Raw genomic sequence first — 72,089 nt, 5'->3', positions numbered from 1 at the left:
ATGCGGTACCATCTCACACCTGTCAGAATGGCAATCATCAACAAATCAACAAACGAGAAGTGCTAGCGAGGATGCGGAGAAAAAGGAACCCTCATTCACTACTGTTGGAAATGCAGACTGGTGCAGCCACTGTGGAGAATAGTATAGAGTTTCCTCAAAAAACTAAAAATGGAACTCCCATTTGACCCAGTAATCCCACTTCTAGGACTATATCCCAAGAAACTAGAAACACCAATCAGAAAGAATATATGCACCCTTATGTTCATAGCAGCACAATTCATCATAGCTAAGATTTGGAAACATCCTAAATGCCCATCAGCAGATGAGTGGATTGGAAAACTATGGTCCATCTACACAATGGAATACTATGCTGCTATAATAAAGAAGGAATTCTTACCATTTGCAGCAGCATGGATGAACTGGAGAGCATTATGTTAAGTGAAATAAGCCAGGCAATGAAAGAAAAATACCACATGATCTCACTCATATATGGAAAATAGGGAACATTATAAACTGATGAACAAAAAGATAGATACAGAGGCAGTAAAGCATCGAAACAACTGTCAAATTACAGCAGGAAGGCATGGGAGTGTTGGGGAGGGGGGAAAGAGATCAACCGAAGGACTTGTATGCATGTATATAAGCACACCAATGGACACAAGACACTGGTGCGGGGGGGATCAGGGCATAAAACAGGGGTTAGGGGAGAATGGGGAAAGGTCAATGGGGGAAAAAAAGGAGATCTATGTACTATTTGTAATACTTTAAACAATAAAATAAGCCCTGGCCCGTTTGGCTCAGTGGTTAGAGCATCGACCTGCGGAAAGAAAGGTCCCAGGTTTGATTCCGGTCAAGGGCACATGCCTGGGTTGCGGGCTCGACCCCCAGTGGGGGGCGTGCAGGAGGCAGGCGATCAATGATTCTCTTTCATTGATGTTTCTATCTCTCCCTCTCCCTTCCTCTCTGAAATCAATAAAAATGTATTTAAAAAATATGTATTTAAAAAAATAATAAAATAAAACTTAAAATATATATATATAAAGTGTGTTCCTAAATGTAAATGCTGATTGTTTACTTTTTGGCTAAACCTGCTTATTTGTGAGTGGGTGGAAGGATTGTGTTGACCAGTGAGTCAGGACCTGATCACCCCTGATGTCCCAAAGGAACCCCTTCTCTCCTGGTAAGCTAAAACAGCCCCGCCCAGACTCTCTCCTGTTGCTTACATCCTTAAGTTGAAGCCTACACTTCCTTTATTTCCAGCGCTCATTCACAGTTCTTGACACTATCACTGAAAGCCTCACAGGTCTTCCTGCTTGTTATTTAGGGACATCTCTCCCCTTTTCTAGCCTTCTTAAACGTCATACACTGCAAAGGACACCACATGGGAAATATCCCGTAATACAGGGACATAACAGAGCAACAGGAGGCCAAGACAGTGGCTCAGAGGAAGCCTCTGTCTCCCCAACTCTTAGCTACACCCCATATAACCCCGAATACACTCCAGAGGAACTTCAGTCCCTAGTAGCTCTTGGGGCCATGCAGGAAGATCCATGGTTAAAATCTCAGGGAAAATATATCCTTCCCTAGGGACAGGCCTGTGATATCTTACAGGCTATTCACAATTCTCTATGTATAAGATACATTTACAACTCCTAAAACCCCTCATCACATGTCCTAGCTTAGCCTTCCTTCTGCAAGATACCTCCCAAACCTGTTCTACTTGTTACTCAGGATCTCCCCAAGGAGAAGTTAGACCTCCTTCTTTCCCCAATCATCAGGCTAGGGGCCAAATCCCTGGACAAGCCTGGCAAACTGACTTCACTCACATTCCTCCTATCTTAACCCTCGCAGATAGCATCTCAGGCTGAGCAGAAGCATTCCCCACTGCATCTGAAAAGTCCTCCGAGGTCACACAGCTCCCATTCAGCATATCATTCCCAGATCCGGCCTCCCCACCTCATTACAAGCAGATAATAGACCTGCTTTCATATCTCAAATGACTCAACAGGTCTCCACTCTGAATATCCTGTGGAATTCACACCCCCCACCAGCCCCAACCTTCAGGCAAAGTAGAAAAGTGAAATTCCTTCATTAAGTCCCACCTAATTAAATTAACTCTCAACACTAAAGAACCTTAAACTACTCTCCTATCTCTAGCCTTTATGCACATCAGGGCAATCCCCCCATGCACACTCCTGTCTTAGTCCCTGTGAACTCATGTATGGAAGACCCTCCTTATTAGGAAATTTCCCTTCCACAGAGACCCCTCTCGGAGACTATGTCCCCATTTTAAATCTATTCCAACAATTACCGAGAGAACAATTACCGAGAGAATTTATTTATTTTTAAATTCTTTATTTAACGCACTACATATATTATTACATATATCCCCTTTTTCCTCCATTGGCTTCTCCCTGGTCACCCCCACTCCCCAGTACATGACCTCAACTCCCTAGTGTCTGTGTACATTGGTGGTGCTTATATGAGTGCATACAAGTCCTTTGGTTTATCTCTTACCCTCTGCCCCCCGCCACCAACCCCCTGCCTCCCTCTGAAGTTTGTTGGTCTGTTCTATGCTTCTAATTCTCTGAATCTATTTTTGTTCATCAATTTATGCTGATCATTATATTCCACAAATGATGAGGTCATGTGATACTGGTTCTTTTCCTGGTCAGGGCATATACATGGGTTGCAGGCTCGATTCCCAGTGTGGTGATGGGGAGGTTCAGGAGGCAGTTAATCAGTGATTTTCTCTCATCATTGATGTTTTCATCTCTCCCTTTCCCTTCCACTCTCTAAAATCAATAAAAATATTTTTTAAAAAGTATATACATATATGCATAGGCCATGGACATATACAATAATGTGGTAAGGGCCTAGAAGCAGTGGGGGCAGGGTAGAGGGAAAAAAAGTGGGAGGAGTATGGCAGAAATTGGGAACATCTGAAATAGAGTGAACAATGAAAAAGAATAGTGGGCACAGTTGGCGTGGCTCAGTGGTTGGGTGTAGACCCATGAACCAAGATATCGTTGGTTCGATACCAGGTCAACACACATGCCCAGGTTGGGGGTTCCATCCCACTAGGGGAATGCTGGAGGCAGCTGGTCAATGACTCTCTCTCATCATTGATGATACTTCATCTCCCTTTCTCTCTAAAAAGTCAATAAAGACATTTAAAAAATGAATAGTGTTAACATTGATTTGACTCAATTTTAAACGCAAAGTGAGTGTGTGTCATCACATTTTCTCTGAAGTCTTATAAGCAAAATCATGTCTTGTTCTGTCTTTATAGCAGATGTCCCAGGCATAACTTTTAGGAAACAGGAACCAGCCTCGAGCTGGTCTGCCTCAGATTGGCCTGTAGTGTTTGAGTTCTTGACTTCATCCAGAAAATATTTCACAACAAGAATTTAGAGATTTTGAGGGAACATTTATTAGAGCTGGGGATAATGAAGAAAAACTAGGGCTTAGGATAGAACAAGGAACAGCAGAGAGACTAGGCGGGGCTCCTCTGGCTCCTAGAAACATTGTGGGAAATAAATGAGCCTAAGAGGCCTGCTGTGAGCTCACTGGACAATCAGAGAAAAGGAGGCCTTGAGCTCAGGTTCAGGAGGTTAGCACAGGATGAGCTGTCTCTGCTCATTGCTGCCTCAATTGCAGGTCGAGCAGGATCCCTTAAAAACTTAGGAGAGCCTGACTGTTGTGGTTCAAAGGTTGAGCATTGACCTATGAACCTGGAGGTCATGGTTGCATTCCCAGTCAGGATACATACCCAGGTGGTGGGCTGGATCCCCGTTGTGAGGCATGCAGGAGGCAGTCTATCAGTGATTCTCTCCCATCATTGATGTTTCTATCCCTCACTCCTCCCTTCCTCTCTGAAATCAATAAATATATTTTGAATGTATGTTTCAAATCAATTATACTTACATCAAAGTTTTAAAAAAGGTTAAAACTTGCCACTTCCAATTATTTTACTGTTTTATTATGAATGTTCTTAAGCATATTTGTACCTACTATATCAATAAGTTGGAAATAATATATAATGGCTAGAGGCCCGGTACATGAATTCATGCACCAGTGGGGTCCCTTGGCCTGGCATGTGGGATTGGGCCAAAACTGGCTCTCCAACATCACCCAAGGGGTCCTGGAATGCGAGAGGGCACAGGCCAGGCTGAGGGAATCCACCGGTGCATGATAAGGGCCAAGGAGGGTTGCAGGTGTTTGGACAGCCAGAGAGGGACCATGGGAGGGTTCCAGGGGGTGTCTGGCCCGAAGAACTCAGTCCTGATTCGCTGGACCCCAGCAGCAAGCTAACCTACTGGTTGGAGTGTCTGCCCCCTGGTGGTCGGTGCATGTCATAGTGAGTGGTTGAGCGGCCTTAGCATATCATTAACATATTATGCTTTGATTGGTTGAACAGCCGACTGGCCTAGCGGACACTTAGCATATTAGGCTTTTATTATATAGGATTTGCTATGGAAATATCTTAGCAGACCCATGTTCAATGCTATCACTTTGGAAGTTTTAAAATGATGATAATGATAATATTTACATACCAGAAAAAATTGATAAATACTACAAATTTGGACATCACTTAATATACTATTGAATGCTTTAACTTAAAACGAATGGTGGAGAATGTTAGCAATGTAGTATATCTTATAAGTGTGTCATGCAAGTGGGATTTAAATTGTACATAGGATACAATTTGATAAAAACAATTTTCCTTCCAGTATTCAAAACATATAGTTCCAAATGGCAAAGAAAGAAGTTGAGTCTTTGATGAATGAGTGAAGTGAAAACAGATGTCCTAGACGCTGAGCTGTCTTCCTATTGTTTAAATAATAAATCATTTTAAAAACTGGCAAAAGTTTCTGACCAGACTTTTCAACAAAAGAGATAAAGACAGTGTATATAAATGCATAAAGAAACACTCACCATAAAAATTTCTTAGGGAATGGATGTAAAACAAAACAAGTTAACATTATATCATTTCCAGGCCTACAATTTAAAAATATTAAATATCGTATGTGCTCACAGGGATAAAGAAAAACTGAATTTTCATTATTGTTGGTGGCTGGGAAGGCAAAGGGAATGACCATTTTAGATCACAGTTCTGCATATCTTAAAAAGTAAAACACTCACCTGTACTTCTACAGTTAGATAAGGAAAACATACATTTTTACAAAGAATTGAACACAGTATTTTTAGCAAATTTATTTATAAAACCCCAAACCTGGAAATACCTAAAACCATAGACAGATCAATAGATAAAGGAGTTATTCACAGAACACAATACTACTGAGCAATCCAATCTAATAAAGAGGGAATATACTGATTGATCCTCATGCCATTGCAAAGATGGTGGCACCCACAGCCAATAAGGAGGGAATATACTAATTGGCTGCCACGCCCTCAAAGATGGCGGCGCCCACAGCCACAAAATGGTGGCCACCAGTCCCCTCAGCCCTGACCAGGCAGCAGGTGTGCGGCCACATGCCTGCCTCCGGAGTCCCCCAGTCTCCTCAGCGCCCCAGCCGCCCAGGGTTGGCCTGAGGCATAGTTAAGCAGGGCTGGCCGAGGATTGGGCTGCCTGCATTGGCAGCAGCAGAGGTGTGACGGGGCATCACCTCCGCCTGATTGCTGGGTCACCTCCTGCCCCTGAGGGCTCCCAGACTGTGAGAGGAGGCAGGCCGGGCTGAGGGAGCCTCCTCCAGTGCATGAATTTTCATGTACCAGGTCTCTAGAAATAACTAACTATTCATGTAAGCATTAGTATTGAATCTCAAAATAACTGTGACATTGAAGTTACCAGTATTTTTTAAAGAATACACACCTTATAGTGCTTACAAAATTATGAAAAATATAAACCTATCTTATAAAAGAAGGAAAATCAATGCCTGCATGGAGGGCTGAGGAAGGCAGAACGAGAAATTATAAAAGGGCAGGAGGTAAATATACGATGTTGTAAGTAGGTTTAGAGTTGTTGGTATAGAAATTAATATAATAATTAATAAATGACAATTCAAGAATAAACTCTTCCTTTACATTGTACTTTAGTTAATTTTGCACCATATCTTGCCCTGAAAGGTCACTGGTTTCATTCCAGGTCAGGGCACACGCCTACCTGGATGCCCTGTAGGTGATGTGCAGGAGGCAGCAGTTCAATGTTTCTTTCACATGTCGCCATTTTTCTCTCTCTCCCTTCCTCTCCTTCTAAAATGTCAATTAAAATAGTTTAAATTTATAAAAGACTTATTTTAAGAAAGAGAATAAAACCTGTGTTTTGCATACTCACATCCATAAGCCTAGTTTTGCTCTAAGCTGTATATGGGTGAGAGATACATGTATTTCACACTAGAGGTCCGGTGCACGACATTTGTGCACTCAGGAGTGGGGAGTCTCTCAGCCAGGCCTGCGCCCTTTTGCAGTCCGGGAGCCCTTGAGGGATGTCCAACTGATGGCTTAATTGGTCAGTTGGACATCCTCAGCACTGCAGTGGAGGCAGAGAAACCCTGTCACCTCCACTGCGCTTGCCAGCCATCAGTCTGAGTGGAGCTCCCTCTGTTGGAGCATACTGACCACCACGGGGAAGTTCCTGAGTTGAGCATCTGCCCTTTGGTGATCAGTATGCGTCACAGTGACCAGTTGTTCAGCCAATCAGTCTATTTGCATATTACCCTTTTATTATATAGGACTAGAGGCCTGGCACCCGAAATTCATATGTGGGTATGGTCCCTAGGCCTGTCCTGCAATCAGGGCCACCTTCCCCAGCTGCCACCCACCCCCAGCTCCCCATTCATCATTGGGTGATTGGTGCCTGACAGCCAGGGGAAGGGCAAGAGGTCGACTGTTCCCACCCGCTCACCGGCCCCACCCCCACCACAGGTGGCCATCAGGTGATCGGAGCCTGCCGGCCATGAAAGGTACCAAGAGGTGGTCAGTGCACCTCATACTGACTGGTCCAGCGGTCGTTCTGTTCGTTCTGCCATTAGGGTCAATTTTTATATTATCCTTTTATTATATTGGATAGAGGCCTGGTGCATGGGTGGGGACTGGCTGGCCTCCCCTGAAGGGGGCCCCAGATCGGGGTGAGGGGTCCCCACTGGGGGGCAGGGCTGGCTGGGGCGAGCAGCTGTGGGGTTTGCAGACCAGCTCTGTCCCCGATTGGGGTGGGGATCCCTGCTGGGGAGGGGACAGCCTGGGCAAGGGGCTGCGGGCAGTTTGCAGGCTGACCATGCCCCCAGTCGGGGTGGGGGTCCCTGCTGGGGGGCGGGCTGGCCTGGGCTTGGGGCTACCAAGAGTTTGCAGACTGGCTCTGCCCACAATCGGGGTGGGGGTCCCCGCTGGGAGGCGGGCCGGCCTGGGCAAGGGGCCACAGGCCATTTGCAGGCCAGCTACACCCCTGGCTTTGTCAGGAAGGATGTCTGGAAGACATCTGATCTATCCAGTCTAATTAGCATATTACCTTTTTATTAGTATAGATTGGGTTGGGAGTCCCCACTGGGGGGTGGGGCCAGCCTGGGCAAGGGGCTGCAGCAGTTTGCAGGCAAGACACACCTCCTACTTGGTCAAGAAAGATGTCCGGAAGACTTCTGATCTATCCTGTTTAATTAGCATATTACCCTTTTATTAGTATAGATGTGACAGTGTCACTGCTGTATCCATATGTCCAAGCTCACCAAATAGTACACATTAGAAGAGAGCATAGAAAGGGAGTGGACTGACAATTCTCAGGGGGAAGGGGTGTGGCGGGTGCGGGAAGAGACTGGACAAAAATCGTACACCTATGGATGAGGACAGTGGGGGGGGGGGGCAAGGGGAGAGGGGGCGGGAACCGGGTAGAGGGGAGCTATGGGGGAAAAAAGAGAAACAATTGTAATAATCTGAACAATAAAGATTAAATTTAAAAAAAGAAAAGAACATTTTGTTTCAGGTCAGTTATATATATCCTATCTAAAAAAGAGGGAATATACTAATTGACTGCCCCACCCTCAAAGATGGTGGTGCCCACAGCCAATAAGGAGGGAATATGCTAAGCTACTGCCCCGCCCTCAAAGATGGCAGCTCCCACAGCTAAAAAGGAGGGAATATGCTAATTGACAGCCCTGCCCTCAAAGATGGCAGTGCCCACAGCCAATAAGGAGGGAATATGCTAATTGAATGTCACACCCTCAAAGATGGCGGTGCCCACAGCTGCAAGATGGTGGTTCCTAGTCCCCTCAGCCCCGCCAGGGCGGCAGGTGCATGCCTGCCTCTGGAGTCCCCCAGTCCCCTCAGTCCTCCAGTCGCCAAGGGCCTGCCCAAGGTGCAGGCAAGCCTCAGATGGTGGCTGTCCAGCCACTCAAGTCTGCCCGAGGCTCAGGTAACCAGGGCCGGCTGAGGCTTCCACTGCAGGCACTGGCAGCAGCAGAGGTGTGATGGAGCATAGACTTTCCCTGATCACCGGGTCGACTCCCGCCCCTGAGGGCTCCTGGACTGTGAGAGGGGGCAGGCCGGGATGAGGGATCCCCCCCACTCCAGTGCATGAATTTTCATGCACCAGGCCTCTGGTACTTAATAAAGCCTTAAGAAGCACTTCCAATAAAGACCTGGATATCCCTATCTTGTTTAGAAATTAAAACTGCAACCCTATTTGGGCTATACCATTTCTCTCCTAATTTCCTGGGAGGACAAGCCTTGCCTCAGGGGCAGCAAATATTGGCAAGCAGTGAAGAGTATTGCCATTGGAATCAACAGGAATGCTGACTGGTTACAAAAGACACATCCTGGGGCTGATTACAGGATTATCCATCCTCTAGCTTTGAGTTCTTCCCTGTTGAGCAACAACCTTGAGGTGACCTCCCTAGAGGGGCCAAGGGAATCCACAAACCCATGAGATTATTTTGTCTGCCAGTGACTCCAGCTACAGGAAATAGTGATGGAGGTCCTCAGAATGTCCTCAAAGACCAAACAGGCCACAGGCCCTGGAATAATTTGGACTTACATCTAGAAGAGGCACTTCCCATCTAGTTTAACTGCAGTGTCTCCCATGACTATGAAATCAGTGTTTCTGTCCCAATGCTAATTTCACTTCAGGGTCTTAAAACAAATGACACCAGCCTATGAAATCCCATACATCATGATACATGGCCTCTTTGGAGCACGTGGAGAGAAGTTCCCCTAAACATTGCTGACACTTATGTAATACATACTGTGAACACAGAATATAATTCATATTGTTCACAGAAGCACAATAAAGGCCGCCTGTTCAGGGCAACTATTGACCTCTACAAAAAGAGGTACCAGACAGCATTTTATAACCACAAATTCATGCACACTTTCTCTCAAAGCCTTGGTCAGCAATACAAAATCAGCCAATATTGAACAAAGAGTGATTTTCTGCCATCAAGCTGTGCCTTCCAAAGCACAGAAAGTTTGGGACCCCAGCATATCAGTTCACCTCTCCATGCTGACAGATCACTACTTTCTTTTCAATGATCCCAGGGAATCAATAGAACCAACAAAATTAAAGTACAAAAGATAAAACACCTTTCCATAAAGATCATAAACTACAGCAAAGGATAGCAAGAGGTTTGCAAGTTGATGAATTGGAACCTGAAACAATTGATCAGAGCATAATATGAGGAGCACAATGTCCCTGAAAGAGGTACCACTTCTTAGCTGAGGAGGGGGGCTCTGGACAAAACCTGGGTCAGGTCAATTCTCTAGTCAGAGAGAAAGGAATGAACATCCATTCAGGAGCTCGGAAAATTCATAATTTTCTCAAGCACAACCCCAGAGTGTGCAGGGGTGGTGACTGATGCACACTCTTCAGGTGAGCCAGGTGGTGCAGGTGAAATAGCTTCCACACAAACATTTGCAGTGGCATGCATCAGGTACTAGGCCTGAGTAGGTTAGCAAGTGTGATGCAGGTTCTGAAAGCCTGACTTATGCCAGAAATGTATGAGGAATCTAGTAGAGTGTATCCTATCTAATAAAAGAGTAATATGCAAATTGACTGTCACGCCAACACACAAGATGGCCGCCCCCATGCTGTCAAAGATGGCTGCCCCCATGTGGACACAAGATGGCCACCACAGATGGCTGGCAGGGGAGGGCAGTTGTGGGTGATCAGGCCAGCAGGGGAGAGCAGTTGGGAGGGACCAGGCCTGCAAGGGAGGGCAGTTGGAGGTGATCAGGCCTGCAGGGAAGAGCAGTTGGGGGGACCAGTCCTGCAGGGGAGGGCAGTTGGGGGGGACCAGGCCAGCAGAGAAGGGCAGTTAGGGGCAATCAGGTTGGCAGGGGAGTAGTTATGGGGTGATCAGGCTGGCAGGCAGAAGCGATTAGGGGCAATCAGGCAGGCAGGCAGGCAGGTGAGTGGTTGGGAGCCAGCAGTCCTGGATTGTGAGAGGGATGTCCAACTGCCTCAGTTGAACATCCCTCGAGGGGTCCCGGATTGGAGAGGGTGCAGGCTGGGCTGAGGGACACATCCCTCCGTGCACGAATTTCATGCACCAGGCCTCTAGTGTTCTGATAAAAGGGGTTTGTATTCAGGTAAGTGGGGGTAAAGGCTTCTCCTTTGGTGTTGTTATTCTCAGTGAGAATGTAAAACATTTCCTGAAAATTTAAAGCTTTTCTTCAGTGTGAACTCTCATGTGTTGAAAGAGGACAGATTTGTAGGAAAAAGATTTCCCACATTCCGTACACTCATGAGGCCCTTTTCCAGTGTGAACTCTGTTAGGTTGGATGAGAGTAGAGCTTCCGTGGAAGGACTTCCCACAATCACTACACTCATATGGCTTTTCTCCAGTGTGAACTCTCTGGTACTCTCTTGAGAGTGCAGGTGTGACTGAATGACTTTCCACAATCACTACACTCATATGGTTTTTCACCCATGTGAATTCTCTGATGCTTTGTGAGAGCAGATTTTTGCCTAAATGATTTCCCACATTCACTGCACTTATAAGGTTTTTCACCAGTGTGAAGTCTCTGGTGTACAGTGAGGGTAAAACTATGACTGAAGGACTTCCCACAGTCACTACATTGATGTGGCCTTTCTCCAGTGTGAACTATGTGGTGTTGAATGAGGTGAGACTTTTGACTGAAGGACTTCCCACAATCACTACACTCATATGGCTTTTCTCCAGTGTGAACTTTCTGGTGTTCTCTGAGAGTGGAGCTGTGCCTGAATGACTTTCCACAATCACTACACTCATGGCTTTTCTCCAGTGGGAATTCTCTGATGCTTTGTGAAAGCAGAGTTTTGCCTAAATGATTTCCCACATTCCACTACACTCATAAGGCTTTTCTTCAGTGTGAACTCTCTGGTGCTCTGTGAGAGTGGAAATTTGCCTAAATGACTTCCCACAATCACTACACTCATATGGTTTTCACCAGTGTGAACTTTGAGGCGTTCAATGAGGTGAGAGCTTTGACTGAAGCACTTCCCACAACCACTACATTGGTATGGCTTTTCCCCAGTGTGAACTCTCTTGTGGCATAAGAGGTGATAACTGCGACTAAATGATTTTACACATTCACTGCATTTGTAAGGTTTTTCTCCAGTGTGAACTCTGTGGTGTTTAGTGAGGGAAGACCTGTGATTGAACAGCTTCCCACAATCAGTACACTCAGGACTTTTATCCAGTGTGAACTCTCCTATGTCTATTGAGATTTAAGATACATCTGAAAACTTTCCCACATGTACTACACTCATAATTTACTTCTCCAGAGCAGACACCCTGATGTTGAACGAGGTTCTGGTTGTGGCAGGCAGCTTTTTCACATTCATCCCATTGGTGATGCCTTTTTCTATTGAGAAATTCTTCTGAAATCTCACGATTGTGTGGCTCCTCAGTGTTGACAGTGGCCTGAGCCTGGAGAAGCTCTGAGATGTCTGGGAAGTCTTCCCCAACCTCCATACCGGTTGAAGACACCCCTGATAAATAGAAGCCGCACCTGGTCACAAATGAGGCCCTGTCCATAGCTTCCTTCCAAGGCTTCTCTCCACTGGCATCCCTCTGTTGCTGGTGAGAGTTTGCACTGAAACAGAATTCTCTCACACATGCGTCACTGAAGAATGCTTTCTGCTCAAAGTCTTCTGCTTGTGACTCAGTCAGGTGCAGAATATCTTTTAACACAGAGAAACACCTCCCACAGAGAGGGGTCCTCTGAGTTGCTGAAGCTGTCTTAGAAACACTATCCTGTGACTCCCCTTGTACAGATTCACTCTGCTCAAAACAGGCCTCTGCATCATGCGTTTTATGCCCACAACCTGAAAACAGAAAAATGGTGATGAAATAAATGTCGACTGTGGTGACAGGGAGAAGTTTCTTTATAAAAGTATATCGCACATAACACATTGGTTACATGCAATTGTCTGACAGTAACATATCTGAAGGAAATATTGATAAGATGCTGCTGTGATGCTCTGGGCCACTGAAAATCACCATACTCAGAATATCCCAAGCAAAATATGAAACAAACATGGCAAGCACCACATGAAACAGAAGCTGGATCATCTGCTCATTCTTCTGCTAACAGTGTTCAACAGGACTTGTCTGCTGGTGACATGGGCCAGCTGTGAAGAATGTTGCTTACATCTTATTCCAAGTAAAATTCAAGAAATGAGAAGCTTGTGTCAAGGTCTAGTGAAGCACATATGTGCATCTCATAACAAATATGCAGGTCATTATTTGAAAATACTGCAGATAGAGCAGTTCAGAAGAACAGGTGATGGGAAAAGGGGAAGATAGCCAGAAACCAGGAAGTCACAGATTAAAAGATAAATCAGAGAAATGTCACGCATGGCAAGGAAAAGGGATAAATCAGCTGTTGCCAATGGCACATCAACCTAAACTCTGTTGGACATGAGCAGGTTTCTGGTATGATCTAAACACCACCCTTATGTCATACTTCCCACGAGTTGCAACTCAAGAGGGCCAGGCAACCCTTTAGATCATCCTGCATGTTCACCCTGTGAAAACACCAGGGTTATCCTTGTACCTTCTATTGTACAAGCTCATAAAACACAAATATTCTGAGTTTTATTGAAAGACAATAGAAGTGAATAGGCAGCACCTGCCCAGAGCAACACAGCATGCAATAGTATTCAGGGAATAGAATATTACAAACAATGGAAGGAGGTCTTTCAAGAACCGCCTATGGTTCATGCAAGTAAAGACCGTGACCTGGCATAGTCAGTCACAGAGAGCCTTTAGCTGAAGGAATGGTTCAGAAGTGGAAGCCATGGATGTGGACATAGACACCTCCCAGAAAGAGAAAGTGCAAGCCTGGGCCCATTAAGCTGTTTGGTACAATCCTGACTCTCAGACACTTCCTGCACTATTTGACGCTATGGGTGTGAGGGATATTCATGGAGTCCTTTGCTCAGGTCTTTCCAAATAACTCAGCATTCTTGGCCACAGCACATTTGACAGGATAATGGGATAAAATAGAAGAGCCCATGGTCTAGGTATGGGAGAGAGAAAGCTTACATTTAGAGAATAAAGGAATAGAGGACATCACCTGAGGACACTAGGAGAATTGTGAAGGTCTTACCTACAGATGATACAAGTGCAAAAACTTCCAGCATCATCTTTCAGTACAGAATTCTCCGAGCCTCATCAAGGAGCACCCACTCCTCCTGAGAGAAGGTGATGGCCACGTCCTCAAAGTTCATATCCTGTCACAATGGGCACAGCTCAGTCCATGATCAGTTTCTCTGCTATGATTTTATGTTCATTATCCTCCCCAACATCCATATCCATCTGCTCCCTCCACTCCCCACATCAGAAAAGGACCCAGGACTTGGTCCCATCAAAGTCCCTCTCTCCTTATATTCCTACTGATACTGTGTCTTCCCACAACAATAAGGGTAGATGATCATATACATGATACCTGTGCTCTGGGACTCACATGTAGGCCACACTGCCCATTTTCAATACAGTGGGTGTCATTAACATAGGGTAGGGAGAGATGGTGTCCATAATGACAGTGTGTGGATTTGACATGATGCTTCTCAGGCAATGCCCTATTGTCCCCTGAATTACCATTTTAAGACCCCGATAATTATGGTATCTCACTTCAATCCTTTGAACCCAATCTCAGGGTGCTGAAGCCATTATTTTGCACTGTTTCTTGGTCATAATTCAATGAACCACACTTCTCTCACACAGCTTCATTCCCAGAGGCACAAAGTCAAATGTAACACAAATATGCCGTGATGAGCACAGTTTATTTCCTAATCATCTGCTTTTCCAAAATTTGAATCCACCACCTCTGTAATATATTTCTCTTACCATTCTGCCTTCCAAAGCCAGTGGAGATTTTCAAGCCCAGAGGACACTGATGTATGCTATCTCATTTCTATTGATCACTGTAAAAACACCAATCCAGAACCCAAAGCTTATTTCACCTCCACAGCCACCCTAAGTGGCCAGTTACTATGACACTAACCAAGACGATCATAGCAGCATCCATCCTAGTCTTTCTACCGCCTCCATCCCATCTATATTATTCATCATGCTGCAGCCACAGGGAGTCCAATGACACCTGGGTCAGATACCCTGCCTCCATTGCTCCAAATCTCCCATTGCTCCTATCACCTACAGAACAGACTTCCACGTTGTCACAAAGCTACTTAAGACCTGACTCCTGTCCCATTGTTTCCAGTTCCTAATTAAAAGAAAAAAAAGGGGGGGAGGAGACACCTTAGGGTTCCTGAATGAGCTCAGTCTTCAAGCCTTTACCCATATAGGAACCCATGACTGGAAAAACTTCTCACATCCCATTCCACTGGTTGGAAAAAACAGGGACCATTCATATGATCCTAGTCCTGGACTTGGAATTTTGGGCTTGGTGTCCCATCAAGGTCCCCAGGTCAAAGGCCTAGAAGAGTGTCTGGACATTCCCAGGACACAACTATCTCAGAGGCCACAAGACTGGGAGGCCCTGATATAAGCTCTACAACCCAGTCCCCCTAAGCAGTTCTGCATCTGCAGGAATCTGGTGAAAGTAAAGGTCTGTTGAGAGTCTGGCAACCACCACCAGGATCCATGGGCTCAGGCTGCTCAGGGCCCTTGCCCAGCCCCAGACCCGGTGATGCCTGCATTACATCAGGGCTTTCACAGGACTTCTCCTTCCTGTCCCTAACTGCTATCTTCTCTCTTCTAGTATGTTCTTCCTCTGAGAAGTTTTGAGAAAAGGTTAGAAACCTAACTCACACCCATGCCCTCTTTGGATCACAGCCATTGATGACAGCAGCTTCCTGCAAATGAAAGTAAAACTCCTCACACAAAACTTTGCTTCATCTTCTTTGTTGCCTTTAGGTGTAAGACAGACCGGGGTTTCCCCAATCCTCCCTCCTCAGTCACACCACCATGGCCTTACACGGTGGCTTTTCAGCCTGTCACCTTCTCCCACCCAGTCACACCATGTGGCACCCTCAAGCAACTCACTGTTCTGGCACTGAGACCTGGACTGCAGGACGGGACAGGCACCCACACCCGAGGCTGAAGGGTAAATGAGGTGAGGCTGGGTTGAACTCTGGAAGCAGAAAGTAGTTTGGGAGGCACGGACTCAATCACAGCCTGTTGTGACTCAACAAGCCTCAGACATACAACTGCACTGCGGGGACACTGCCTCTGACGCCTTGTGACCCAGCACTGGAGCCTCTGATTCTGTGAACATACTGCAAAGGTCAAATTCACCACCAAGAGAAAGACTCTGGAAGTCAAACTCAAACCAATGAGCACAGGGATAATGCGCCTCTCCTGGGCTTCATTGACTAAACCCAGCCATCCTTAGCACATGGCCCTTTGGGTAATGTAGCAATTTAGCCTTGCATGTGGCACTAGGATCCCAATCACTCACTGACCATTGTGAATATTGTTCTGGGGCATCCAAGTGACATTGGGAACTGACAACTTTAGGTTTTAGGGGATCGCCATAGGTTTCTAGGGAGTGTTGTCTACAAAACTGAACTCTTGTTTGGAAACATTATTTCTGATTTCGTGACTCTTAGAATATTCCCTCAGGTGAAATGTATTATTTCAATTATTCCTTAACACTACAAATCTAAATGGATAAATATATGTAAAGGTATTTTAATTGGCTTTTACAGAGAGAAGGATAGAAACATAGAATGGCTTCCTCCTACATGACCCCCTAATGAGCTACAGCCCATAACTACAGCAGGTGCCCTCAAATAATAACTGAACCAGTAATCTTTATGTGCATGGGACTATGCTCAACAAACTGAGCCATTTCAGCCTGGCTCTTTTTTTTTTTTTTTTTTTTAAACATCAAAACATTACATTATTAAGAGTAAAAGCAGGCTATGAGAACATATGTAATCCTATCCTATTCGTTTAAAAAGAAAATTTGAAAGGATATATAGGCCAACACATTGACATTTCCTACATTGTCTGCATATCTGTAGTCAGTACACATTGTGATGTTAAGGAGCTAAGAGTTACTGTTTACTACAGGTGCCAAGCCCTGAATTCACTGCTTTACATGCATTATTATTTCATTTAATCCTCTTTGCAACCTGAGATGGTTTCACAATCTATTTTTGTGGGGAGAGAATCTAGGCTCAGAGTCTCAATATAAATTGCTTGTTTGTAGAGTTAATAAAGGCAGGCCAGGAAGTCAAACCCACGTCTCTAACCACCATGCTCTGGCTTCCATATTAGGATCTGCTGCCTCCTAGAGGGTAGAATAGGGGATGTGTTCTCATTAGGACAGGCTAGATGTTATTGTGGGTAACAATCAGCCCCGAAGCTTTAGTGGCTTAAAGAAGGTGTCTTTCTTGTTCATAGCACATGAACACCCTGGTTCTGCTGGATTCAGGATAAAGGAGCAGTCAACATGTAGGTTCCTGCTGGGTGTTATCAGAGATGGACAGAGAGGGTGGCCCGTCTCACTGGTTCCAGACTCTTCTGTTAGAGGTGACAGGCTTGACTCCCACATTTCATTGGTCAAAGCCTATCACTGACTGCAGCCAACATCACGGTCAGTAGTAGAGCCTGACCTACTTGCTGAGCCGCAGGAAGGGACCACATGGTGCCAGCCTCTTTTGGGGCTGCTCAGGGGCAAAGGAGAGGAGTGGGGACTGGTAGGAAATGACAGTGGACGTTAGTCAGGATGGTTTGTTGGCTTTCTCCTCATCCACCTAGACTTTGTCTCTGAGCTTCCCCAAACCCAAGATTTATAGGAGTGAACTTCAAAAAAAGGAGTTTGGTCAGATGTCATTGGCAGAAAACTCAGAACCCACTTCTGAATGTGACCCTGGGTAACTCTCTGCTGCCTGGGTTCCCCCACTGTGGTGGGTGTGAAGACCACATATTAAGAGAGTTGACTGAGAAGGTTACTGGACCACAAGCATTCCAGCGTCCATGTTCTTTTATATTCACAGCAGTCACTACCCTGCCTCCAAGCCTCCTTGTCATTTGCATTGCCCAGGTGAGTGCTCCATCAGGTGGGGCTGATTGGAGAAACACTGACATTAACATCAATGGTGATCCTGTGGTTTCTGTTCCTTCTGTGCAGGAACCTGTGCTAAATGTGGCCCCTTCATATTTTCCCCATCCCTACTGCAGAGAGCACTGAGCCCATTCTGCCTCCTGGACCCGGTGTTACCGGGAGACCATGCACACTCAGTAGATGAGCAGAGATGGGAGGTCCAGGAGTGATGCTCTGAGCAGACCAGGCACCTTCCTCTATTACCTGTTAGCCGAGGTAAGGGAGTGAACCTGCTTTCCAGGAATTAGGAGTCCCAAAGGACCACCACCCCTCTCCAGGGGTATCCAGTTACTCATTTACAAAGGGGACTTAGGGGCCTATGAATCTTCCCCCTCAGGACTCCCCTGGAATATAAAATTTCCAGGAAACCAGGATCCTCCCACTCCTCGAAGGTCTAGTCTTCACAAAACAGCATCTCCACACTCTGTAAGTCCTGACATCAGTCTTCCCCAAGTCCCCACCTTTCCCCAGCCTAGGGTTCCATGAACTGACCCTTCACTTCATCCATTTTACGGGCCTGCGATGAGACCGCCAGGGGGATACCAGAGCCTGGAAGAGCAGGACAGAAGGGGCTCAGCCTGGAGGTCAGGGAAGAACATACTGTCCTCTCCATCACCCCTCGGGAGATTGACTATGCATCTGCCTGTTGCCGGGATGCACAGCCACACAAACTCACAGGAAAACATACAGAAAACAGAAGCAGGGAAACACTCAGGCACAGAGCAGTCACAGCCTATGGTGGGCACTCAGGTGCAGAGCTTATGGCCGGCTCACAGGGACCCACACTGTAGACACCAGTAACACCTTAATGGGAACATACACACAGCAACACACAGATAAGAAAACACAGGGTCACTCAGCATGTACCACAGGGCATATCCACACACAATGGACACACACCTGGGAAGACTCATATGGACACAGAACACAGACACAAAGAGGACACAAACAGACACAAATACATTTAGGAACACTCAAAGGGGAAGCAAATTCACACATACAACCAAAACGCAACATGCAAAACGAACACTCCCCCAAATGCTGAGTCATACTAATTCACTGTTGTTGTTTTTTTAATATATTTTATTGATTTTTTTACAGAGAGGAAGGGAGAGGGATAGAGAGTTAGAAACATCAATGAGAGAGAAACATTGATCAGCTGCATCCTGCACACTCCCCACTGGGGATGTGCCCGCAATCAAGGTACATGCCCTTGACCGGAATCTAACCTGGGACCCTTGATCTGCAGGCCAATGCTCTATCCACTGAGCCAAACCGGGTTAGGGTTAATTCACTCTCTTGAAGGAATTAGTAAGAATCAAGGTGCTACCCTGGCCATGTGGCTCAGTTGCTCGAGCTTCATTTCATATGCCCATTCAAATCAACATGCAGGTTTGATTCCTGGTGAGGGCACATTCCTAGGTTGGGGATTCCATCCCTTGTCGGGTCATTTATAGGAGGCAACCGATCGATATTTCCTCTGACATCCATGTTCCTTTTGTTCTCTCTATTGCTCCCTTCCTCACTCAAATCAATGAACCTATCCTCTGGTGAGAACATACTGTTAACTCTAGAGCCATCACTGTAGAACAGTTATCTGAATACTCTGAATTCAGAAGGCTGTCTTCTTTCCCAAAACAGACTGAGAATCAAAAGCACGGATCTCAGAAAACCCCACACCCGGGATCATAGTCATGATCCCCACCTTGCATTTATTTAAGCACTAAAATCCAATGATTTCTGAATACACTCATCTGTTTCTTTTTTGAACATAGGTTAGTCTTTGAGTGACAAACAACTTTCCCATGGGAGCAGCTGTTTCTGAGGGATTCCAACATAGCTTGGGACACTGGTGTGGGTACAGCTCATGGTGAACTAGGAACTGTGCTTTCCCTAGAGAAACCACATTTCTAATGTCCAAAAACACAGCCAGGGAAGTGGGAAACATGAGTCAGAAAACTTGGAGTCTTTCCTAAAGCAGAGACTCCCTTCGAGCCCACTTGGAGACTGATGTAGGATTTGTAAAGATGGTTTTTGGAGACAGATGTATTGCAAACATCTAAGGCTCCACATTATCTCAAATATTTCATGTATTGCCTATTCTGTCCCATTATTGTGACCTTTGGCAAGATTTTTAAAAAATATATTTTTATTGATTTCAAAGAGGAAGGGAAGAGGGAGGGATAGAAACATCAATGATGAGAATCATTGATTGGCTGCCTCCTGCATGCCACCAACTGGGGATCAAACTCTAACCTGGACATGTGCCCTTGACTGGAATCAAACCTAGGACCCTTCAATCTGCAGGCTGACGCTCTAGCCACTGAGCCAAACCAGATAGTGCTGGCAGGATTTTTGAAGTTCTGTGGAAATTTACCATCATTACTGTCTCCTTGTGAATTTCTGTATTTGTCATTTTCCTTGTGGTGAGTATACTAAAGTACCTTACAGATACACTTTTAATGATAAATAAGAAAAAATATTGAAACCACTGGGCTCTTTATTTGCAGTCAGTACTGTCAATTTCCCTCTGGGCAATGATTTTGCTGAAGGTTCCCCACATCCGCTCTTGCAAAGGCAGCCTGGGGCTCAAGGCAAACTGTGAGGCCTCTTTAGGAGAAGGTCATGGGTGTCTTCATCACATCTTAGGTCACTGGGTCAGCATGTCCTTTAGTGCTGTAGGTCTCCCAGCTGGGCCCTGTGTTGGAGTCAGTTCTGTGCAGCTGTGTTTTGGGAAGTGAGCAGTGCATGGGGGCCCTTCATCCTGGGGCAATGAGGGTAGATGCAAGGGGATGGGGCCTGACCAGAGGGTGCCCCGGGGCACATCCTCACCCGTCCCCTCTTCCTGCACTAGGACCCTGGACACCTCCCAGAAGTGCCTCGAGGAGCTGCTGGGGGAGAACATGGCCCTTGAGGCTACAAAGGTCCAGAGGATGAACCAGCCCAACCACCTGAGTTGTGAGCTGGAGCAGCTGTCAGATGGTAGGTAGTAGCCCTGGTGCCTGGGAGTCAACCTGGCTGTGGCTTCTCCCTCACCCAGGGAGCTGAGCCCTGGGCTCTGAATCTGATGGGTCAGCCCATCCACACCCAAGTCAATAGGGTTTTATTCAAGGGCCATTTAGAACTGTTCAATTGCCATTCTCCCCAAGGAGAACATAAAGGGTCTGGAAGCCGAAGTCAGGACATGAACTACAAAGTTAGTGTTGCCAGTTTTCTCAGCTCCCGTGTGGATAATCCCAGGAGCTTCCAGATGACAGCACGCTGACCCCGAGAGGCTCTTATATCTGTCCGTGGGGGATTGAAAGCTCTGGATGGCAGGAGCCTTACCCAGTGGTCACTGACCTCCATTATAACAGTAGCCTGGCCATGATTTCCTCTGATCATTTCATAATCAGGCAGATGGGTGCGGTCTACTCTGTCTCCCTGGGCAGGGGTTGCTAACTGTCTGCTTCTCAGGACTCTCCCTCTCCCTCTTATGTTTGGGCCCCTCCTAGCACCCAGACAAGGTGTGCGGTTGGCAATGGGAAGGTAGGTGGGGTGGCAGGCAGTGCAGCAGAGAGCCTGGGCACTCAGCAAACAGGAAGCCAGGTCGTGTGCACCTGAGAGTGCAGGGAAGGTGTGCTTAGAGCTCTGCAGAGCTCAGGAGGGCCTTGGGCTGGTTTGGGAAGGGGCTGCTTTTCCAATTCTGATCAACATTCCTAAGCATCATGGAGAGGCTGTTGAAAGCAGTTGGATATTCCTTCTCTTCAAGGGGTCCCATCAGCTCCAAACCTAAAGTCAGTTCATTGAACAGTGAATCTGGGTGAGTAGTTAGTTCTTTCTGTGGTTTGATGTCTTGGCACTCCTGGGGTCAGGGATGGGCAAAACAGGAATCCCTGCTCTGGGCGTTCAGGGTCATGCGGAGGACACTGCCCCTTGGTGGAGCACACAAGTGATGCAGGTGGCAGGGCCCCTCTCAGACCAAAGGTTTGTCAAGAGACCAGGGTGGCTGGTGGGGTTGGAAAGCCCCCCCTGATGCGGACACAGCGTGTAGTTTGTGATCCCTTGAAGGCCAGTGCCTGGGACTTCTTGCTGTTCCCACGCCTAACTGCTTAGCTGGCAGCCCAGGAACAAAGTGTGGATGAACTTTTGCGTGGATGGTGTGGTGGGTTCTTGAGTTAGAAAGGCTCGGCTTCGAGTCCTGGTTCCGCCACCTGCTGGCCAGGTGACCTCTTTTAACCTGTTTTCTTCTGCAAAATGGGGGCAATGAAGCTGCCTCACAGGATTGCTATGTGTCTCTCGTGAGAGGAGATAGTGAAGCTCTACGCCAGCCTGGCCCACAGGGCGCCAACATAGGATGGCTGTCCTCGTGCCCTGGTCTTATTAAAGATATTCATTGCTCTGGCTCTTGGGGTGTTTGTGAGCATAGCACTCAGGAGAGAACCATTGTTGTTTCCCCATAAACGGTTGTGCCATCATGAGAGCCTCTGGGGCGCTGGCCTTTAGGGTAAAGAGGCTTGTCATTAGCTCTGCTGCTGCCCTTGGAGGTCCCTCACCATTACTTCCCAGGAGTGCAGCACCTTGGCGTGAGATACTGAATCAGGAGGTGGGCAGTGGTGAGTGCAGGTCAGTGGGAATGTATCAGATGCCACAGAACTGTACGCTGGAAAATGATTAAAATGGTAAACACTGTGTTGTATATATTTCACCCCAATTTTCTCCATATATATTTATTGATTCAGAGAGGAAGAGGGAGGGACACAGAGAGAAGCATCAGTGATTGATGCTTCTCTTGAGAATCATTGATCAGCTGCCTCCTGCACGCCCCCAACTAGGGATGGAGCCTGCAACCCGGCATGTGCCACTGAGCCTTGCTGATCAGGGTCACCCCAATTTTAAAAAGTGTTATCTTTAAAGTGAAGGCTGCAAAGGTACCGTTTGAGCACAGGTTGTGACTTAGTGGAGTTTTACTTGGTTAGTGTCCTTTGTAGCCTTGTCAGGACGCAGCCTTTGGCGTGTTTTCATGTGTTGAGAGCATGCATGTTTGTGTGTGATGAGCGCTGAGCTGGAGTCGAGCCACAAGGGTTCGTTTGCTCCCCTGCTGAGCTACCTGTTGACTGAGGTCTTCAGTACCGGCTTCTGGGTCTGTGCCGATGTCCTTGGTGGGCGATGAGAAGGTCCAGTGTAACCTGCCGCGGTGAAAGCCGGCGTCCCCTCCAGGTCCTTCCAGCCCCGAGGGGGTGAATAAGAAGCAGGTGGGGTGCAGCCCAAGGAGCAGTGCAGTGTGAAAAGGTTCCCCGGGCTGAGGATGTGGCCCTGCAGGGGCAGGTGAAGGAACACCTGACCCCTCGGACATTCATTTACCTACAGTCACGCCCCTGCTGGGGGCAAGAAGGGGCCGGGAACTCCCATTCTTCTCGGGTCTGTGCTCCCCTGCATTCAAGCTGCTTAAAACCAAGGGAAGAAATTGGCCCTTTTCTGTGTTTACCTCATGTTTTTATCGCGTTTAGACTTTTTCAAGCACTTTAGATCTCCTGTCTCATTCTTTCTTCAATGAAATCATGAAACTGCAAAATGAACTCTCCACCGAAAGGACCTTTCCCGGGGATGGCAGTACTGGGCACACGCCCCCAGAGCCTCTCCCACCAGCAGACATACTGGTCAATGATCATGCCTGCCACACCCCCAGCTGATCCCACCACTCTGAGGGCTGGTACAGACCACTCCATCACTTTGCCGACTCTGCGAGTCTCTGAATTCCTTGAATAGACAGGTCAGAATTAGTAAAAATTGGTTCCACCATCTTGAAGTTTTGAATTGGCACCTCCACGGAAACCTGCTTTCTTAAGCTCTGGGTGGCTCCCCTAAGGGACCCAGCTGAGCCAGCAGGGGGGCCACAATGGCCTGAGGAACCCGCAGGTGCTGACAGCATCAGCACCCTGGGAAAAAGAGAGGGCACCCAGCTGCCCATCCCCGGCCCCTCAGACCTAGGGCTCGGGGGAATGGCCGTCTCAGGATGGGGGCAGAGAGGGGAAGCAGAGGCTCTGGATTCTGGGCTCTGACTCCACTTTGTTCTTTAGCCTCCAGCCTTATCCTGGTGTTGGAGGAAGAAAACCAGACCCTCCAGGGCACAGTCCAGGAGCTGCGGGGTGCCTCCCTGGCCATGTAGGAGAGCAGCGTCAGTATACGGATCTGCAGGAGGAAAACCAGCAGCTCTGGAAGCAGGTAATGGTGGGGGATGTCCAGAACACACAGGCAAGCCAGTGGCCAGGTGGCCCATGGAGTGATATGTGTGGGGTTTGCTTTAAAGCCAAGTCCACTTTATGACCTGACTGTGTGGGCTGGGTCATTGGCTCTGCAGGCAGAAGAGTTGGGGATCCGACTACAGAAGGAAAAGGCTGGTGGCCAGCACTTGGAGACCTTCAATGAAGAGCTGGAGGGAGACCTCGAGCAGGTGCTCAAAATCATACACACCCTGAGGGCACACAGGGCCACAGAGGCAGGCCCTCCAGAGCGCGTGCCCCCCCTGGCACCCTACCTGCCAGAGGGAGCATCCAGGGTCACAGTCGTGTCCTGGTCATTGATCAGTGATTCCTGGGTGACCAGTTCCCTCACTCAGCTGCAGCTCAGACCAGCAGTTCTCAGCTGCTGCAGGGCCTCGGGGGCAGGTATTGCCTCCCAGGGACACTGGTCACCTTGTTGTTGACAGGACTGGGGGGAGGAGAAGGGAGGTGCTGCAAGCTGTGCTGGGTGCATGCTTGTTCCATAAGCTGATAAAAATTACTAACAGAGGTCAGGCAGGTGCTAACTAGAAGAGCAGGGCCTGGTACCCAGGAGGATGATCTGATGATGGTTTCACATTAAACAGTATCTGCAGGAGGCCAGGGAGTTGGCAGGCTTCCCGAGTCTGCTTCGAGTGGAGTCTTCTCCAGAACAGGGACGGTTGTGGGACTGCCCTCCGTGAGTTTGTGCGCCTAGGGGTGGGGGATCGGTCAGAACCAGACAGGAAAGCACTGTAGCACAAGGCCAAGCAGCAGGGCTGTGGGAAGAGAACACCACAGACTAGACGACCAGATGCCGAGCCAAGGGCACTGGGAGCAGAGCAAGTCAGTGGTCAGGGGCACAGCGGTTTGTGAGCCATCACTGTTCACGGGCTGCTCACTTCATGGTGAGCTCTCAGAAAAGCCCTCGTATTAGGTGGGACCTCATCAGCTTCATGGCTGAAGGAGCCTGAACAGCTGCCTCAATCCAGCAGACTCATTTTCAAGCAAGAAAACCAGGGTCTGACCTGTCAAGGCCCACACATTTCTGAGCTGAGGTTCAGAAGGTTCAAGGTTTGCTCTCCTGAGATGATGTACAGCCTGATCCTCGATGCTTCAGCAGCTCTTGTCGACATTTAGCGTTCCCAGACCTACATCACGTGCTTCCATCCCCATATTCCCAACTCCGTGATCATGACGGTCATGAGCACCGTGATGTCTGAGTCCCAGAAAAATGCCGGCCTTTCTCAGCCAGGTCCCAGCCTGGGCCGGTGAGTCAATTTACGTGTTTTATTTTAAAAACAAGACTGTATTTTTCTTTCGCCTCTGTTTAGAGAGACAAGTTCAATGCCTTACATACAATAAAGGAAGAAGAGGAGCACACAATTATGGATCAATACAAGATCCAGGAACCTATTCCCAAGAAGTGAGTTGATTCAAGCAGCAGTAACTTAAACACAGAACAGGAAGCTTGCATTTTCACAAGTGGGGAAAGCTGTAGCCATCTAGAGCAGCGACCAGTTGGTTGGGCCTGCATCTTCTACTCGATTGCAGGTCCCTCCCAGCACTGAAAGAATTTAGAGTTTCTTTCTGTCCTGCCCTCAGAGTTATCCTGTGAGGGATGGTGAATGCCAGCGGGCCATGAGCCTATTTAAGGGGACAGAGAGTCTGTGGTTTAGAGCCACTAAAGCAGGAGTATCAGGTTTTGTCTCAAGGTTTCAGGGCCTAGAAAACCATGTATTTGTTTGGGAAGGAAGCTTGAGCCAGACACCTGGACCAGCACTCATAGTCTTCAATCACAGGAACCTTGGTCTTCCCTACATTCTTTTGGAGTCACTGGACCCCAGGCTGGTTCACAAACACGTTCCCTTCTCCAGAGATCAGCAGCCCCAGTAGTGGGCCAGCTCGGTCCCCAAGACTTCCGGCCTCTGTCCTGCAGGGCTTCCCCTAGGCTGGGGCCTGAGCCCCCAGTGCTAGACCTTCACATTGTCCTGTCCCAGCCCAGCCTTGAGGTCAAATCACCATGAATCCTGCAAGGCCTCTCTGTTGAAATCACAGAACCACAGAATTTCCGACCCTCCACCCGTCCCTTCTGTTGACAGGGAAATTGAGGCATTGATGAGGAAAGGAAGCAAGTTGAGTAAGCACAGTGCTGCTCCGTGGCAGAGCCAGGATCAGAACCCAGATGAGGTCCTTCTAGTGACATTAGAATGCCTCCATTTCTGGTTAGCTGCAATGTATTACCCTTTAAATTCACTGTTTTCATTTACTTATTTTTACTTCTTTTTAAATTCACACAAGGATATTTTTTGGGAAATATAGAATTCTCCTCACGTGCTAAGTAAAGCATTGGCACAGGGTGCCACTACATTCATTAAATGGAGTCATAGCATAAATGACTCACTGAGTCCTGATTCTGGTTTTGCCGTGGGTAATGTTTCCATCACTCCTGGGCTGGAGAGGATTCTGGTTTTCCAAGTACATTTAGCTAATGTGGTATCATTTGTTATTGTGTGGGCATTTTTTTTTCCTTCCTCTCTTGGGTTATCGGGGATAACAATTTAGCAACTAGGTGTGAAGAGAGTCACTTTTGGAGAAGCAAAAGCAAGAACAAGGACAAGTCTCCTGTAGCCTGCCCAGCTCTGTCTAAACGTCTACGATTCTGGTCTTACGCTGACATGCCACCTTCTCCAACTAGCCTCTCATTTTTTTTTTGACACTAAGGGTTTCCGAACCTTTCCCTTTATTAGTCTTCACTATATACCCTCCTTCATTTATGAAATTTAAAAAAAAGCAAGCACAAAAAAACAATACCTAAAAGAATAAAAACCCCACACCTAAAGGCCAGATGACACAGAGTGGAAGCCTCCTTCTGACCCCGAGTTGAAGTAGCCTATGTGGGTTCTGATTTCAAAATAGATGAGTTGTCACAGCCTCTGGGCCATACTCCAGCACAGCGCAGTTTTACAGGAGCCTCGGGACATACACACAGGCCCTTGGGCCAAAATGTCCGTGCTCAGTAAGTCCCCTGGCTGCTGCTACCCCCTCTAGAGAACCTGCAGGCGTGAAGGTCATGCCCATGTTCAGCTCAGCTGTCCTATGCTTCATCACATGTGCGGCCTCCGTTGGAAGATTTTTTTCTTAGGAGTTATTTTTGAGTAGCTAAATTGAAAACCGCTGCCCTTTATTCCAAGTTCATTGTCAGAGCATGGAATCGTTGGCTTTTGCAGATAAGTTCCTTTTTAGATAGTTTTATGTTTTGAAGTATTTATTGCTCCACTCAAGCATTGTGAATAATTGGATCGAGGTTGCTGAGCCAGGATTCAGCCCAGAGTGACATTAGGGCCGTGCTAAGGTCGTGCGACATCTTGCATGCTGCTGTGAGAGCCGCAGTGGACAGACAGAACATCAGCTCACAGTCACTGTCAGAGCTGGGAGCACTGGTCCAGAGGCCTTGAGCTACTGCCTTGTTTTGTCTCCAGCTGTCCTTGTACCATCTCTCTGATTTTACCAGGCTTATATCACCTCTGTGATTACTTACATCTTCTCCCTCAAATCGACTCACCATTTCCACTTGCCTTTATTTTAAAAGGAAAGGCTATCATCCGTCCTGTAAATGGCAAAGCGGTATCACCATAAAAACCAGGTCACCATAAAAGTAAATGCGTGACCATCACACTGTCCCATTCGGTGGAAGTGGCACTTACTTGACCTCATGCACCTGCTCCGATTCCTGGGCTGCCAAGTCCTGGCCTGCCCTCCGCCTGTCTCCTGAGCGTGCTGCTGGAAACTCGCGATCTCTCTGCCTTTGCTGCTGTCTGCAAATCTCCACCTCTCTGCTCCTCACGCTGACTTCATACAGTGGATGCTTGTCCGGTTCATTGCACCAGACTTAAAGTCAAATTCTCCCTTGATTTCAAGTCATAAGACCTGGGTGCTTCAAACTTCATGGTGAGTGCAAAGGTTGAGTGGCTGAGGGGCAGGGGGGTCAGGTCCTAGGAGAGTGTGGAAGGGGCAGGAATCACAACAGAGGGCGTGGCTCTGGGCCCACAGTCCTCAGGCAGCCTGGAGCCAGACACTGTGCAAAACAGCCTTGTCCTAATGCTCCCAGAACTCCAACTGCATGCATTTTTCACTTGTATTTGGAGAGCCCATCCCCTGTCTTACTACAAGGTAGTTGAAGGTCTTTTAGGGGTTTTTCCCTAATTTTTTCTTCAGTTACCTTTGACAAGAGTATACGTTCATGGTAGAAAATTCAGAGATTGCAGAAAAGCACAAAATACAAAGTAAAACTGATTTTGCAGTCAAAATCACCATGCAGAGGTGAGGGTTTTCTCCCAGCTGCTCAGGGCTCACCCCCGTGAGCCATGGTTAGAGCAAGGGCTGTCCTCCCAGGGCCTCCAGCTCAGGTCTGCAGCCAGGGGCTCCCGTTCAGACCACAGCCCGTGAGGTATGCAGCCCCGCTTTTTCCCCTGGCTCCGTGTTTCCTGCTGCCTCTGCTTCTAGGCCTTGGTGTGATAGCCCCACCTTGGCATGGGATGTTGCAGCCCATTTGTCACTGTCCTTCTCTGTTCCAGGCCCTGGGTACCTGATACCAAAGGTAGGGGCCCCCATAGAGGCAGCCTTGGCTGCACAAGTGCCTCTGCTGACCCAGCCAAGCCCTAGCCATCCTGACAAGGGCGCTGTGTGTTGGGGTGATGCTAGGCTGTGAACAGGTCGAGTAGAGTGGAAATTTTGGTCCTGGCCACGTGGCCTGCATAGAGGACATCTGGGAGGGGGCGGGCAGGAAAAGGGAGGATACTCCTGCCCTCAAGCCTGCCTTTCAGTTCTTCCTCTCTTCTCTGTAGGACACTCCCCCAGCTGCCCGGGATGACGTGCTAAGTGACCTCTTCAGAAAGACAACGATCTCCCGATAATCAGAGGCCAGCCAGGCCTACCTGCCAGGAGAGAAGGGGCCAGGATGCCCTGAAGCTTTGTGCCCGCTCAGAATGACTGTCAATACCTCTGAGGGGAAGCTGTCTGTAAAACTCGTGACTCCAGACACTTTCTGCACTTTGTGAAACAATGGGTGTTAGGGATGCTCGAGGAGTTCATTGCTCAGGACTCTCCACACAGCTCAGCACTGGCAGCCACAGCACGGTTGACAAGAAAGTGGGTGAATCAGCAGAGTCCATGGACTGGCTGTGGTAGGGAAAAAGTTACATCAGAGAATATAGGAAGAGAGGACGTCACTTTAGGACATTAAAAGAGATGTGAAGGTCTTACCTACAGATGCTACAAGTGCAAAAACTTCCAGCATCACATCGTAATACAGAAGTCTCTGTTTCATCAGGGATCCCCCACTTCTCCTGAGAGAAGGCAATGGCCGCGTCCTCACAGTTCACATCCTGTGATAATGAGGACAGTTCAGTTCTTGATCATCTTCTCTCCTGGGATTTTATTTGTGTCATTCTCCCCACCCTCCACATCCAGTGACTATATCTACTCCTCACATCAGGAAAGATACCAGGATTTAGTCTCATCAAAGTCACTTTCTTCTTACATTTCACCCTTTCGCCCCACCTCCAATTTGCTAAGGCCATCACTTTGCAGTACCTGCTCCACATAATTCTTTGAAACACACTTCTCTTACAGGGCTTCATTCCCAGAGGCACAATTTCAGAGATAACACAAATATGCTGTTGTGAGGACAGGTTGTTTCCTAATCACCTTCATTCCCAAAATTATAGTTTACGAACCTCCATAATCTATTTCTGTCTTATCCTTCTCTCTTACCCACGCAAGTGGAGATTTTCAAGCCTCAGTGACACTGATGTATGCTCCCTCTTCCTATCAATCACTCTAACAGCCCTAAACAACAGGCAGCTGGGTAGATAAATGGCATCTGAGCTCTGGACCTGGCATGCAGCACCACAACACCCCTCTTTTCAGGCAAGTACCCTAAAATTGTCCTTATTGTATCATCCAGACACTATCAGAAATGGACTCCCCCTTCATTCACTCTCCTGTCTATGACGGCCCTGGGGCCATGAATTCACATTCCCTCACCAGGGGCACAGGTCTCTTTCTACCACACCACTCTCCACCTGCACTCTCAGTCCCAGGCCACACAGTCATCTCCTTTGCCTCTTACTACTCACAAGTGTGGACTAGAGAATGCGTGCCAAATTCAAACAGGATCAATTATTGCCCAGACTCTGATAGTCCACACTCATAGAGGCAGCCTTGAGACCTGCTTTGAAGGCCTCTCTCCATGACTGTTTTTTTCCTTCAAACTCATCTGTGAAGAACCACAATCAAGGGGAGGAAAATGGCAGCCAAATAGGCAGACATGTCATGCACCTCGTCCCAGGGCCAGACTGGCAAAGCAACTTCAGGGGTGGGCAAACTTTTTGACTCGAGGGCCACAATGGGTTCTTAAACTGGGCCAGAGGGCCGGAACAAAAGCATGGATGGAGTGTTTGTGTGAACTAATATAAATTCAAAGTAAAGGAGTGGAGGGGAGAGCAAGAGAACCCTCTGCTCTTTCGGCTCCACGGGCTGGATAGACCAGCCGAACGGGCTGGATCCGGCCCGAGGGCCGTAGTTTGCCCACGGCTGAACTAAATCAAAGAACATCCACTTGGAATTAACAAAACTCCAGCCGTGGGCAAGGATCCGGCTGTTCTATCTGGTTCTCTTGCTCTCCCCTCCACTCCTTTACTTTGAATTTATATTAGTTCACACAAACTCTCCATCCATGCTTTTGTTCCGGCCCTCCGGTCCAGTTTAAGAACCCATTGTGGCCCTCGAGTCAAAAAGTTTGCCCACCCCTGAACTAGACACAGCTGAAGAGACAATTTACAAGCAAGGGCAGAGGACACCGGAGAACAGCAGGAGTAGGGACCTGGGCTGTGGAGGCACACCCAGCCTGCAGGCCCAGAGGGTGAGGAAGCTGCCTTGCACCAAAGCCTGCTCCCTTGGAGATAGGCGGAACATCCAGCTCTGGAAAGGAGAGCAACAAGGCTGCTGGTGGCCAGAGAATCTAGACCTGAGGCCACAGCTGCAAAGGCTGCACCTCAAAAAGGCAGCCCGGGCAGCACGGTGCCGGCGGGGACAAACCCAGTGTTGTGGTTGTTTTGCTTTGGTTTTGTCTTTGCTTTCACTTGCTAAGCCCAGAACACAGGACTTTTCACTACAAACACTCACCCAAGGCTGAGGCGTGGGGAGAGGCACAGACCTGAGGTGCCTGAGGAGAAGCTGGGGAGGGAAGCGGGGCAGGGAGAAGTGGCCAGGACTTTGGCATTGGGACATTCTGAACCTTCCAAATCTAAGCAGCCATTTCTCCACTGAAGAGCTTACTGCCTCCCAGTAGCCTCAAGGCAGGCAATGCAGCCTGCCATACTCTCCCTGCATTTTGAGCGATACAAAGGAAATAAAGGCAGAGGTCTGAATAGGCCCAAAGAACCCTTAGTGACTGGATTGGAAGAGGGGCTGGTTTGCCCCGCTATTCTAGGAACCAGATTCATAAAAACTCCAGGTTGCCAGCCAACCCCACTGGTCTCCATACAAGGATCTCTGACCAACCAAGGCCAGAGTTATATTTTTGGCCACTGGTGGAGGACTAGCTCTGGGTCAGCACAAAAAACACCCAGCTGATTCCTGGAAAGTGAAACAGCCCCAATCCCCACCTCAAGTCCTATCAGAAACAGACCCTTGAGTGATTAATATTGACAGCTGGCTGAGATGGAAAGCAGACAGATTGGTCTCGCTTACTTGCAGCCAAGGCTTGTGGAGACAAACACAAGCAGAGGAGCAGTGGATCGCTTGAAGCTTCAACATGGTGTGAAAAGCCAAAAGACAGTGCCTGACAGTGGTCAGTAACTACCTAGCTAACAGGAAGCCCAGAATTGGCAGACAGAGAAGGGGTCCAAAACCATCCCCCATTGGGCATTAAAACATGGCTGAAGCGAACAACACTTTATTTTTTATTTAAAAACTAGAGGCCAGCTGCATGAAATTTGTGCACTGGGGGGGGGGGGGAGGGGGGGGTCCCTCAGCCCAGCCTGCACCCTCTCCAATCTGGGACCCCTTGGGGTATGTCTGATTGCAGGTTTAGGCCTGATCTGACATGAATCAGGCCTAAACAGCAGTCAGATTTCCCTCTCATAATCCAGGACTGCTGGCTCCCAACCCCTTGCCTGCCTGCCAGCCTGATCACTCCGTAACCACTCCCCTGCCAGCCTGATCTATGCCTAAGTGCTCCCCTGTGGCCCCATTGCCCCCAAATGCTCTCCCATGCTGGCCCGATCGTCCCCAACTGCCCTTCCCTGCTGGCCCTGTAACCCCCAACTGCCCTCCCCTGTTGGCCTGGTTGCCCCCAACTGCCCTCCCCTGCTGGCCCGGTAACCCCCAACTGCCCTCCCCTACCGGCCCGGTCACCCCCAACTGCCCTCCCCTGCCAACCTCATCACCCCAAACTACCCTCTCCTGCCAGCCAGGTTGCCCCTAACTGCCCTCCCCTGCTGGCCTGACCACCCACAACTACTCTCCCATGCCGGCCATCTTGTGGCAGCCATCTTTGACCACATGGGGGCGGCCACCTTGTGCAAGAATGTGAGGGTCAATTTGCATATTACCTCTTTATTATATAGGATACTCTTAATTTACTTTTTTATTGTTGTTTTTCTTTTCACCTTTTCCTTCCTTGCTTCTCCTTTTTTCATCCTGTTTTTCTTCTTTCCCCGTTTTAGTTTTTCTCTTTCCTTTCTTTTTAAAAATGGATCTTCTTTACCTGTTTTATTTATGTGTGTATTATTGTAGTCTCTGTTGGCTTATTCATGTATATAATTTCTTCTTCCCTGCTCCTACTCCACTTTTCCTTCTCTTTTCTCTTTCTTTGCTACTCAATGTCTTTTCCTCTCCTCTCTTGCTCTTTTCTTCTAATTTTAAATTAGTTTCACTTCCTAAATTCAGGCCTATCTGCTCTCTCCTCCACACTCCTCAAAATAAATAAACAAATAAATAAATTTTTATTTTTTCTTCTTGTCCTCTCATTCTCTTTCTCTCTCCTCTATACTAAACTGTGGTCCTTCCCTCATTGATCCAATTCTTTTTCTGGGTGTTTTTTGTTTTCACTTTTTGGCTCATCTGTTTGTTTTGTGTTTTCTCCTCATATTCTTTCATTCTCTTTTTTCTTTCTCTTTTTTCTCTTCTGGCTATTATTTTTATTCTCCTTTCTCTCTCCTAATTCTCTTTCCTCTGATAGTCACAGGTGTCTTGTATACAATCATGTTCTGTCCTTTTGTGCCATCTCTTGTCATGTTGTATTTTGTGCTGTTTGGTCAGCACCTCCACAACGGTTGGCATGACATGGTAGAGAGTGAGCCACATAACCAGACACCTCAGTGGAGACTCCATCCATAAACAGGACAATAACATTTAAGACTCAACTACATCAGGAGAACCCAACTATCTCAAGTAGGGTGCATCCCTAGAATACCCAGCCCAGAAGATCTGAGAGACTGCACCACTTGATCCCACAACACATCTACTACATAAGACAGATTCAAAAACACTGGATGGCATAGCAGTTTGATCTAATACATAGAAACAGTCAAAAAGGAACAACAAAAATGGGGAGACAAAGAAAAAACCCCCGTATAACAGAAAAGTACATAGCACAAGAAAAGAAATGAAATGGAGGCAAGCAATTTATCAGGGAAAGAATTCAGAGTAATGGTTATAAGGATGCTGAAACAACCAGATTAGAAATTCACCAGTATGTGTAAGAATCAGGAGGAAATGAAGAATGGAAGGTTTCAACAGTATACTAGGAGAAGCTGAAGGCAGAATCAGCAAGTTAGAAGACAAGGTAGAGAAAACACCCAAGCAGAGCAGCAACTGGAAAAAACTTATAAAGCAGGAGAATAAACTTATAAATCCAAGAATACTCTATTCAGCAATACTAACATTCAAAATTGAAGGTGAAATCAGGAGCTTCACAGACCAAAGAGGCACAGGGAGTTTATTGCCACCATGCTAGAAATACAAGAAATGCTAAAGGGAATACTTTAAAAAGAAGTGCTAAGTGACTGTGGCAACAAACAAAGCCCTGTCAATAAAAACCTTAAATGTAAATGGATTAAATGCTTCAATCAAAAGACATAGGGTAGCTAAATGGATAAGAAAACATGACCCATATATATGCTGCCTACAAGAGACTCACCTTAGAACAAAGCACTAAGAACAAAGGATTGAAAGTGAAGGGATGGATATTCTTTTTCAGGCAAGTGGAAATAAATTTTTTAAAAAAGCTTGGTTTGGTTCAGTGCTAGAGTGTTGGCCTGTGGACTGAAATGTCCCGGGTTTGACTCCGGTCAAAGGCAATGTTTGGGTTGCAGGCTTGATCCCCATTTGGGAGTGTGTAGGAGGCAGTAGCCAATCAATGATTCTCTCTCATCATTGATGATTCTCTCTCTCACTCTCCCTTCTTTTCTGAAAGAAATAAAATTAAAATGTTTTTTAAAAGCTTAAAAAATAAAGCTGGGCAGCAATACTTATACCTGACAAAACTGACCTCAAAGTGAAGACCAGAATATATCATAAGGAAGGCCACTTTGTAAAATTAAAGAGATTGATTCAACAAGAGGATATAACTCTGACAAACATATATGTACCCAATATAGGAACACACAAATACGTTAAAAAAAACAACAAAAACCTTCTGGAAGATACCAAGGGAGTTGACAGCAATACAATCATAGTATGGGGCTTTAATACCCCATTGACATCAATGGATAATTCTTCTAGTAAAAAAAAAAAAATCACCAAAGAAACAGCTATCCTAAACAACTTATGAGATGACATAGAATTAACTGACATCTTCAGAACTTTTCACCCCAAAGTATGGAATATACATTCTTCTCAAGTGCATGTGGAAAATTTTCAAAGATAAGACCACATATTAGGACACTAAGTCTCTAAAAATTCAAGATTGTAATCATATCAAGCATCTTCTCATATCAAAATGGTGGAAAATTAGATATCAACTATAATAAAAACAATAAACAACAATCAAACACATGGAGGCATGCTATTAAATAATGAGTGGGTTACCAAAGAGTTCAAGGAAGAAGTAAAAAAGACATTCTGCAAACAAATGAAAATGAAAACACAAGAATCCAAAATCTATGGGACATAATGAAAGCAGTCCTTGGAGAGAAGTTCATAGCACTACAGCCCTATCTCAAAAAACATGAAAAACAGGTAATAAGTTTTCTAACCCTACAACTTAAAGAACTAGAAAGAGAGCAACAAGAAAATCCCAAAGTAAGTGGAAGGAAATAATAAAGATCAGAGAGAAAGTAAATGACATAAAGACCAAGAAAACAATACAAAAGATCGATAGGTCCAAGAGCTGGTTCTTTGAAAAGATAAACAAGATTGAAGAATCTCTAGCTAGGCTCACCAAGAAACAAACAGAGGACCCAAATAAAGAAAATCAGAAATGAAAGGGGTGAGGTAACAACCAATAACACAGAAATACCAAGGATTGTAAAAAAAAAAAAAAAATACTACAAACAACTTTATTCTAACAAACTGGACAACCTAGACGAAATGGACATATTCCTAGAAAAATACAATCTTCCAAAACTCAATCAGGAAGAAACTGAATAGGCCAATAACTACTGATGAAATTGAAGCAATAAAAAAAAAATACTTCCAGCAAACAAAAGCCCTGGTCTGGACAGCTTCATGGGGAGTTTTCTAGATATTCAAAGAAGAACTAACACTGATCCTCCTCAGACTATTCCAAAAAATTCAAGAGAAAAGAACACTTTCAAGCTCTTTATATGAAGTCAGCATTACCCTAATCCCCAAAACAGATAAATACACTACAAAGGAAGGGATTCACAAAGACAATATCCCTGATGAACATAGATGCTAAAATCCTCAACAAAATATCAGCAAATCACATCAAGCAATATATTAAAAAGATCATACACCATGACCGAGTGAGATTTATTCCAGGGATGCAAGACTGGTACAATATCTGCAAATCAATAAATGTGATACATTACATAAACAAAATGAAAGACAAAAAACACATGATCATATCAATTGATGCAAAAAATAGCATTTGAAAAAATATTTTTATTGATTTCAGAGAGGAAGGGAGAGGGAGAGAGAGATAGAAATATCAATGATGAGAGAGAATCATTGACTGCCTGCTTCACGCCCCCTACTGGAGATGGAGCCCGCAACCTGGGCATGTGCCCTTGACCAGAATTGTACCTGGGACCCTTCAGTCTACAGGCTGATGCTCTTTCCACTGAGCCAAAGCAGCTAGGGCCCAACACCCTTTTTTTTAATAAAAACTCTCAACCAAGTGAGAATAGAAAGATCATACCTCAACATAATAAAAGACTTATATGACAAACCTACAGCAAACATCATACTCAATGGGCAAATAGGAAAACCATTTCCCCTAAGAACAGGAAAAACAGGGATGCTCACGTTCACCACTCCTGTTCGACACGGTATTGGAAGTGCTACCCATAGCGATCAGATAAGAGGAAGAGGTAAAAGGTATCCAAATTGGAAAAGCAGATGACTATTCGCAGATGACATGATACTGTACATAGAAAACTCTAAAGACTCCATCAAAAAACTACTAGAATTAAGAAATGAATTCAGCAATGTAGCAGGATATAAAATTAACATCTAGAAATTTATGGTATTTTTATACACCAATAATGAACTCACAGAAAGAGAAACTACAAAACCAATCCAATTTTACATTGCAACAAAAAAATTAAATATACTTAGGAATAAACTTAACTAAGGTAAAAGACCTGTACTCAGAAAACTACAGGCCATTGAAAAAAGAGAGAATGAGATATAAACTATTGGAAGAGTATGCTGTGTTCATGGATTGGTAGAATCAACATCATTAAAATGTCCATACTACCCAAAGCAATCTATAGATTCAATGCAATCCCCGTGAAAATACAATGACATATTTCACAGACCTAGAACAAACTCTCCAAAAATTTATATGGAATAAAAAAAGATCCCAAATAGCCACAGCAATCCTGAGAAAGAACAAAGTTGGAGGGATCACAATATCAGATATCAATCTATATTACAAAGCCACTGTTCTCAAAACTGCCTGGTACTGGCACAAGAACAGACATATAGACCACTGGAACAGAGGAGAGAACCCAGAAAATCGACCCAAGCCATTATGCTCAATTAATATTTGACAAAGGAGGCAAGAACACACAATGGAGACAAGACAGTCTCTTCAATAAATGGTGCTGGGAAAATTGGACAAATACATGCAAAAAAAATGAAACTAGCCCACCTACTTACACCAAACACAAGAATAAGCTTAAAAATGGATAAAAGACTTAAACGTAAGACGGGAAACCATAAAAATCTTAGAAGAATCCATAGGCAGCAAAATCTCAGACAACTCTCACAGCAATATGTTTAAGGATATATCTCCTAGGACAGTGGTTGGCAAACTCATTAGTCAACAGAGCCAAATATCAACAGTACAACAATTGAAATTTCTTTTGAGAGCCAAATTTTTTAAACTTAAACTATATAGGTAGGTACATTGTTATTAACTTAATTAGGGTACTCCTAAGCTGGCCTTTGCTAAAAACTTAAGGGGCCAAAGAGCCGCATGTGGCTCACGAGCCATAGTTTGCCGACCACTGTCCTAGGATAATGGAAACTAAGGAGAAAATATACAAATGGGACTACATCAAAATAAAAAGCTTCTGTAGAGCAAAAGAAACCATCAATAAAACAACAAGAAAGCCCACTTCATGGGAGAATATATTTGCCAATGTTACATCCAATAAGGATTTAATCTCCAAAATTTATAGGGAACTCACACAACTTAACAAAAGAAAAATAAACAATCCAGTCAAAAATGGGCAAAGGACATAAATAGATACTTTTTGAAAGTGGACATACAGAAAGCCAAGAGATATATGAAAAAATGCTCAAAATCACTAATCATCGGAGAGATGCAAATCAAAATGACAATGAGGTATCATTTCACACCTGTCAGAATGGGTTTCATCAACAAATCAATAAAGGACAAGTGCTGGTGAGGATGTGGAGAAAAAGAAACGCTGGTACACTGCTGGTGGGAATGCAGACTTGTGCAGCCACTGTGGAAAACTGTACAGTTTCCTCAAAGAATTAAAAATGGAAATTGCACTTGACCCAATAATCCCATTTCTAGGAATATATCCCAAAATATCAGAAACATCAATCAGAAAGAATATATGCACCCCTATGTTCACAGCAGTACAATTTACCATAGCTAAGGTCTGGAAACGGTCTAAGTGCCCATCAGCAGATGAGTGAATTAAAAAACTGTGGTCCATCTACATAATGCAACACTATGCTGCTATAAAAAAGAAAGAACTCTTACCATCTGCAATACCATGGATGGACCTAAACGAAATAAGCCAATCAGAGAAAGATAAGTATTACATGATCTCACTCATTTGCAGAATATAATGAACATAAACAGATGAACAAAAATAGATCCAGAGACATGGAAGTATTAAAAAGTCAAACCTCAGACGTAAGGCAGGGGAGGGAGGGTAAGAGATCAACCAAAGTACTTGTATAGATGAACAAAAGCACAACCAATGGACACAGACAGTAGGGGGGTGAGGCCTGTGCTGGAGGGTGAGAGTGTGTGGCAGAGGTCAATAGGGAAAAAGGAGACATATATAATACTTTCGACAACAAAGGATTTTTAAAAACACACAAAAGAACCACAATCAGATCTCAGATATCCACAGCCCACCTCCCCTGGAGCACTTGATGTCCAGGCACAGCCAACATCTCTCCACTTAACTGTCACTCAAGTCCCAGCCCTGACAGCCCTCTGCACCAAGCCCAGTGAGTCTCACAGATGACCACTCAAGCCTCTAAGAAAATCCACAAGACTGATTGCAACCCCCCAGGTCACACCAAGGGTCACAGCAAAATCCTGGTGTTTAGAGAATATGTACCAACCCTAATCTCTTGTTGGATTTACTCTTCAGCCTCCAATTCATCTCATGTCCACTCATCTTTTAAAGGCCTTGGCCACTGGGAAACCATTATCTCTCCCAACTCTACATGACCACTTATATCCTTACTAGAGGCCCAGTGCACAAATTTGTGAACGGGTGGGGTCCCTCGGCCTGCCTGGCAATTGGGGCCGATTGGGGTCAGCCAGCTCGGGGGAAGGACCTCGGGAGGGTGGCTGGCTGGGGGAGGGACCGCAGGAGGTTGGCCGGCCAGCCAGCCAGGGAGAGGGACCGTGGGAGATTGGCTGTGGGAGCACACTGACCATCAGGGGGCAGCTCCTGCATTGAGTGTCTGCCCTCTGGTGGTCAGTGCGTCGTCATAGTGACTGGTCAAACTGTCATTTGGTCTATCAGTCATAACCATCCCTTAGGCTTTTATATATATAGATGCTATGCTGTGATACCTACCTCCTACAAACAGGGGCCCCAGCAGGAAAGCCAGTCTTTAGGCCCACACTGTCCCATATGAGCTACTATTATCATCCTGATCATGATTCCCTATATAATTTTTAATAAATTTTATTTCAGAAAGGAAGGGAGAGAGAGGGAGATGGAAACATCAATGAGCATCACTGATTGGCTGCCTCCTGCATGCCCCATACTGGGGATCGAGCCCATAACCCGGGCATGTGCCCTTGACTGGAATCGAACCTGGGATCTTTCAGTCCGCAGGCCGAGCTCTATCCACTGAGCCAAACCAGCTAGGGCCCATGATTCCCTATACCAGTGGTCGGCAAACTCATTAGTCCACAGAGCCAAATATCAGCAGTACAACGATTGAAATTTCTTTTGAGAGCCTAATTTTTTAAACTTAAACTATATAGTTAGGTACATTGTTATTAACTTAATTAGGGTACTCCTAAGCTGGCCTTTGCTAAAAACTCAAGGGGCCAAAGAGTCGCATGTGGCTCGCGAGCCGCAGTTTGCCGACCACTGCCCTATACTAAAGTGATCTATAGCCCTGGCTGATGTGTTTCAGTTCTTGAGCATCGACCCATGATGCACTGAGAGGTTGCAGGCACCAGTCCTGGTCAGGTCACATGCCTGCAACCGATGGATCCTTGTTTTTGCTCATGGATGTTTCTCTGTCTCTCACCCGCTCCCTTTCTATGTCTAAAATCAATGAAAGTATGTATATTTTAAAAAGATACTGGCCAGTTCCTGAACCAGCTCAGTCTTCACTCCGAGCCTTTGCACGTTCTGGTCCCTGTGCTTGGGAGGACCTCCCACATCTCATCCACTCGTTGCCCAAACCAGGGTGCACTTCCTAAAGCCCTAGTCGTGGCCTTAGGACTCTGGGCTGAGTGTCTGCCGGTCCCAGGGCTGGAAGAGGGGCTGGACGGTCCCAGGACCCCACTACCTCTGAGGCCACAGGAGTGTGAGGCCCTGAAATCAGCGCCACAACCCAGTCCCCTAAGCGGCTCCGCACCTGCAGGAACCTGTGAGAACCAAAGGGGCTCAGGCTGCTCAGGGCCCTGGCCCAGCCCCGGGGCCGGGTGATGCTCGCATGACCTCAGGGCTCAATGTCCCCTGTTGTTCACAACCACAGATGGCCCCGTCGCCCTGAGAATGAAAGTAAAATCCTCACGGGAAACCGCCTCTCCTCTCTGTCGTCTCTAGACACAAACCAGGCCTGGGTTTCCGCACCCTCCCGGCTCAGCCACACCCCCACGGCCTTCCCCGGGACATCGCACCCGTCGCCCTCCTTCCCCCTCACCCTGTGTCACCCACGAGGACTCACTGTTCTGGACGCTGCGACCTGGGCTGCGGGACCTGAGCGGCGCCGGCACCGACGCTGGAGGGTCAAGGGGGTGAGGCCGAGTGGAATTGTCAGCACAGAGGAGTCTGGGAGGCCCGGAGACCCCAGTCCCGGGTGTTGGGGCTCAACAAGCCTCAGACCCACCCTTCGCAGCGGGGACGCTGCCGCCCTCGCCTCCTCCTACTCCCGACCAACGCTCAACCTGCGCGCTGAACCCTGCAGGACCGTTAACGGAAGGCAAAACGCCCGCCACGCAGAGGACACCGGAAGTCCCGCCCTAACCGAAAGGGCAGGAACCAAAACGAGGTCACCTCTCCTGAGACGGGCGCATTGCCTTCTGGGTGATGTAGTTTCTCCACGCAGCCAGGCCATGACCTAGGTGAGTAAAGGTGTGACGCTGCCAGTGGCGCTGGGGAAGGAGGAGATGGGACCAGAGGCCTGGTTACCGGGGACAGACTGACACCTCGCAGGGGAGGGGGAGGGGGGAGACACTGGGAGAGACCCCCAAAGAACACAGACCCGGGGAGATGGGAGACATCTGTAACACCTTCAACAATAAAAGTACACATTACCTGTTATTTAAAAACTATAATGAGGGTCAGCTGGCGCTGCTCAGTGGTTGATGCCCACCTAGGAACCGGGAGACCAGGTTCGATGCTGGGGAGGCGCGTGCACATGAAAGGGCAGAGACTCCATTTCTGTGCTAGGCCCTTCATCCTGTCCCCAGAATAACCTCCCTTCTGAGAAAAACTACAAGAAAGCAGCTAGGCCCAAATTGGGCTATACCATAGCATGCTCCTTCACCCATCACGTGCCAGGGCCAGCCTGACAGGTTGAACCGGGCTGAGGTAGGGAGGTGGGAATTGAAAAAAGAAAGAAAGACAGGAGAGCGGGATCGGGAGGACTACAGATCATCAAGAGAATGCAGCAAGTTTATTAACTGAATAATGCCTTTTGTGCACAGAACACTGAATAGGAGGTCTGTGAAGAGGAATGTATTCTTTGTTCCTCTTAATCTCTAAGGGAGAGACAGAGCAGAAGGACAAATTCTCAGTACAGCAAATCTCAGTAAATAGTTACAGACTTCTTGGTAGGCTATGAAAGGTTGCTCTCATTCTACTGATAACCGCCATCCAAACAAGCCTGGGAAAACTGTGTGGGTAGGGGACAGCCTTACTAGTCCCTTCAGGTGACCTGGAACTGACCATTCGGGGTCAGCCAACTCAGGGGACCCTCCCCCTGCCCCAGATCCCTATAAAACCTTTGTCCTGTTGAAGCTCTCTCTCTCTCCCCACCTCGCTGCTGCCCCGGTGTGTGTGGGACTGAGCTCGAGCTAGCTCGAATAAAGGCTCTTTGCTTTTGCATCGGACTCGGCTCCCTGGTGGTCTTTGGGGATCATGAAATCTGGGCATAACATTTGGGGTTCGTCCGGGATCCCCAAGACCCTCGAGGGACCCCCGATCCGGAGAGTCTGACTGGCCACGGTAGGTGTCTGTCTGTTCCTTGTCTCTTTTGTGTGAGCTCATTTCTGGATCTCTGGCAGTGCCCGAAGCAGTCTAGGTGGACGCACTGGAGGACCACGGGCAGGAGGAATCGGGAGATGTCCTGATCCTCCTTCAGGAGGGATGCGTATTCCCCTCAAACCTCTGGGACGAGGTGGGTCGTTCCCACTGATCGGCGTGAGGCTGACGTCTAGCTTTTGGTTTTGCTTCCACGGAGTTGGAAGACTGTTCTAGGGGTCCTCCGTTTGTCTGTTTCTGTGTTTCTCTGTTTTATTTTGTGGACTTACTGGACGGAAATTATGGGACAGATTCAGACTACTCCTCTAAGCATTATGGTTGACCATTTTAAAGAGGTTAAGGGAAGAGCTAGCAACCTCAGTGTAGAGGTCCAGAAGGGCCGGTGGCAAACTTTTTGTTCTAGGGAGTGGCCGACTTTTAGTGTTGGGTGGCCGCCGGAGGGGACCTTCGACCTCCCCACCATCCACCGGGTGAGGGACATCGTCTCTCAGCCCAAGAAGGGACATCCTGATCAACTCCCTTACATTATTACTTGGCAGGACCTCATGGAAGATCCACCCTCCTGGCTTAAGCCCTTTCTGTCCCCGCGTCCCCCGGAGCCAAAACCCATACTTGCTTTGCAGGAAATGGAGAAGGTGAAGAAGAAGAAGGTCAGCAGCCATCGGCTCCCCTCTACCCTGTCCTGCAGGGGGGAACTGAAGAACTAATTTTTCCTCCCCCATATCAGTCCCCTAGAGTGCTGGAGGGACCCAACCTTCACCCATCAGGGGAAGCAGATGCTGCTCTGGGAGCGGAGGGCGGGGGAGTTCCAGTGAGGAGCCTGCCCTACATCAGACAAAGGACTCAGAGGGAATTGTCTGTCACAGCCCCTGACTCCACTATTAAAACCCTACCTTTATGAGCCGCGGGGCCCCCAGATGAGGATGGCAATCAACCCCATCACTATTGGCCTTTCGCCACTAGTGACCTTTACAACTGGAAGGCTCAGAATCCTAAGTTCTCTGAGAAGCCAGCAGGGCTTATTGATCTGTTAGATTCTGTCCTTTTCACCCACCAGCCCACGTGGGACGACTGCCAACAACTTTTACAGGTCCTGTTCACAACTGAGGAGAGGGAAAGAATCCTCATTGAGGCCCAGAAAGTGGTTCCACGCGTGGACGGGAACCCAACCACCAACCCGGTCCAGATAGATGTCTCTTTTCCCTTAACTAGGCCTGAATGGGATTTCAACATGGCAGAAGGTAAGGAGAGGCTCCGGGTCTACCGCCAGACTCTAATGGGGGGTCTCCGAATGGCTGCTAGAAAGCCAACTAATTTGGCCAAGGTAGGGAGTGTTCAGCAGGAAAGGGATGAGTCTCCAGCTGTCTTTTTAGAACGGATCATGGAGGCATACCGCACCTACACCCCCATGAATCCAGAAGCTCCTGAAAACAAGGCAGCTGTGATCGTAAGCTTTGTAAACCAATCAGCTGCGGATATTAAAAAGAAACTGCAAAAAGTAGATAGGTTGGGGGAGAAGAGTTTAAAGGACCTACTGGAGGTAGCCGAGAAGGTGTATAATAACAGGGAGCCCCCAGAAGAAAGGCAAGCTCGTGCTGTGGTGGCTGCTAGCAGCAAACAAACCCGAGACCTAGCTAAGATCCTGCTTGCCACCACCGCGGACTCTTCCAAGGAACGGAACTGCTGTCTCCGCCGACTCGCCAGCAACCAGGAGGACGGTAAGGGGACTGCCCGGGGCGGGAGGCGGAAGCTGCAGAAAGATCAGTGTACTTACTGTAGGGAGAAGGGGCACTGGAAACAAGAGTGTCCGAAAAGGGCCAGCAAAAAGGGAGGCGAAGCGGATCGAGTGAAGGTCCTGGAGCTAGATGAACTGAGTGATTAGGGGAGTCGGGGTTTGGACCCCCTCCCTGAGCCCAGGGTAACTCTTAGAATGGAGGGGACCCCCTTTGACTTCCTTGTCGACACCGGAGCACAACACTCAGTCCTCCGTACGCCTCAAGGAAAATTAGCAAATAAGAAGTCTTGGGTACAAGGGGCAACTGGTATGAGCCAGTATTCATGGACTACCCGAAGAACGGTGGATTTAGGGATGGGACGGGTATCCCACCCTTTTATGGTAATTCCGGAATGCCCCTACCCACTGTTAGGATGAGACTTGCTAAGATCGGAGCTCAGATAACTTTCAGACAAGGGGGGCCTCAGGTTACTGAAGGCAAGGGCCACCCCATTCAGGTCCTGACCATAAGGCTGGAGGATGAGTACCGGCTTCACCAAAAAACCTCTCCAATAGAGGGCAGCACAGACGAATGGCTGCAGGAGTTCCCCACGGCTTGGGCGGAGACAGGGGGAGTGGGGCTCGCCGCCCATAGGGCCCCAGTCCTGGTAGAGTTAAAACTAGGGGAAGGCCCGGTGAGAATCAAACAGTACCCCATGCCTCAGGAAGCCTGGAAGGGAATTCAGCCACACATTCGGAGACTGAGGGACCTAGCGGTGCTGGTCCCCTGCCAGTCTGCCTGGAACACCCCCCTCCTGCCAGTCAAGAAGCCCCACATGAATGACTACCGGCTGGTACAGGACCTCCGGGAAGTAAATAAAAGAGTTATGGACATACATCCAACGGTCCCCAACCCATACACTCTCTTAAGCTCTCTGGCGCCCTCCCATGTCTGGTATACTGTGTTAGATTTGAAGGATGCCTTTTTCAGTTTGCCGCTGCCCCCCACAGTCAACCCCTGTTCGCCTTCAAGTGGCATGACCCGGAAGAGGGCTACAGCGGACAACTGATGTGGACTTGGTTGCCTCAGGGGTTTAAGAACTTGCCCACCATCTTTGATGAGGCCCTGCACGAGGACCTGGGTGAGTACCGGAGAACACACCCCAACCTCACTCTCCTTCAGTATGTGGACGATATCCTGATTGCAGCAGACACGGCTGAGGACTGCAAGGAGGGGACAAGGGACCTGCTGGCCTCCTTGGGGGCCCTTGGGTACCAAGCTTCTGCAGAGAAGGCCCAGATATGCAAAGAAAGGGTGAGTTACCTGGAGGGTGGACAGTGGCGGCTGTCAGATGCCAGAAAAGAGACTGTTTTGAAAACCCCATCCCCCACCTCCCGAAGGGAAGTAAGGGAATTCCTAGGATCAGCTGGCTACTGCTGCCTCTGGATACCGGGTTTTGCAGAGATTGCCAGGCCCCTATACGAGGCAACCAAGGAGGGAAAGGCCTTTGAATGGACTGAGAGAGAGAAGGCAGCCTTTAAGCAGTTAAAGAAAGCCCTCCTAAGCGCTCCGGCCCTGGGCCTACCAGACATCACGAAGCCCTTGATCTCTTCATAGATGAACACAAAGGAATAGCAAAAGGGGTCCTGACTCAGACCCTAGACCCCCGGAGCCGCCCGGTGGCTTATTTGTCCAAGAAGTTAGACCCTGTAGCTGCCAGCTGGCCACCGTGCCTAAAGATTATTGCGGCAACGGCGCTTTTAGTCAAACACGCTGACAAGCTGACCCTGGGGCAGGAAGTCTGGATCACCACCCCACATGCCATTGAGGGAGTCCTGAAGCAGCCTCCTGATGGATGAGCAATGCACGTATAACCCACTATCAGAGTCTCCTTCTCAACCCTCCCAGAGTACGGTTTCATCCCAGTGCAGCCCTCAACCCTGCCACTTTGCTGTCCGACCCCGACCTAGATGCTCCCCTACATGATTGTGCAGGAATCCTAGAGCAAGTGCATGGGCTCCGGAAGGACCTGACCGACCAGCCCCTTCCAGATGCAGATGTCACCTGGTTCACGAATGGAAGCAGCTTTGTACGGGACGGGAGCAGGTATGTGGGTGCAGCTGTAGTCACTGAAACGGACTCTGTATGGGCAGAGGCTCTGCCCTCCGGGACGTCAGCCCAGAGAGCAGAGCTTGTGGCCCTCACCAAGGTCCTGACTCTGGGAGCTGGAAAACGGCTCAACATCTACACAGACAGCTGGTATGCGTTCGCCACCGCTCATGTTCATGGGGCAATCTACCAAGAGAGAGGGTTACTAACAGCAGAGGGGCGGACTATAAAGAATAAACAGGAGATACTCGACTTACTCTCAGCCTTATGGCTCCCTGCCAAATTGGCCATCATACATTGCCAAGGACACCAGAAGGCTGACGACCCAGTGGCAAGAGGAAACCGCAGGGCTGACCAGGCGGCCAAGGCAGTAGCCCTTTCTCCGATACCCACGATGGCCCTACAGCTCCCAGACCCAGGAGACCCAGTTCTGCCAGTTCAGCCAGGATATTCCCTGGAGGAGTTACAGCGCATTAGGAAGCTTCCCCAGGCAAAGGAGGAGAAGGGGTGGTGGTATACACCACAAGGGGAGCTCATACTACCGGACCAGCTTGGAGTCTCCATGATAAAACACATGCACTGGTCCACTCACCTGGGGGCACGTAAATTAAAGGACTTGATCCGACACGCCAGAATTAAGATCCACCAGTAGGACATTAAAATAGAGCAGGTTGTATCTGCCTGCAAGACCTGTCAACTCACAAATGCGAGAATCGGGCCGAGTGAAAAAGGAACCAGGCTTCGAGGAACCAAGCCTGGGGCACAATGGGAGGCCAACTTCACTGAGGTTAAACCAGGAAAGTATGCCTATAAATATCTTTTAGTATTTGTAGATACCTTCTCCGGATGGGTAGAAGCATACCCAACTAAGCATGAAACAGCTCAGACGGTAGCTAAGAAGCTGCTGGAAGACATCTTGCCCAGGTATGGTTTTCCCGCTGAGATAGGATCAGACAATGGACCAGCTTTTGTCTCGCAGGTAACGCAAGCAGTGGCCAAGGCCATTGGGGCAAATTGGAAATTGCATTGCGCTTATAGGCCCCAAAGCTCAGGGCAAGTAGAGAGGATGAATAGAACTCTAAAAGAGACCCTTACCAAATTGACCATGGAGACTGGTGGGGACTGGGTGGCTCTCCTTCCATATGCCCTTTACCGGGTTAGGAACTCCCCCTACACCCTGGGTTTTACTCCTTATGAGATCATGTTTGGCCGGCCACCCCCTATTATCCCTAACCTTAAAGCCGAATTTCTTGCAGAATTTGAAAGTCAAGAACTGTTTCTTTCCTTGAGAGGGCTCCAGAGGGCACACGAGGACATTTGGCCGCGCCTCCGCGCTATCTACGAGACCGGCCCAGCCCCGGCTCCTCATCAGCATAAGCCCAGGACTGGGTCTACGTCAAGAGACACCGCCGGGAGACCCTTGAGCCACGTTGGAAGGGTCCCTACGTCGTGGTGCTGACGACCCCCACACCTCTCAAGGTCGACGGCGTTGTGACCTGGGTCCATCACACTCACGTCCGGTCAGCGGACCCATCAGTGATATGGGAAGACTTCGTCACCAAATGGAGCGTCAATCGAGATCAACGCAACCCACTCAAGCTCAAGCTACGGCGTGCTCAACCTGCCTGATGCTGGTAACCTTACTCGCGATCACTCCTGCTACCGGGAGCCCCCACACGCCCTATAATGTTACCTGGCAAATTATAGGCACCAACTCAGGGGTGATTCTCAATCAGACTTCTCAAGCCCATCCCAAAGGCACTTGGTTCCCTGAGCTGCGGGTGGACCTCCAGACTCTCTTTCCCAGAATCTACCCCCCACTGTACTGTACATCTGCTGCTGCTGCTGACCCTTGGCCCCTGCATCATCAACAGGCTGATTCAGTTTGTCAAGGAACAAGTAGGGATTGTGCAGATGATGGTTCTAAGTACCCCGTACAGGCCTCTAGCAGCAGAAGGTGAGGTAGAAATGCAAACCGTCTCATGATTGGGCCCGTGAGTTCCAATACAAGGGGGGAATGAAAGGGCAGAGACTCCATTTCTGTGCTAGGCCCTTCATCCTGTCCCCAGAATAACCTCCCTTCCTAGAAAAACTACAAGAAAGCAGCTAGGCCCAAATTGGGCTATACCGTAGCATGCTCCTTCACTCATCAGGTGCCAGGGCCAACCTGACAGGTTGAACCGGGCTGAGGTAGGGAGGTGGGAATTGAAAAAAGAAAGAAAGACAGGAGAGCGGGATCGGGAGGACTACAGATCATCAAGAGAATGCAGCAAGTTTATTAACTGAATAATGCCTTTTGTGCACAGAACACTGAATAGGAGGTCTGTGAAGAGGAATGTATTCTTTGTTCCTCTTAATCTCTAAGGGAGAGACAGAGCAGAAGGACAAATTCTCAGTACAGCAAATCTCAGTAAATAGTTACAGACTTCTTGGTAGGCTATGAAAGGTTGCTCTCATTCTACTGATAACCGCCATCCAAACAAGCCTGGGAAAACTGTGTGGGTAGGGGACAGCCTTACTAGTCCCTTCAGGTGACCTGGAACTGACCATTCGGGGTCAGCCAACTCAGGGGACCCTCCCCCTGCCCCAGACCCCTATAAAACCTTTGTCCTGTTGAAGCTCTCTCTCTCTCCCCACCTCGCTGCTGCCCCGGTGTGTGTGGGACTGAGCTCGAGCTAGCTCGAATAAAGGCTCTTTGCTTTTGCATCGGACTCGGCTCCCTGGTGGTCTTTGGGGATCATGAAATCTGGGCATAACACACGGGTTGCAGGGTCCATGTCCAGTGGTGGCGGTCGTGTGGGAGGCCGCTAACCAGGGATCGCTCCTGTCACCAGCGGTCTTCTCTCTGCCCCCCCTTCTCCTCTCTGAAATCAACACAAAGACTCTTTATGGGACTGAAGGGCCAACAGGTGTCAGACCCGCTGTGGGGCCTGAGCGGGGGTGCTCTCCAGGCTGCTACCAGGTGGGGCCTGGGGTGCCGGCCGAGGGCGTGAGGAGGACAGGGACGCGGTACCTTATCGGTCCGCAGGGCAGCCCGGGCCTCAAAGTGGCTGAGGCTCCACGTCGCGTCGCCCAAGGGCGCCTAGTCCGAAGCCTTCTCCCTGGGCCCGTCCTTCCTCCTCCTCCTGGAGTTGAGGGGCTGCTGCGGGGCATGAGGTGCCTCCAGGGCGCCAGGTCCCTCCTGCTAGTCCTCCCCCTGCCCTCCCCCTACCCTCCCTCCACCTGCCCTCCGTCCCCCTGCCCTTCGGACTGGGAGGGGGCTCCTGGCTCCCGCCACGCAGAGCACCTGCGCCCCCCCAGTCCTCCCCCTCGCGTCCTTGTCGGCCGCCCACCTGCTCCTCCTCCCGGCACCTTCATAGCAGCCCTGGGCATCGTGGGCTGCCTGGGGCCATCAGAGGACAAGCGCCTCCCGCTCACCTTCCCGCGTTGCTGCTGCTGCTGGGGTTCCCGCTGGAGGCCCCACCCCGACCGGATGGACAGGTCTGTGCAGCGAGGCCTGAAGAAGGGCCGCCCCAGGCCCCCCGACGCCGGGAACGTCATCCGCACCCACTGTTCAGCGGCCGGGTCTCCACCCACCACGCGGCCTGGTTGGAGGCTCCCCACGCCCCGCACGCCCGCCTCCTGCAGCCTGAGCTCAGAGGGAGCCAAGGGCTGCGCGCACCCGGCACGTGGGGAGGCGCAGCGGACAAGAAGGTGAGGATGCGGCCCCAGGAGCACCCGTGGCCCTGGAGTCTCGGGCTGTGCGCGGCCCTGCGGCAGGTCTGAGCCTGACCTTCGCCAGGACCTTGTGCTGCCAGAGACTAACCCTACCCCCCCACTCCCGACAGCTGCCTGCCTGCCACCCGCTTCCTGCCACAGGAGGCCTCCCAGCACCTGCAGGAGGAGAGCTGGCGCCCTCAGTGTCCACACCCACATGACTCAGGATTCTGGCTGGGTGTCTCTTCAAGGTCCCAGGTCCCAGGCTGGAAGAGTGGCTGGACGACCCCAGGACTCCACTACCTCAGAGGCCACAAGAGTGTGAGGCCCTGAAATCAGCTCCACAACCCAGTCCCCTAAGTGGCTCTGCATCAATAGGAACCTGTGGGAACCAAAGGTCTGTGGAGGGCCTGGCACCCATGGGCTCAGGCTGCTCAGGGCCCTGGCCCAGCCCTGGGGCTGAGTGGCCTCAAGGGGACTGGATTACCTCAGGGCTCAGGCCTCGGTGCACACCCTTGTCAAGTTGTCTTTCAAAGGACTTCTTCCCGTCCCCCACTGCTCTCCTCTCTCTTGGTTGTAGTAAAATATAGAAATGTTCAAAAATGCTTTTAAAATGCCAAAAAACATTAGGAAGGTTTTTAAAGATTTGAGTTAACTTTCTTTGAAACCTAAAGTATGATATTAAGGACACATTGCCCACTGTCCTGAAGCGTGTGTACCCCAGAGATAAGGATTTGAACTGACTCAGAGTGACTTGTCAAGATAACCATTTGTGTGAGTAAGGTACTCTCCCTAACCACATGTAGTCCCTCACCTTGTTTGAGATTAGTATGTGTGCATTGACGTAACTCACTGATAGCCACTTGAACTGCTGCGGGTATGGTACAGGCTTTAAAAATAAATCCCAGCCAGCTAACGACGCTCGCCTGTGGAGACAGCCACAAAGGCACGTCCTTTTGTCAGTCTGGCAAGTTACAGGCTCCCCTCTGCTCCTCTTCCTGCCAGACAACAGAAGAATGGCTAGTAATTCCTGATGGAGAGGCGACTGAGCTCTTGGGTGAGGAACACCGGCCCCCTGCATCCAGACCAGAACAGCCCAGCTGCCAAACCCCAGAGGACGGCACCACCAGAATCCCCAATTAAGTTTGTACCCACAGCACCAGGAATTTGTGTGAATAATAAAATGCTGTGTGATTTGCAACTGCATGTTTTATGTGGTGCAATTCCTCCAGCAGTTGATTGAATTATTTTGTGTACACTTAAAATTTAAAGTAAAGCTTCTGGTCTTTTTGGTCCTAAGCCTGCCCTTGGTCCTGCTGGTGTAGAGTAGCCTCTTTACTAGCAACTACTTGAATATCCCAACTCCTGCGCGGTTAAAGTTTATCAGAAAAGGGACGCCTTAGATAAACGTCCCAGATCCTTTCCCAGGATCTACTTGGGACACTCTGCTAGTGTGTTCTTCCTCTGGGAAGTTTTGGGAAAACGTTAGAACCCTGTCTCACACAATGTCCATCTACTGATCACGGCAATCAATGACCCCAGCTTCCTGAGAATGAAAGTAAAACTCCTCAAGCACAACATAGCTTCCTCTTGCTGTTGCATTTAGACACAAAACAGGCCTGGGTTTGCTAAACCCTCTGGGCTCAGCTTTACCACCATGTCCTTACACAGTGACATTGCAGCCCACCGCCCTCTTCCCACCACCACAGGGTATATCACCTACGAGTGACTCACTGTTCTGGACACTGTGACGTGGGCTGCAGTACCAGACACACACCAGCACTGTCAGATGGAGGGTAAACGGGATGAAGCTGACTTGAACTCTTTAAGGAGAGGAGTCTGGGAGGCACAGAGTCCTTAATCCCGCCTGTTGAGGCTCAACAAGGCTCAGATATACCCTGCACAGCGAGCCGCTGCCCATGACGCCTCTTCCTAGTTGTAACCCAGCACTAGAGCCTCTGCTTCAATAAACACAACAAAGAGGTCAAAATGACCACCAAGTGGAAGATAATGGAAATCATGCCCAAACCAATAAGCACTGGGACAATGTGCCTCTCCTGGGCTTTCATTGACTAAACCCAGCCATCCCTAGCACATGGCCATTCGGGTAATGTAGCAACCTAGCCTCACATGGGGCACTAGGATTCCAGTCACTCACTGACCATTGCGAATATTGTTCTGGGGCATCCAAGTGACACTGGGAACTGACAACATAAGGTTTTAGGGGCTGGTCATAGGTTTGTGGGGAGTGTTGTCTACAAAACTGAACTCTTGTTTGGAAACATTATTTCAGATGCCATGATGCTTAGATGCTCCTGAGGTGAAAAGTATTATTTCAATGATTCCTGAAGACTACAAATCTAAATGGATAAATATATGTAAAGATATTTTAATTGACTTTGCATAGAGAAGAAGAGAAACACAGATTGGCTGCCTCCTACATGACCCCCTAATGCAGGGGTCCTCAAACTTTTTAAACAGGGGGTCAGTTCACTGTCCCTCAGACCGTTGGAGGGCCAGACTATAGTTAAAAAAAAACAACTATGAACAAATTCCTATGCACACTGCGGGCCCGGGATGAGTCGGCTGCTAAGCAGGACAGGCAGCGGCACCCGGCGGGTCGGATAAATGTCCTCGGCGGGCCGCATATGGCCCGCGGGCCGTAGTTTGAGGACGCCTGCCCTAATGGGATGCAGCCCATAACCACAGCAGGTGCCCTCAAATAAGAACTGAACTGGCAATCTTTCTATGCATGGGACTACGCCAGGGTTGGGCAAACTTTTTGACTCGAGGGCCACAATGGGTTCTTAAACTGGACCGGAGGGCCGGAACAAAAGCATGGCTGGAGTGTTTGTGTGAACTAATATAAATTCAAAGTAAAGGAGCGGAGGGGAGAGCAAGAGAACCCTCCGCTCTTTCGGCTCCGCGGGCCGGATAGAACAGCCGAATGGGCCAGATCCAGCCCGCGGGCCGTAGTTTGCCCACAGCTGGACTACGCTCTACATACTGAGCCACTCCAGCCTGGCTTTTTTTTAAACATCAAAATATTACATTATTAAGAGAAAAAGCAGGCGAAGAGAATATACATAATCCTATCCTATTTGTTTAAAAAGAAAATTTGAAGGAATCCATAGGCCAACACATTGACAGTTCCTACATTGTCTGTATGTCTATAGTCAGTACACATTGTGAAGCTAAGGATCTAAGGCAGGGGTCCTCAAACTACGGCCGGCGGGCCACATGCGGCCTGCTGAGGACATTTATCCGGCCCGCCGGGTGCCGCTGTCCGTCCTGCTTAGCAGCCGACTCGTCCCGGGCCCGCAGTGTGCATAGGAATTTGTTCATAGTTTTTTTTTTTTTAAACTATAGTCCGGCCCTCCAATTGTCTGAGGGACTGTGAACTGGCCCCCTGTTTAGAAAGTTTGAGGACCCCTGAAAGGATTACTGAATGTTTACTACAAGTGCCAGGACCTGGATTCAATGCTTTACATGCATTATTGCTTCGTTTAATCCTCTCTGCAACCTGAGATGGTTTAAGCATCTATTTAATAGGGAGAAAATCCAGGTTCACAGACTCAATATAAATTGCCTTGTTTGTAGAGTTAATAAAGGCAGGGCTGGAAGACAAACCCAGGTGTCTCTAACCACAGAGCTCTGGCTTCTAATCTTAGGCTCTGCTGCCTCCTAGAGAGTAGAATAGGGGATGCATTCCCATTAGGACAGGCTAGAGATGTTATTGTGGGTAATGAACAGCCCCGAAGCTTCAGTGGCTTAGAGTAAAGAAGGTGTCTTTCTTGTTCATAGCACATGAACACCCTGGTTCTCCTGGAATCAGGATAAAGGAGCAGCCAACATGTAGGTTCCTGCTGGGTGTTATCAGAGATGGACAGAGAGGGTGGCCCGTCTCACTGGTCCCAGACTCTTCTGTTAGAGGTGACAGGCTTGACGCCCACCACATTTCATTGGTCAAAGCCTATCACTGGCTGCAGCCAACATCAGGTCTGTAGAAGAGCCTGACCTACTTGTTGAGCCGCAGGAAGGGACCACATGGTGCCAGCCTCTTTTGGGGCTGCTCAGGGGCAAAGGAGAGGAGTGGGCACTGGTAGAAAATGACAGTGGAAGTCAGTCAGGACGGTTTACTTTCTCCTCATCCACCTAGACTTTGTCCCCCATCTGCCCAATACCCAATATTCATAGGATTGAACTTCAGAAAAAGGAGTTTGGTCAGATATCATTGGCAAAAAACTCAGAACCCACTTCTGAGGTAAATCCCTGCTGCCTGGATTCCCCCATTGTGGTGGGTGTGAAGACCACATGTGAAGAGAGTTGACTGAGAAGGTTACTGGACCGCAAGCATTCCAGCGTCCATGTTCTTTTATGTTAACAGCAGTCACTACCCTGCCCCCAAGCCTCCTTGTCATTTGCATTGCCCAGGTGAGTGCTCCATCAGGTGGGGCTGATTGGAGAAACGCTGACATTAACATCAATGGTGATCCTGTGGTTTCTGTTCATTCTGTGCAGGAACCTGTGCTAAATGTGGCCCCTTCATGTTTTCCCCATCCCCACTGCAGAGAGCACTGAACCCATTCTGCCTCCTGGCCCCAGTGTTACCGGGAGACCATGCACCCTCAGTAGATGAGCAGAGATGGGAGGTCCAGGAGTGATGCTCAGAGCAGCCCAGGCACCTTCCTCTATTACATGTTAGCCGAGATATCCCATGGGTAAGGAAGCAACCTGCTCTCCAGGGATTAGGAGTCCCAAGGACCCCCACCCCTCTCCAGGGGTATCCAGTTTCTCATTTGGAAAGGGGACTTATAGGCCTAGGAATCTTCCTCCTCAAACCTCTCCCATATGCACACACCCACTTATAAAATTTCTAGGAAACCAAGATCTTCCCAGTCCTCCTCAAAAGGCTAGAGTCCTCCCAAAACAGCACCTCCACACTCTATCAGTCCTTTCTGACATCAGAGTCTTCCCCAAGGCCCCACCTTCCCCCATCCTAGGGTTCCATGAACTGACCCTTCACTTCATCCATCCTTGAGATCTGACCCCCAGGGGCACACCAGAGGCTGGAAGAGCAGGGACAGAAGGGGCTCAGCCTGGAGGTCAGGGAAGAACATACTGCCCTCTCCATCACCCCTTGGGAGATTGACTATGCATCTGCCTGTTGCCGGGGTGCACAGCCACACAGACTCACAGGAAAACATACAGAAAACAGAAGCAGGGAAACACTCAGGCACAGAGCACTCACAGCCTATGGTGGGCACTCACGTGCAGAGCTTATGGCCAGGCTCACAGGGACACACACTGTAGACACCAGTAACACCTTGATGGGAACATACACAGCAACACACAGATGAGAAAACACAGGGTCACTCAGCATGTTCCACAGGGAATATCCACACACAATGGACACACACCTGGGAAGACTTATACGGACACAGAACACAGACACAAAAGAGGACACAAACAGACACAGATACAATTAGGAACACTCAAAGGGGAAGCAAATTCACACATACAACCAACACACAACATGCAACACAAACACTCCCCCAAATGCTGAGTGATACTAATTCACTGTCTTGAAGGAGTTAGTAAGAATTAAGGTGCTGCAGGAGGATCCAAGATGGCGGCATAGGTAAGCACCTAAACTGCTGCCTCGCACAACAATTTCAAAACTACAACTAAAAGACAAAACGTCTATCACCCAGAACCACGGGAAAGCTGGCTGAGTGGAAGTTCTACGACTAGAAGGAAAGAGAAAATAGCATTGAGAGGTGCACAAGTGCTGAAAAGCTGAGGTACGGAGGCGCGCGAATCGGGCTGACGACGGGTGTCTGGGAGCACTGTTTTTTCAACCCGAAGGAAGACAAGCTCCCAATTACTCCGAACTCGAGTTTCTGGGGAGACGCGGGGGACCCAAACTCCTACGGGGAGAAGCTGGACTGTATGCCGTGGGATCAGAAAGTGAGGGAGGCTTACTTGCAGGGCTGCGCACAGGAATAATTGTTTACTGTGCTGGGGCCTGGGACGTGGGGATGCGGTAGGAGACGCAGAGCTGGCTAACTGGAAGCCATCGCTGTTTGCCATGCCCTAGCCTAGTGATGCCCTGAGACCCCTCCCTGCACAACCTACAAACCCACGCAAGCTACAAGCAGCGGCTTTAGCATATGAATGACCTGCCCTATCACAGCTTAACCTAGCAAACTTGCAGCCTGGGTCAGACAGCTCCAAGACCTCCAAACCCAAGTAAAGAGGAGAAAACTGTAGTTCTCGCTGTAGCGCCTGCTGGGTAGCCTCAGACAGTAGCTGACTTGCACCCCATTGGAGATCCAGAAGCCAGTGTACCTAGTGGTCAGTGTGAGACACCAGATTTCAACTCCTCACATCCATAAATGACACATTCAAGAGGCAGACTCAGTGAGTGCCAAAGCCCCACTGAAACAAGTCCTGCCCCATCCATAAGTGTGTCTCCAGCGCAGAGGTTCTTCCATTATAGACACAGCGGGTCCTCACAGCCAATTGGCCTGGAGGTCAATTCCTCCCAGTGTACCAACAGCAATCAAGGCTTAACTACACCAAGACTTTGCACTCAGCCCACAAAGGGGTGTACCAAAGGCGTCCACCTCAGGTGATTGGGGAGGCTGAGCTACCGGCCCCTATAGGTCACCTACCACACAAAGCCACTCCATCAACACAAGGAAGCAGCAAAATGTGGAGACAAAGAAACATATCACAAATGAAAGAAATGGAGGAAAGCAAACTACTGGACAACATAGAGTTCAGAACCACATTTATAAGGTTACTCAAGAATCTTCTAAAAACCGCTGAGGAAGGATCTTAATGAGAATGCCAAAAAAAAAAAAAAATGGAAAAGGACCAGTCAGAAATTAAGCATACACTGTCTGAAATAAAGAATATACAGCCCTAACCGGTTTGGCTCAGTGGATAGAGCGTCGGCCTGCGGACTGAAGGGTCCCAGGTTCGATTCCAGTCAAGGGCATGTACCTTGGTTGCAGGCACATCCCCAGTAGGAGGTGTGCAAGAGGCAGCTGATCGATGTTTCTCTCCCATCGATGTTTCTAACTCTCTATCCCTCTTCCTTCCTCTCTGTAACAAATCAATAAAATATATTTTAAAAAAAAGAATATACAGAAACTCAACTGTAGATCAACATACCCCAAGAATCAAACCAAAGATCTGAAATATGAGGAAACAAAAAACATCCAACCAGAAAAACAAAAAGAAAAAAGAATCCAAAAATATGAAGATAGTGTAAGGAGCCTCTGGGACAACTTGAAGCGTACCAACATCCGAATTTTTGGGGTGCCAGAAGAGAGAGAGAGAAAAATATTGAAAACCTATTAGAAGAAATAATGACAGAAAACTTACCCTACCTGGTGAAAGAAATAGACTTACAAGTCCAGGAAGTGCACAGAACCCCAAACAAAAGGAATCCAAAGAGGACCACACCAAGACACATCATAATTAAAATGCCAAGAGCAAAAGACAAAGAGAGAATATTAAAAGCAGCAAGAGAAAAATGGTTAGTTACCTACAAGGGAGCACCCATACGACTGTCAGCTGATTTCTCAACAGAAACTATGCAGGCCAGAAGGGAGTGGCAAGAAATATTCAAAGTGATGAACAGCAAGAACCTACAACCAAGATTACTCTACCCAGCAAAGCTATCATTCAGAGTTGAAGGTCAGATAAAGAGCTTCACAGACAAGAAAAAGCTAAAGTAGTTCATCACCACTAAACCAGGATTACATGAAATGCTGAAGGGTATTCTTTAAGAAGAGGAAGAAGAAGAAAAAGGTAAAGATAAAAATTATGAACAACAAAATGACATCAAATACATACCTACCAACAAGTGAATCTAAAAATCAAGTGAATAAAAAATCTGAGGAACAGAATGGACTGGTGAATATAATAGAATCAGGGACATAGAAAGGGAGTGGACTGACAATTCTCAGGGGGAAGGGGTTGTGAGGGGTGTGGGAAGAGATTGGACAAAAATCTTACACCTATGGATGAAGACAATGGCGGGTGGTAAGGGCATGGGGTGGGGTGGGGAATCAGGTGGAGGGGAGCTATGGGGGAAAAAAAGAGGAACACCTGTAATAACCTGAACAATAAAGATTTATTTTAAAAAAATAAAAGAATTAAGGTGCTGCCCTGGCCATGTGGCTCAGTTACTTGGAGTTTCATTTCATACGCCCATTCAAATAAAAGTATAGGTTTGGTTCCTGGTAAGGACACATATCTAGGATGCAGATTCAGCCCTGGTCAGGTCATTGATGGGAGGCAACTGATTGATATTTCCTCTCACATCGATATCGCTTTTCTTCTCTCTATTGCTCCCTTCTTCTCTCTCCAATCAATAAACCTATCATCTGGTGAGAATTTAAAAAGGAAAAAAAACATTTAAGGTTTTGAGTTTTCAAGAACATACTCTTAACTCTAGAGCCATCTCTCTAGAACAGTTATCAGAATACTCTAAACTCAGAAGTCTGTCTTCTTTCCCATAAGAGACTAAGAGAATCAATATCACATCTTGGAAAACCCCACTCTTCGCGTCATAGTCATGATCCCCACCTTGCTTTAATTTAAGCACTAAAATCCGATGATTTCTGAATAAACTCATCTGTTTCTTTTTTGAAGGTAGGTTAGTCTTTGAGTGACAAACATTAACTTTCCCATGGGAGCAGCTGTTTCTGAGAGATTCCCACATAGCTTGGGACACTGGAGTGGGTACAGCTCATGGTGAACTAGGAACTGTGCTTACCCTAGAGAAACCACATTTCTAATGTCTAAAAACACAACCAGGGAAATGGGAAACATGAGTCAGACAACTTGGAGTCTTTCCTAAAGCAGAGACTCCCTTCGAGCCCACGTGGAGACTGATGTAGGATTTGTAAAGATGGTTTTTGGAGACAGATGTATTTTATTTTATTTTATAAATCTTTATTGTTCAGATTATTACAATTGTTCCTCTTTTATCCCCCCATAGCTCCCCTCCACCCAGTTCCCACCCCACCCTCTGCCCTTACCCCTGCCACTGTCCTCATCCATAGGTGTACGATTTTTGTCTAGTCTCTTCCCGCACCCCCACACCCCTTTCCCCCCGAGAGTTGTCAGTCCACTCCCTTTCTATGTCCCTGATTCTATTATATTCACCAGTTTATTCTGTTCATTAGATTTTTTATTCACTTGATGTTTAGATTCACTTGTTGATAGATATGTATTTGTTGTTTATAATTTTCATCTTTACCTTTTTCTTCTTCTTCCTCTTCTTAAAGAATACCTTTCAGCATTTCATATAATACTGGTTTGGTGGTGATGAACTCCTTTAGCTTTTTCTTATCTGTGAAGCTCTTTATCTGACCTTTAATTCTGAATGATAGCTTTGCTGGGTAGAGTAATCTTGGTTGTAGGTTCTTGCTATTCATCACTCTGAATATTTCTTTTTTTTTTTTTTGTAAATATATTTTATTGACTTTTTACAGAGAGGAAGGGAGAGGGATAGAGAATTAGAAAAATCGATCAGCTGCCTCCTGCACACCCCCCACTGGGGATGTGCCCACAACATGCCCCTGACCAGAATCGAAATTGGGACCCTTCAGTCTGCAGGCCGACACTCTATCCACTGAGCCAAACCGGTTAGGGCTATTTCTTGCCACTCCCATCTGGCCTGCATAGTTTCTGTTGAGAAATCAGCTGACAATCATATGGGTGCTCCTTTGTAGGTAACTGTTTTTCTCTTGCTGCTTTTAATATTCTCTCTTTGTCTTTTGCTCTTGGCATTTTAATTATGATGTGTCTTGGTGTGGTCCTCTTTGGATTCCTTTTGTTTGGGGTTCTGTGCACTTCCTGGACTTGTAAGTCTATTTCTTTCACCTGGTGGAGGAAGTTTTCTGTCATTAGTTCTTCAATTAGGTTTTCAGTATCTTGCTCTCTTCTTCTGGCACCCCCATAATTCGGATGTTGGTATGCTTGAAGTTGTCCTTACCCTATCTTCATATTTTTGGATTATTTTTTTTTGCTTTTCTGGTTGGGTGTTTTTGCTTCTTTGTATTTCAAATCTTTGACTTGATTCATGTGACCCTCTAGTCTGCTGTTGGATCTCTGTATATTATTTTTTTTATTTCAGTCAGTGTATGCTTAATTTCTAGTTGGTCCTTTTTCATATCCTCGAAGGTCTCACTAAATTTATTGGCCTTTTCTAGAAAATTCTTGAAAAACCTTATAACCGTGGTTTTGAACTCTATATCCAGTAATTTGCTTTCCTCCATTTCTTTCATTTGTGATCTTTTTCTTTGTCTCTGCATTTTGGCTGCTTCCTTGAGTTGATAGAGTGGCTTTGTGTGCTAAGTGTCCTATAGGGCCCAGTGGCTCAGCCTCCCCAGTTACCTGAGGGGGACACTCTTGGTGCACCCCTTTGTGGGCTGTGTGCAGAGTCTTGTTGTAGTTAAGCCTTGATTGTTGTTGGTATCACTGGGAGGAATTGACCTACAGGCCAATTGACTGTGAGGATCAGCTGTGTCTATGATGGGAGAACTTCTGTGCTGGAGACACCCTTATGAGGCAAGACTTGCTTCAGTGGGGCTTTGGTGCTGACTGAGTCTGCCCCCTGAGTGTGCTTAGTATGTCCCTTATGGATCTGAGGAGTTGTAATCTGGATGGTCCTACTCTGACCCCTGGGTAAACTGGCTCTTGGATCTCCAAGGAGGTGCTAATTTAGGCTCTGCCTGAGGCCACCCAGCGGGAGCTATGGAGATATCTGCAGATTCCTCTTCTTTGTTTGGGTTTTGGAGGTGCCCAGATGAGGCCCAGCTGTGAAACAATGCAAGCTGCTGTGGGGCCTTGGGCCTTCTTTTGGATGTTCTGGGTCTCACTGACTCAGCTGCAGTCTGTTAGGTCAAAGGACCAGGCCATTCATATGCAAAAGCCTCCACGCACAGCTGGGGTGGGGCGGAGTCTCAGGGCAGAGTAAGCAGCAATGGCTTCCCATCATCCCTGCCCTAAAAGGCCCCCGGTTCTGAGTGTCCCTTGGTAATTACTGCAAGCACCTCTGAGAGAAAGACGCCCTCGAGTTTTGCCCACTGCCTGACAGTCCAGTTTCTCCCCGTATGATTCTGGGTCCCCAGTGTCTCACTTGGAACTGGAATTCAGAGCATTCAGGAGCTTGTGTCTCCCTCCCACTTGAAAAAGACAGCTGCATTCTCAGTTGCCACCCCTCTCCGCACATGCCTCCGTACCTCTGCCTTTACTTCCACAGCTCCTCTGAGTCTCAGTGTGCTTTTCTCTTTACCTCTAGTAGTAGAATTTCCACTCAGCCATCCTTCCTGTGGTTCTGGATGATGTCCGTTTTATCTTTTAGTTGTAGTTTTGAAGTTGCTGTGAAGCAGCAGTTCAGGTGTTTACTTATGTCGCCATCTTGGTTTCCTTGGAGACAGATGTATTGCAAATGTCTAAGGCTCCTCATTATCTCAAATATTTCATCTATTGCATATGCCATGCTGTTATTATCACCTTGGGCAAGATTTTTAAAAAATATATTTTTATTGATTCAGAAAGGGAGGTAGAGGGAGAGAGAGAGAGAGAAACATCAATGTTGAGAGACAATCATTGATTGGCTGCCTCCTTCATGCCCCCAACTGGGGATCAAGCTGAAACCTGGACATGTGCCCTTGACTGAAATCAAATCCAGGACTCTTCAGTCTGCAGCCTGACGCTCTATCCACTGAGCTGGTTTCAGCTACTGCTGGCTAGATTTTTGACGTTCTGTGGAAGTTTATCATCATTACTGTTTCCTTGTGAATTTCTGTATTTGTCATTTTCCTTGTGGTGAGTATATTAAAGTACCTTACAAATACACTTTTAATCATAAATAGGTAAAAATATTTAAACCACTGGGTTATTTGCATTCAGTACTGTCAATTTCTCTCTGGGCAATGATTTTGTTGAAGGTTTCCCACATCCGCTCTTGCAAAGGCAGCCTGGGGCTCAAGGCAAACTGTGAGGCCTCCTGAGGAGAAGGTCAAGTCCTTTCACAGAGCCCACCACCCAGCCATGACCCCACTTTCTTATCCTGGTTGTCCAAACCAGCCAAAGTGATCTCCCAAATGCTCAGGGCATGCTCCCCACAGGCTGCCACCTGAAGCCTGTCACCCCTTCCCAGACTTCCACTGGGAGACCCACTGACCACCCCCTGGCTTCACTTTCCCCCTGAGCTCCTATCACCTGTCACAGCTACCCTGCCCCCTTGTTTGTGGGCTGTCCTTCACTAGAACACCAGTTCCCAAGGGTAGGGGACACTGTACCTCTAGACTCTGGAACAGCCGAGATCAACGGTGTCCACACAAGAGGTCTTTACAGGTCTCAGTTGTGCCACCCTTGGCTGTGGCCTCTCCATCCAGCCTGATTCAAGTTCTCATCACTAAAGCCTCCTCTCAGCCCTCCCACTCAAGGACCCTGCCCCATGTGCTGACAGGAAACACCCTCACCAACCCTGTCCAAGGCCCCAAACCTCTCTGCTCCGTCAATCGCACACCCCAGCAGCACACTATCCCCGAGTCCAGGGTCTGTCACTTCACTACAGGGGAAGGGGTCTGTTCTGCACAGGCAAGAATTAGAGAGGTGGGCACACCAATCAGAATGCATCCCCCAGAATCCCAATCCCTCCCAGGGGTTTGCCTTGGGCTCCTCTTCTTCCAGCTCCTGGACAGGACACAGCATGCCCAGCTGCAGGGGGAACATCCCAGGCAAAGGCAGGGGACAATAACAGAGGTGGGCTGTGCAGGCAGAGTCCCATCTCAATGAAGAAGGGTGGATGATCTTTTTTTTTTAGAGAGAGAGAGTGGGAAGGGGGATGAGAGAGAAACACAATGACTGGATGACTCCCACAGCAGCCGAAATGGTGGGCTGGGGATCAAACCTGCAAAATACAACCACAAAGTCACATGGTCTTTTTTTCAAGGCCTTGGATAGTAATGTAAAGAAAAATGGACAAAGAAGGACTTTCTGCCATCAAGCTATCCTTTCTGAAACACAGAAAGTTTGAGATTCCCACAATATCTCTACTTGCTGTCACATAACAATTTTGCTTTCAAATCAACCCATCAGTGACTAGAACAAACAAAATTAAAGGTACAAAAGCAAAATCACAATTACAAAAACACCATATACCAGAACGGTGTACAGCAATCAGTTTGCAAAAATTCATCACAGCATAAGATGACAACCACAATGTCTCTGAAAGAGGTAGCACTTCTTGCTTGTGAATGGGGATTCAGATGAATCCTGGGTCAGGTCCATTTTCTAGTCAGAGAGTAAGGAATGAATATCCTGTCAAGAGCTCAGAGTCTTCAGAATTCACTTAAGCACAAGTAAGAACACAGAATTCCTTTTCCCTGAGCATGCAGGGGTTGTGACTGGTGCACATGTATGGGTGAGCCAGGTGGTAGAGGAGGTCACTTCAGCCACAAATACTCGCAGTGACACCAATGAGGTAGGAGTCCTCGGAAAGTTAGCAAGTGCAATGCAACTCCTTCAAGTCTCACTTGTACCTCAAACTTATGAGGAGTTTCGCACAGTGTATGTTCAGATAAAAGGGGACTATACTCAGGTAAATGGATTTAAGTCTTCTTCAGTGTTGTAGAGTGAGAAAGAGAAAACATCCCATGCACATTTAAGGCTTTTCTCCAGTGTGAACTCTCAGATGTCTAACAAGGCTAGGTTTGCAGCTAAAACATTTCCCGTATTTACTACACTCATGAGGCCTTTCTCCAGTGTGACTTCTGTGGTGGTCCATGAGCGAACGTCTCTGTCTAAAGGACTTTCCACAATCACTACACTCAGACGGCTTTTCTCTGGTATGAACTTTGTGGTGTTGAACGAGGGTAGACTTTCGTTTAAAGAACATCCCACAATCGCTACATTCACAAGGTTTTTCACCAGTGTGAATTCTCTTGTGTTCAGAGAGTTCACAACTTCTCGTGAAGGACTTACCACAATCAGTACACTCATAGGGTTTTTCTCCAGTATGAACTCTCTTGTGGTTTAGGATTATATTATTTCTCCTAAAAGATTTTCCACAATCAGTACACTCATAGGGTTTTTCTCCAGTGTGAACACGGTGGTGTTCAGTGAGGTGAGCGCTTTGCCTGAAGAACTTTCCACAGTCACTACACTCATATGGCTTTTCTCCAGTGTGAACTCTGTGGTGTAAAATGAGGTTGGATCTTTGTCCAAAGAACTTCCCACAATCAGTACACTGATAGGGCTTTTCTCTAGTGTGAATTCTGCCATGTCGAATGAGATGAAAGATTCGTTTAAAAACTTTCCCACATTTGTCACACTCATATTTCACTTCTCCAGACCAGGCACCCTGATGCTGGCCAACTTTCTGCTTGTGCCTGCCAAATTTTTCAGAGTTACCAGTTTGGTGAAGACATTTTCCCACCAAGATAGTCCTGTGAAATTTCACTGCCACTGCGTGGCTCCTCAGTGTTGACAGGGGCCTGGCGCTGGAGAAAGTCTGAGATGGATGGGAAGACTTTCCCAACCTCCCTACTGCTTGAAGTAACCCAAGGTAAGTAGATGCTGCACCTGGTCACAAATGAGGCCCTGTCCATGTCTTCTTTCCAGAGCTTCTCTCTACCAAAATCCCGGTGTTGCTGGTGAGGGTTTGCATTGAAACAGAAGTCTGTCACACATCCGTCACTGAAGAAGGCCGTCTGCTCAAAGTCTGCTGCTTGTGACTCAGTCAGGTGCAGAATATCGTTGAACACAGAGAAACACCGTTTACACAGATGGGTCCTCTGGGTTGCTAGAGCTGTCTTAGGGGCCCCGACCTGCGACTCTACTTGAACAGATATGCTCTGCTCAGGACAGACCTCCTCATCATCTGTTTTATGCCAACAACCTGAAAAGAGAGAAAAGAAGAGGAACTGAATGTTGATTTTGGTGACAAGGGAAGTCCCATTGCTAATGTGTTTTGCACATAATACATGGGTTCTATGCAATTGTCTGAAAATAAGAGATGTGCAGGAAGGATTAATAAGGAGCTGCTATGAAGGCCTGAGCCTGTGAAGGTCACAAAACAGGGAAGACCTCACCAGAAATATGACACACACATGGCAAGGACCACATGGAAGAGAAGATGTATCTCCATCTCAGTCTTCTGCTAACAGTGCTCAACAGGGCTGGTCTGCTGATGACAGGGCCAAGCTGTAAGGAAGGTTGGTTATGTCTTATTCCAAGTAAAATTCAATAAACAAGTAGCAGGGGTTCAAGGACTACTTAAGCGTGTATCTGCACCTCATAATATATGTGCAGGTCCATGTAGAAGAATACTGCAGAGGAAGCAGGGCAGAGGGATAGGGGATGCAAAAAGGTGACAAAGGTGAAGGTAGACAAATGCCAGAAAGTCACAGATGAAATGCAAGTCAACAAAGTGTCAAATGTGGGAAAGAGAAGGTAGAAATGGGGTGTAGCCAGTGGCACCTGTCCCTAAACACTGTTGAAAATTAGCTGGTTCCTGGTATCATCTGCCCACCACCATTACATTATACCTTCCCCCCAGTTGTCACTCAGAATGGCCAGATCTCCTCTGATACCATCTTTCATGTTCACCCTGTGAGGAAACCAGGTTTCTCCCTGATCGTCTACTCTACCGATGCATAAGCCCTAAATATTCCAAGTATTAATGGAGTAGAGCAGACAGCTCTGGCCGAGAGCAATTTGGCCCGCAATAGTACACAGTTAAGGTAATATTACAAATAACATTTGAAGAAGGGTCTTACAAGAATACCCTATGGTTCATGTAAGTGAAGAACATAACCTGGCACAGGCTGTCATAAAGCACCTTTCCCTAGAGGAAGGGGGAAGAAGGGAATAAATGTGGTAATTGTCACCCTCCCAAGGCAGAAGAAGATTAAGATGGGACCCATTAAGCTGCCTGTAAGACTCCCGATTCCCAGACACTTTCTGCACTTTTTGAGGCAATGGGTGTCAGGGATGTTCCTGGAGTCCATTGGTCAGGGCTCTCCACACAGCTCAGCACCAGCATCCACAGCACATTTGACAAGACAGGGGCGGAAATTAGCAGGACCCAGGGTCTGGCTGTGGGAGAGAGAAAGCTGTTTTGAGAATAAAGGAAGAAAGGGCATCACCTCACGACACTGGGACAATGTGAAGCTCTTACCTACAGATGAGATGAGTGCAAAAACTTCCAGCATCACATTGCAGTACAGAAGTCTCTGAGCCTCATCAAGGAGCCCCCACTCCTCCTGAGAGAAGGCAATGGCCACGTCCTCAAAGTTCATATCCTGTGATAATAGGGACAGTTCAGTCCATAATCAGCTTCTCTCCTAGGCTTTTACTTTCATTATACTTCCCACTCTCCATATTCATCTGCTCCCTCCACTCCCCACATCACAGAAAATGGGAGGCCTTGCATCCATCAGAGTCATTCCCTCCTTATATTCCTACTGATACTGTGTCTTCCCACAGCAATAAGGGCAGATGCCCAGATTGATTATACCTGACCTCAGGGCCTCACATTTAGGGTCAACGCAATAGGTGTCACCAACATAGTGTACAGATAAATGTTGGCCATAAAGAGAGATGTGAGTGATTTGACACCGGTCTTATGGGGCAATAACCTTGTACAACACATTCTCCCTGCAAGACCCTGAAAAACATGGCATCACTCATCACCCTTTCGATTCCAATCCTAGGGTGATGAGGCCAACACTTTGTTCTATCTGTTCCACATAATTCTTTGTATCACACTTCTCTCATACAGCTTCATTCCCAGAGTCACAACTTTAAAGACAATACATATATGCCTTGAAGAGGAGGCGATGTTTTCTAATCACCTTCTTTTCAACATTCTAACTCACCTTCTCTGTAATGTATTTGTCTCTTACCCTTCTCACTTCCCCAAATCAGTAGATGTTTTCAAGCTCAGGTGACACTGATGTATGCTATCGCATTCCTATTGATCACTCTATCAGCCCAACAATTGCAGACAGGTGTGCACCTATATGACACCTAAATTCTGGACCTGGCATGTAGCACCACAACACCTGTCTTTTCAGGAATTACCCTAAAATTCCCCATGTTGTATCTTCAAGTTATCACCAGAAATGGACTCAACCTTAATTCCCTCTATGTCAATATCAGGGATCTGTGGCCATGAATTCACACTCCCTCTCCAAGAGCACATCACTCTTTCTCCCACACCTCTCTCACACCTGCACTGCTATGGCCCCAGCCGCCATAGACGTCTCCTTGGTCTTACTTATTACTCAGCATGTGTGTTCCAGAGAATGCTTGGCAAGTTCAAACAGTATCACGTACTACCCTGACTCTGATTGCCCACATCCAAGACACAGCCTTCAGTTAAGCTATGCCGGCCTCCATCCCAACTTGTTTTTTTCCTTTCACCTCACATATTGAGAACCACAACAGATCTGTTATCCAGAGACCACCTCTACTGGTGATGCACTTGATGTCCCTTCTCCACTCACAGCCTTCAGTAATCAAATCCCTCTGCCTATGACCCTCTTTGCCATGCCCAGTGAGTCACACAGATGCTCACTCATGCCCATAAGCAAATTAACCAAACTGGATGCAACACACCAGGCCACACAAAGGTCACAAGAAATTCTGGTGAATGTTTAAGAAGTAAATATGGCCCTGGCTGGTTTGGCTCTGTGGATAGAGCATTGGCCTGCGGACGAAAGGGTCCCAGGTTCAGTTCTGGTGGGGGGACACGTGCCCTGGTTGTGGGCTTGATTCTCCAGTGGCGGGGAGGGGCATGCAGAATCATCACTCTCATTATTGATGTTTCTATCTCTCTCTCTCTCCCTTCCTCTCTGAAATCAATTAAAAAAAGAAGTAAATATGCACTAGCCACAGTTTCACCTGTTTTGAATTAGTCTTCTGACTCCAATTAAAAAAAGGAGCTCTACAACTCCTCCCTGGTCCTTACACTTTACTATTTTTTTAAGTAGTCTTCATCTTGAACTACTCCTCAGAGTTCCAGATGGCCATGAACTGGTCTCTGAAATAGCTCATACCCTAAAAGGCAAAAAATAAAAGATTTTTTATTCTTCATGAACATTACTTTTCCCACTATGAATTTCTCCATGTCAGTTGATGGTGCTTTCAGACCTTCAGGTGCTAAGTCCAAACCTTTACATAATCTCTGATTCTTACCTCTATCTCCCATTCTCAAAATTAGAAAATCCAGGTGGCCACACCTAAATCACTGATACATAATGCAACTGCTTCTTCCACCTCAACCATCATTGCGCTCCAGTTACCGTCACACTCACCAAGACCATCATAACAGCTTCCAGCGTAGTCATTCTACCACCGTCCTCACACCCATATTGTGCATCATGCTGCAGTCACCGGGAGTCCAATGAGACGTGGGACAGGTCACCTGCTCTACTGCTCCAATGACCCCAATGATCCCATCCCCAGCAGAACGGAAACCCAAGTTGTCACAAAGCTCCTCGGGACTTGATTCTTGTCCCAGTCTTTCCAGTTCCTACTTTTAAAAAATGGACACCTGTTCGTCTCTGAATCAGCTTAGTCTGCACTTCAAGCCTTTGCACATTCTGGAAGGTATCATGGAAGGGCCTATCACCCACAGTTCCACTGGTTGCCAAAATCAGGTACCACTCATATGACTCTTGACCTGGACTTAGGATTCTGGGCTTGGTGTCCCTTCAAGGTCCCCAGGTCCAAGGTCCCCCGAGAAGAGTGTCTGGACAGTCCCAGGACACCACTATCTCAGAGGCCACGATAGTGTGAGGCCCTGACATCAGCCCCACAGACCAGTCCCCTAAGCGGCTCTGCACCTGCAGGAACCTGTGGGAACGAAAGGTCTGTGGAGGGCCTGGCACCCACCGCCAGGACCCAGGGGCTCAGGCCTAAGGTCAAGTGATGCGGAGATGCCTGCACCCCTCAGGGCGGGTCCTCAGGGCGCACTCTGGCTGGGTTGCTGTATTTACAGGACTTCTCCTTCCCGCCCCTCACTGCTGTCCTCTCTCTTGTCTGCTCGTCCTCTGGGCAGTTTTGGGAAACATTTAGAACCGTATCTCAGACCATGTCCCTCTGTGTTCACAACCATCCATGGCCCATCGTCTTGAGAACGAAAGTGAAACTCCTCACGGGAAACCGCCTCTCCTCTCTGTCGCCTCTAGACACAAACCAGGCCTGGGTTTCCGCACCCTCCCGGCTCAGTCACACCCCCTCGGCCTTCCCCGGCGGCATCGCAGCCGTCGCCCTCCTTCCCCCTCACACTGTGTCACTCACGAGGACTCACTGTTCTGGACGCTGCGACCTGGGCTGCGGGACCTGAGCGGCGCCGGCACCAGATTCTGGAGGGTTCAATGGGGTGACGCTGAGTCAAACCGTGTGAGCAGAGAGGAGTCGGGGAGGCACGAAGACCCAAACCCCGAGGTTGGAGGAGGTCAACCAGCCTTAGAGACACCCTGCACAGCGGGGCGCAGCCTCCAACACCTCCTCCCACTCGCCACCAGGTCGCTGAAGCTTGAGCATCTGTGAACCCACAGAAGAGGTCAAAATGTCCACCAGGAGGAGGACGCAGGAAGGCCTGCTCTAAAGGGATGCGCAGGCACCAAAATGCTCCTTACCTCTTTGGACCCCGTCCCAATTCTTTCTGGGTAATGTAGTTTTCCCAATCCCAGAGGAGGCCTGGCATCCCAGCCAATGACCTTGGTGAGTGTAGGTGTTGAGGCCCCACAAGTGGTGCTGGAGGACGAGATGGGACTGGAGGTCTGCTTACCTGGTCCATACTGACAGATCTCTGCGGGGAGGAGGAAGGGCGGTCTGGAATGGGTCCACCAAAGAAAATATACACAGGAGGGAAATGGGAGACATCTATAATACTCTCAATGATAAAAAATACATCCATCTGCTGAAACCGGTTTGGCTCAGTGGATAGAGCGTCAGCCTGCGGACTGAAAGGTCCCAGGTTCAATTCCGGTCAAGGGCACGTGCCTTGGTTGCGGGCACATCCCCAGTGGGAGGTGTGCAGGAGGCAGCTGATCGATGTTTCTCTCTCATCGATGTTTCTAACTCTCTATCCCTCTCCCTTCCTCTCTGTAAAATATCAATAAAATATATTAAAAAAATACATCCATCTAATAAAAAGATTTTAAATACTATAACTTAGCTGGCATGGTTCAGTGGTTGAGCACCGACCTATGAACCAGAAGTTCATGGTTAGGGCACATACATGGGTTGCAGGTTCAATTCTCAGGGAGAGGGGAGGTACAGGAAGCAGCCTATTGGTGATTCTCTCTTCTCATTGATGTTTCTCTCTCTCCCTCTTCCTCTTCCTTCCTCTCTAAAATTAATAAAAGTTATGTTTGAATGTATGTTTTAAATCAATTATACTTAAATCAAAGTTTTAAGTAATGTTTAAAACTTTCCCCTTCCCAATTGTTTTACTATTTTATTAGGAATATTTTCAAGCATATTTATTCCTACTCTATCAGTATGTTGGAAATCGAACATCATGATGTGCTACTGAAGGGTCTTATCAAGCCCACGTTCAGTGCCATCATTTTGGCAGCTTGAAGATGACAATGATGAGAGGATTTACACCAGGAAAATTGACAAATACTGCAAACCTTGACTTCACTTATTGTACTATTGAATGCTTAAAGTTAGAAAAGAATGGAAAAACATGTGAGCAATGCAGATTAACTTATAAGTGTTATCATAAAAGTGGAATTTAAATTGCCTTTAGAATTTAATTTATGAAAAACACGCCCAAACAACAGTGTGTCTCAGCTATTGTGCATCGAACCAGGAACCGAGAATTTGTTGGTTCAAATCTCTGTCAGGGCACATGCCTGGGTTGCAAGCTCAATATCCAGTGTATGTCATGCAGGAAGCACCCATGGACAATGTTCTTCTATTTCTTCAATGTTTCTATCTCTCTATCATCTTCCTTCCTCTCTCTGAAAGCCATAAAAACATATATAAAAATTAATTTGTGAAAATCAATTTTATTTCCAGTATTCAAAACCTATGGTCCCATATGGCAAAGTAGTCATGGAATCACTGAGAGAAATTCAAACATACGTCTTAGATGCTGCACAGGACTCATTTGGGTTAAAATAATAAATTTATTTAAACAATTTGAAAAAGATTCTGAGCTGACATTTTAACAAAAGACATAAAGACGCATGAGAAAAACACACACCATAAAAATTTCTTAGATCAATGGGATTAATATGAAAGTGAGTTAACACTATATTCATTTATGGGGCTACTATTTAAAAAGGTCACCATTGCATGTGCTGGCAGGGTAACAGAAAACCTGGAAATTTTATATACTGTGGGTTAGTTGGATGACAAAAGGAATGACTTTTCTGGGTCACAATTCTGCATATCTTAAATGTAAAACATTCACCTATACTGTAACAGTTTGAGAAGTAAAACACACATCTCTATAGAGAACTGAAGGCAATATTCCCAGCAGATTTATTTATAATACCCCAAACCCGGAAATAACCAAAACCATAGATAGACCAATAGTAAAGTGGTTATCCATAGAACAGAGTACTACTAAGCAATTAAAAAAATTAACTATCCACATAAACATTAGTGTTGAATCACAAAATAACTGTGTAGCATGAAGGAAACCAGTATTTGTTCAATACTACATAACTTACAATACTTATTAAATTATGAACAATATGAACTATTCCACTGTAAAGAAAGAAAAATCCATGACTGCATGGAGGACCGAGAAAGGCAGAAAGAAAGATTATAAAAGGGCAGTAGGAAAATACAGGATGTGGCAAAAGGAGATATAGAGTTGTTGGTATGGAAATTAATATAATAATCCTATATAATAAAAGGCTAATATGCAAATTGACCCATCAGTGGGGATGACTGGTTACTATGACAAGCACTGACCACCAGGGGGCATACCCTCAATGCAGGAGCTGCCCCTTGGTGGTCAGTTGTCTCCAACAGGGGGAATAGCATTCACCCTGAACCTGGGTTCATGACTGGCCTCTCTCACCTCCATGGCAGCGCTAAGAACCCATCGGGGGATGTCTGACTGCCGGCTTAGGCCTGCTCCCCGTGGGGTGGGCCTAAGCCGGCAGTCAGACATCCCCCAAAGGACACACACTGTGAGAGAGCACAGGCCGGGCTGAGGGACACCGCCGCCCCCGCCCCTCCGCCTCCCTCCCAGTGCACGAATGTCGTGCACTGGGCCTCTAGTTAATATATAATACAAGATGCAACTCTTCCCTGCCAGTGAGCCTAAGTTTGTTGGGCACCATCCATTACCCTGAAAGGTCACGGGTTCCATTCCTGCCTGGACACCCTATAGGGGGCATGCAGGAGACAGCAGTTAGCTGTATCTTTTCCATATCATC

General features: G+C 47.6%; 1 long non-coding RNA gene across 1 annotated transcript; it reads right to left on the bottom strand.

The window, feature by feature from the left end:
* Positions 1-26,035: 26,035 nt before the first annotated feature.
* Positions 26,036-40,872, bottom strand: LOC308239140. Its single transcript, XR_013959699.1, has 3 exons — positions 40,578-40,872; positions 29,013-29,134; positions 26,036-28,928 (listed from the first exon to the last, which is right to left on the bottom strand). It is a non-coding gene; the product is annotated as an uncharacterized lncRNA (long non-coding RNA).
* Between the last annotated feature and the right edge of the window lie 31,217 nt (positions 40,873-72,089).

Source organism: Plecotus auritus, assembly GCF_963455305.1.
Source record: "Plecotus auritus genome assembly, chromosome: 15".
Lineage (NCBI taxonomy): Eukaryota > Metazoa > Chordata > Mammalia > Chiroptera > Vespertilionidae > Plecotus > Plecotus auritus.
Note: the sequence above shows the minus strand (reverse complement) of the source record. Positions and strands in the feature narration are given on the sequence as shown.